This window comes from Oncorhynchus keta, chromosome 21, assembly GCF_023373465.1.
Source record: "Oncorhynchus keta strain PuntledgeMale-10-30-2019 chromosome 21, Oket_V2, whole genome shotgun sequence".
Lineage (NCBI taxonomy): Eukaryota > Metazoa > Chordata > Actinopteri > Salmoniformes > Salmonidae > Oncorhynchus > Oncorhynchus keta.
The window spans coordinates 27,915,236-27,987,324 of record NC_068441.1 but is presented as its reverse complement, the minus strand read 5'-3'; the positions used below and the strand labels follow the sequence as shown (position 1 = coordinate 27,987,324).

General features: G+C 39.7%; 5 protein-coding genes across 6 annotated transcripts; all 5 read right to left on the bottom strand.

Annotated features, from left to right (window-relative positions):
* Positions 1-27,823: 27,823 nt before the first annotated feature.
* Positions 27,824-31,147, bottom strand: LOC118400354 (homeobox protein Hox-C4a-like). Its single transcript, XM_035797083.2, has 2 exons — positions 29,358-31,147; positions 27,824-28,790 (listed from the first exon to the last, which is right to left on the bottom strand). Exons 1-2 carry the CDS (start codon positions 29,794-29,796, stop codon positions 28,399-28,401), a joined length of 831 nt encoding a protein of 276 aa, XP_035652976.1. The 5' UTR covers positions 29,797-31,147; the 3' UTR covers positions 27,824-28,398.
* Positions 31,148-37,150: 6,003 nt separating this feature from the next.
* Positions 37,151-41,004, bottom strand: LOC118400356 (homeobox protein Hox-C5a-like). The gene is made up of 2 exons (XM_035797085.2): positions 39,931-41,004; positions 37,151-38,952 (listed from the first exon to the last, which is right to left on the bottom strand). The coding sequence occupies exons 1-2, from the start codon at positions 40,430-40,432 to the stop codon at positions 38,738-38,740; spliced, it is 717 nt and encodes a 238-aa protein (XP_035652978.1). The 5' UTR covers positions 40,433-41,004; the 3' UTR covers positions 37,151-38,737.
* Positions 41,005-41,620: 616 nt separating this feature from the next.
* On the bottom strand, positions 41,621-45,158 carry LOC118400355 (homeobox protein Hox-C6-like). Its single transcript, XM_035797084.2, has 2 exons — positions 43,841-45,158; positions 41,621-43,293 (listed from the first exon to the last, which is right to left on the bottom strand). Exons 1-2 carry the CDS (start codon positions 44,331-44,333, stop codon positions 42,995-42,997), a joined length of 792 nt encoding a protein of 263 aa, XP_035652977.1. The 5' UTR covers positions 44,334-45,158; the 3' UTR covers positions 41,621-42,994.
* Positions 45,159-59,673: 14,515 nt separating this feature from the next.
* LOC118400353 (homeobox protein Hox-C8a-like) lies at positions 59,674-62,669 on the bottom strand. 2 transcript variants are annotated; one of them, XM_035797081.2, is made up of 2 exons: positions 61,944-62,669; positions 59,674-61,384 (listed from the first exon to the last, which is right to left on the bottom strand). In XM_035797081.2, the coding sequence occupies exons 1-2, from the start codon at positions 62,377-62,379 to the stop codon at positions 61,044-61,046; spliced, it is 777 nt and encodes a 258-aa protein (XP_035652974.1). In that variant the 5' UTR covers positions 62,380-62,669; the 3' UTR covers positions 59,674-61,043. The 2 variants fall into 2 exon arrangements, 1 of the variants encoding a protein (XP_035652974.1); XR_004829001.1 differs by having other exon boundaries at positions 61,242-61,384; positions 61,517-62,087.
* Positions 62,670-66,514: 3,845 nt separating this feature from the next.
* LOC118400352 (homeobox protein Hox-C9a-like) lies at positions 66,515-69,425 on the bottom strand. The gene is made up of 2 exons (XM_035797080.2): positions 68,802-69,425; positions 66,515-67,541 (listed from the first exon to the last, which is right to left on the bottom strand). Exons 1-2 carry the CDS (start codon positions 69,334-69,336, stop codon positions 67,303-67,305), a joined length of 774 nt encoding a protein of 257 aa, XP_035652973.1. The 5' UTR covers positions 69,337-69,425; the 3' UTR covers positions 66,515-67,302.
* Positions 69,426-72,089: the final 2,664 nt, after the last annotated feature.

Here is a 72,089-nt window from a genome sequence, read left to right as displayed (position 1 = left end):
ATATTGAAAGGAAGTATATCAACTCGGAAAAATCAATTTGCCGAATAACTGAGGTGATCTAAAGCCATTTATAATCCATAGTGGACCAGTGACTTCATTATGGACTAATGATAATTGCGCAAGCTGCATGATGCGGGTGGGCTCGAATGGTAAAGGAAAAGGAAGATCAAAATTATATTTTGGTGGGGTTTATATTTTTTTGTGAGGTGCACATTCATAAAACATTTAAAATATACCCTGCACATCTAGGATTTATACCATTTATGTTTTCAAAGTTAGTTTTGAGAACCATTCGAATGTGCCTTGTGCCACTGTGCCATTTACTGTATATTGCAGTACAAGACTCCGTACATATTTATTATGTCATGCTTGCCAAAAATATTTCTTAATTTCTTAATTAAGATTTCTAATATAGGTCTACCTTTCCAAATTGTAATCACAAAAATAAAGAACATTTTATCGGAGGAAAAAACAGCAATCAAAATCTCAGTTTTTACTGAAAACACTCCATCCTCAAATCGAAGGAGACCTAGCAACAGAATTAAATGAAGGTAGCTATATTAACAAACTATTTAGCAAAAGAGATTAAACATTCTCAGTTTTGCGTTTTGATAATAGGAATTCCTGACTTCCATACATTCTAACAGAAACCTTGAAAATTCATCATGAGCACACATTTCTATAGCCTAAATCTTAAATTGGATTAATTTGGTAATACGTGGACAGATTAATGTGGTCAATTGTAGCTGTTGTTCGTTTGCTATGTCGTTTAGAGACAAATTAAAACAAAAAATAGAGATAAAGCATGCTACTACTATGCTTAACCTTTAAAAATAATCTCAAAATATATGGTTAATCATTATTTGTCTTCTTAGATTTTGAGAAACTAGTTTTTTTCTGAATGTTTGATCTTTTTCAAATAATATGTCATGCTCGGACAGAATGGATGCATTTATAACAGTCATTCATTTGTAAATATCCAGCACAGTCTATTAATACTCATAATAATTCACAAATATACAGAGCTTCTTTATGTAAGCCACTTACCTTAATTAAGGTGTTTAGATGATATGTCTGTCTTCACTCACATAGAGCAGGTATCAGGCGTTGTAGTAGGCTAGAGACAGGGTCATTCGGTATATGCCATTGACACTTGAGTGTTTCTAATGTGTCTATTCACTAGCATCAGTGTTAATTGATCTCTGAATTTGTACTTGCGAAAGTTAGATTTTGGGTTGAAATGACATGGAAACAATATAGATTCAACAAGTTTTTGTCCAGTCGGAAAGCTTAGAATTCAACCAACAATGTATGAAGAAATAATGTATCTTATATATACATATCTTTTGTCACCATTCTTCCTTTTGTTTTCTTTGGCTACTGTTAGTTTTTCATCAAGGCAGTACCACAGTATACTCTCGTGATTGGGTGATATGGAAAATGGTAGCTAGATAAAGATGGATAGAGAACGTGTGCAAATAGAGATAAGCCTTCATAATAAACAGATCAGGGTCTGTTTCCGACTATGATTGATAGCTGAATTGCTGTAACCCTTTGATGTGTGTGTTTTCCGTAGGGATCAAGAGCAACTCTGGAAGATGTGGTTCAGTTGTGGAGCGGCCTGGATGGTGAAAAATAATCAGGCAAGTGTAAATGAATTGCCATGCCTGTGCTCCTCTTCATCCAACTGTGTTGTCTCCTCTGTAAACGTATTTGAGTGTGTTAGCATTTGTGTTCTGCTTGTGGTCAAATCCTGTGTGTTTGACTGCTAGAGAGAATACAATAAATATCTGTAGAGAACCCAATTAAGATACAGTATGTAGCCTACTTAATTTTTAAAATATATTTTTATATATAACACTTGATCCCTATTCCTGATTACCATTGCAGAAACGGAAATTAATAATCAATAAACATGATTAAAATGTGTTTACTGCTTGGAAATTTGTTATTGTAGAATTACAATAATTATCAATATCCTCATCGCCATTATCATCATCATCTTCATCATCTTCATCATCATCACCCCTACTCTCAGTGTCACCATCATGGGATATGGTCTGTTTGCATTGAGTGTCTGGAGGCTGTTTCATGCAGATTTGATATACATTTGCAAATGATCAGCAATATGCAGTGTGCATGGGTACAACACTGAGACATATCCCTGGTCCCAGCTGGGCGGGCTAATGGTATCCTACAGGCTGGGATCAATAGCTCACTCCTTACATTTGCATAATAAGCAGATATGTCTGTGTGACAGCTCCTGGGGTCGTCCAGGGTTCACCTGCCTCCCCGCTACTGTTTCTCCCACCCAGAGCTCGATTAATACATCTACGGGTAGCTTTTTCTTTACCGTCTGAATATTCATTTACTCACAGTCGATAGTGGAGCTGCCTCACAGAGACACACAGGAAACAGCATGTATTTGTAATAGCCTGCATCTGGAGTAGGGGACAAAAAAGTGTCCTTCCTTCCTCATCCTTCCCTTTCTGTTTAATTAACTCAGCACTGCATACTTCTAAAACTGACCTGCATCTTGCCAACATACACAACTCCCTTGGTTGGAGGATAATACCTTTTTTTTGTTTGAACTCATTTTCAGCTCATTGTAATTCATGAAATAATGAATTACTAGTCATTAACTTTGTTTAAAATTGGATCATAAATGTGCATGATGTCTCAGTGATTCCATGCACCTCATCCAGCAGTCCATAGCCTACTCATGCAGTTGAGTTTACTGAGATATTGGTGTTCCCGTTTTTGGTTTATCTTCTTTGATAGCCTTTTCCCTTGTCTGTCTAATAAACATATAAGATCATATAAGTCTGGTGTCTTGATAAACCTGCTAAGTGCATTGGTGAGCCTTGGCGCAGTGGTGAAGTATGGGTCTTGGTGAGCCTGTTCAACCTTGGCACTCAGGTGAAGTGACCCATAGGTCAAGTGATAATACTGTCATGTAATGAATCAATGCATGCTGAAACCCCTTCAAACACTGTGGAGACAAGCACAGCCAGACAACTGAACCAAACACCCTAACTGCTTGGTGAGCTGATACAAGTAGTAGCATTTCGTAGCAGCGGACACGCCTCTCTGACTCTGACCTCAACATTTTCTCTCTCTCTCTCTCTCTCTCTCTCTCTCTCTCTCTCTCTCTCTCTCTCTCTCTCTCTCTCTCTCTCTCTCTCTCTCTCTCCCCGCTCTCTCTCTCTCTCTCTCTCTCTCTCTCTCTCTCTCACACACACATATTTTAGAGTTCAGGTTAAAGCGTGTTAACCCATTGTCTTTAAAGGTCTTGAACAGTTTCTTAAGTTTCTTTCTGACCTCAACATTTTCTCTCTCTCTCTCTCTCTCTCTCTCTCTCTCTCTCTCTCTCTCTCTCTCTCTCTCTCTCTCTCTCTCTCTCTCTCCCCTCTCTCTCTCTCTCTCTCTCTCTCTCTCTCTCTCTCTCTCTCTCTCCCCTCTCTCTCTCTCTCTCTCTCTCTCTCTCTCTCTCTCTCTCTCTCTCTCTCTCTCTCTCTCTCTCTCTCTCTCTCTCTCTCTCTCTCTCTCTCTCTCTCTCTCTCTCTCTCTCTCTCTCTCTCTCTCTCTCTCTCTCTCTCTCTCTCTCTCTCTCTCTCTCTCTCTCTCTCTCTCACACACACACTAATATTTTAGAGTTCAGGTTAAAGCGTGTTAACCCATTGTCTTTAAAGGTCTTGAACAGTTTCTTAACAATTTGTTATCCTTCCTCTTGACTGTGTTCTTGTACCTTCTACACATAATAACATGATTTTACTGTAGCGGTTGTTCTCTCCTCTCAAACATTAGGGGAGGATGGAATTCAGTGATTTCTGAATTACAGTGTTGAAATATAAAATCATGTTTGACACATTACATTGTATGTAAAGTGAATCCCTGAATTCAGCATCATATCTGCTCACCTCATGATGAACTACATACCAATCACCTTGGTATTTAAGAAGGAACGATCACATGGGGAGGTCAGGGCTGTTATGTACTGAACCCCACTTGACAGGGATGCATCTCCCCGTAGCGCATTACCTCCTCACTACCCCTGACAATGCCTTAGGAAATTATGCAGTGCCTGGTGGCCTCTCATTTTACCGCAGAGGAGCGGAAGGCGTTGTTATTTGTTCATCTCTCGACCCTGGAAACGCCGGAGGGATGAATTGGTGCTGGCAGATGACTGTCACCGCCAGGAGAGGAGAGAGGAGAGGTCAGTGAGCACCGCTGAAGTTGAGCTAGTGCTGCCGTGGCTGTTGCCTGGGCTGTGGAGAGAGGATGATTGGTGCAAGCTTGCTTCATTCAAACATGCCAACCTGTGTGAGAGTATGGAGTGGTGCTGAGAGAGTGGGAGAGAGAGCAAGAGGGAGAGAGGGATCTTTTACTCCATCTAAATGTACAGTGCCGTGGACAACACCTGCCTGGAAGCATAGTATGGTGCTGAGTGAGAGTGAGCCATGTCATAATCTAACACACTGACAGGGATTTCATATCACTAGTTAAAATCCAAGGGATATTTTATCGAGTCATTGATTTCAAGAATAAATTCAGCTACTTGAATCAGAGAAAAAATATATATTTATTTAGAGGATATTCCAAATGATTCTCTATTCCCAAACACACACTCTTAGAAGGAAAGGTTCTGGATATAACCAACAACAGTTCTATGTCTGCTTCATATGACACCCCTAAACCCAAAATTGGCTCCATATAGAATCCTATATTAAACCCAAGGAACCAAATTTGGTTCAGTGAAGAATAACCCCTGGGGTTCTGATCAAATAACCATACAAAAGGGTTCTACATAGAACCTTCAGGGGTGCCATATATGAAGCAAACAATATAACCTTTTTGGATATATCCAGAACTGTTTTTCTAAGTGTATGGCATCTTACAATTTATTTTTATTGATTTAGGTGACAGTTTTATTAACAATGACAATCAAGTGACCCTTAAGTTGTGTGTTTGGAGTTGTTGTTTGTGTTTACCCGTAGCCTCCTCGTACCTCTTTGCTTTAAATGGCACCAATCACCTGCTTAACTGGAGTGCAGTTAAATCCTCATTGATTTTGATAATGTGCTGCTTTAGTATGACAGTAACAGTTGTAAGCAATACAGGGAGTCAACTTACCCAGATTGATGGTCCCTTGGTGAGTTACGAGTTACGACCCATCTACCTTACTGATGCCTCTGTCCCCAACACCATTATAATAAAGCAGACAAATAAATAAGAGCTGTAAAGGTGACAAAGGAAAGGGGATATTTAACATTCCCCAGTGAACAGGCTCTGGTGGATGTCTCACGAAGCCAGGGAATATCTGACCAAGAGAATGTGTTGCTCTCAGGGACATTTAAAAAAAAACTTTGATGTAACTGTTGGTTTTCAGTATGAGTAAAAATAAGTGAAAATGTTTCTTGATATTTCCAATTTGATACTACTAGGATATATAAACTACAGTTCAAAAGTTTAGGGCCACTTAGAAATGTCTGTGTTTTTGAAAGAAAAGCATTTTTTTTTGTCCATTAAAATAACATCAAATTGATCAGAAATACAATGTTGTAAATGACTATTGTAGCTGGAAACGGCTGATTTTAAAGAAAAAATGTAATATCTACATAGGAGTACAGAGGCCCATGATCAGCAACCATCACTCCTGTGTTCCAATGGCACATTGTTTTAGCTAATCCAAGTTTATAATTTTAAAAGGCCAATTGATCATCAGAAAACCCTTTTGCAATTATGTTAGCACAGCTGAAAACTGTTGTTCTGATTTTTTTTTACCTTTATTTAATTAGGCAAGTCAGTTAAGAACAAATTCTTATTTTCAATTACAGCCTAGGAACAGTGGGTTAACTGCCTGTTCAGGGGCAGAATGATAGATTTGTACCTTGTCAGCTCAGTGGTTTGAACTTGCAACCTTCTGGTTACTAGTCCAATGCTCTAACCACTAGGCTACCACAGATTAAAGAAGCAACAAAACTGGCATTCTTTAGACGAGTTGAGGTTCTGGAGCATCAGCATTTGTGGGTTCGATTACAGGCTCAAAATGGCAAGAAACAAATAACTTTCTTCTGAAACTTGTCAGCCTATTCTTGTTCTGAGAAATGAAGGCTATTTCATGCGAGAAATTGCCAAGAAACTGAAGATCTCATACAACGCTGTGTACTACTCCCTTAACAGAAGAGCGCAAACTGGCTCTAACCAGAATAGAAAGGGGAGTGGGAGGCCCCAGTGCACAACTGAACAAGAGGATAAGTACATTAGAGTGTCTAGTTTGAGCAACTGATGCCTCACAAGTCCTCAACTGGAAGCTTCATTAAATGGTACCCGCAAAACACCAGTCTCAACGTCAACAGTGAAGAAGCGAGGCTGGCCTTCTAGGCAGAGTTCCTCTGTCCAGTCTCTGTGTTCTTTTGCCCATCTTAATCCTTTCTTTTTATTGGCCAGTCTGAGATATGGCTTTTTCTTTGCAACTCTGCCTAGATCGTTTCCCTGCTCCAAAAGCTATTTACAACATTAACAATGTCTTCACTGTATTTCTGATCAATTTGATGTTATTTTAATGGACAAAAAATGTGCTTTTCTTTAAAAAACAAGGACATTTCTAAGTGAACCCAAACTTTTGAATGGTAGTGTATATATAAAGTTGAATTCGGAAGTTTACATACACTTAGGTTGGAGTCATTAAAACTAATTTTTCAACAACTCCACAAATTTCCTGTTAACAAACTGGAGTTCTGGCAAGTAGATTATTTCACTTAGAATTCACTGTATCACAATTCCATTTGGTCAGAAGTTTACACACACTAAGTTGACTGTGCCTTTAAACAGCTTGGAAAATTCCAGAAAATTATGTCATGGCTTTAGAAGCTTCTGATAGGCTAATTTAAATAATTTGAGTCAATTGGAGGTGTACCTGTGGATGTATTTCAAGGCAGACATTCCAACTCAGTGTCTCTTTGCTTGACATTATGGGAAAATCAAAAGAAATCAGCCAAGACCTCAGAAAAAAATTGTAGACCTCCACAAGTCTGGTTCGTCCTTGGGGTCAATTTCCAAACTTCTGAAGGTACCACGTTCATCTATACAAACAATAGTACGCAAGTATTAACACCATGGGACCACTCAGACGTCATACCACTCAGGAAGGAGACGCGTTCTGTCTCCTAGAGATGAACGTACTTTGGTGTGAAAAGTGCAAATCAATCCCAGAACAACAGCAAAGGACAAATTGTATTTGTCACATACACATGGTTAGCAGATATTAATGTGAGTGTAGCGAAATACTTGTGTTTCTAGTTCCGACAGTGCAGTAATATCCAACAAGTAATCTAACCTAACAATTTCACAACAACTACCTTATACACACAAGTGTGAAGGAATGAATAAGAATATGTGCATCAAAAAATATATGAATGAGTGATGGTATAGAACGGCATAGGTAAGATGCAGTAGATTATATCGAGTACAGTATATACATATAAGATGAGTAATGTAGTGTATGTAAACATATGAAAGTGGCATTATTTAAAGTGGCTAGTGATACATTTATTACGTCAAGATGGCAAGATGCAGTAGATGGTATAGAGTACAGTACCTTGGGAAGATGCTGGAGGAAACAGGTACAAAAGTATCTGTATCCACAGTAAAACGAGTCCTATGTCGACATAACCTGAAAGGCCGCTCAGCAAGGAAGAAGCCACTGCTCCAAAACCGCCATAAAAAATCCAGACTAGGGGTTGCCACTGCACATGGGGACAAAGATCATACTTTTTGGAGAAATGTCCTCTGGTCTGATGAAACAAAAATAGAACTGTTTGACCATAATGACCATCGTTATGTTTATGTTATGTTATGGTCCTTTGCTGTTGTTCTGGGATTGATTTGCACTTTTCGCAACAAAGTACGTTCATCTTAAGGACATTCATCTTCCTTCCTGAGCGATAAAGAAGCTTCTAAAGCCATGACCTAATTTTCTGGAATTTTTCAATCTGTTTGAAGGCACAGTCAAGTTAGTGTATGTATTCTTCTGACCCACTGGAATTGTTATACAGTGAGTTATAAGTGAAATAATCTGTCTGTAAACAATTGTTGGAAAAATTACTTGTGTCATGCACTAAGTAGATGTCCTAACCGACTTGCCAAAACTCTCGTTTGTTAACAAGAAATTTGTGGAGTGGTTGAAAAACAAGTTTTAATGACTCCAACCTAAGTGTATGTAAACTTCCGACTTTTAATTTTTAAAATGTTTATTTCACCTTTATTTAACCAGGTAGGCTAGTTGAGAACAAGATCTCATTTACAACTGCGACCTGGCCAAGATAAAGCATAGCAGTGTGAACAGACAACACAGAGTTACACATGGAGTAAACCACATATGTCAGAGTCAAGGCCCGCGGGCCACATCCGGCCCGCGAGAAGGTTTTTTACGGCCCCTGGGATGATCTTGATTTATTATTAGAACCGGCCCGCAGACCGCAGCAAGCCGGCAGCCCGCAGATCTTTTACACGCACCAATACTACATTTCCCACAATGCAACGGTGACGCACCGAGCAGTAGGCTGCTTCATTTCAATATTTATTGGCACAGCAGTTGTCAGCATCACAGTAAAATTAACTTTCAGATACCCATCAAAAATGGCAAAACGGAAGGTGGACACTGAGAACCGGGGTTTCAAACAAGGTGGGAGTCGGAGTATTTGTTCACGGAGGTAGCTGGAAAACCTGTGTGTCTTCTGTGTGGAGAAAGTGTGGCGGTACTGAAAGAGTATAATCTGAGACGACATTATGAAACGAAACACGCGGACAAAAACAAGAATATGGACATGGAACAAAGGCTACAAAAGGCAGAGGAATTAAAACGAGGCCTCAAATCTCGACAGGCTCTGTTCAAAAAAGCCAAATCACAAGGCCAGGCTGCTGTCAAGGCCAGTTTTATTTTGGCAGAAGAGATCGCTAAATCAGCCCGGCCATTTACGGAGGGGATTTCATCAAAAACTGCATGATTAAAGTTTGTGACGAAGTTTGCCCAGAAAAAAGGCAACTCTTTTTAAATGTGAGTCTGAGCAGAAACACCATTGCCGAGAGAGTAGACCAGTTGTCCATCAATCTAAAAGAGCAGCTTGTGAAAAAGGGAAAAGATTTCATTGCATATTCCTTGGCTGTGGATGAGAGCACCGACATTTCTGACATTGCCCAGTTGTCAATTTTCATCCGCGGAGTGGACTCCAGCCTAAGCGTGACAGAGGAGTTTTTGGCTTTACGTCCTATGCATGGCACAACTACGGGGCATGATTTGTATGAAGAGGTGTCAAGATGTGTAAATGAGATGGAGCTGCCTTGGGAAAAACTCGTGGGTTTGACAACCGACGGAGCACCTGCGATGTGTGGACACAGGAGCGGACTGGTGGCGAAGATACGGGAAAAGATGCAAGAGGAAAACGCGACAGGTGAGCTGACAGCTTATCATTGTATCATACACCAGGAAGCGTTGTGCGGTAAAGCCTTGAAAATGGAGCATGTAATGAGCATCATCACGCGCACAGTTAACTTTATCAGAGCCAAAGGTTTGAATCACCGCCAGTTCAAGGCATTTCTGACGGAGTTAGAAACGGAGCATGGTGATTTGCCTTATCACACAGAGGTGCGATGGCTAAGCCAGGGAAAGGTGCTTCAAAGATGTTTCGAGCTTCGTGAGGAGATTTGTCTGTTCTTGGACAGCAAAGGGAAAGACACAACACAACTCCGAGACGAAATGTTTCTGTGTGAAATGGCTTTTCTGTGTGACATTACGAGTCATCTGAATGCAATGAACTTGCAGCTGCAGGGTCGGGATCGTGTCATCTCTGATATGTACAGTACAGTGAAGGCATTTAAAACCAAACTGACTCTGTGGGAGACGCAGATGCGGAAAGAAAATTTGAGCCACTTTCCCAGCTGCCAGACCATGAAAGAGAAGCTCTCTACCAGTGCGTTCCCGAGCGCACAGTTGGCTGATAAAATAGGTATGCTTGCCGCTGACTTTCGACGCCGATTTGCTGACTTTGAAGCACAAAAAAGCAGGTTGGAACTGCTCGGTAACCCATTTGCTGTTGACGTGGAAAGCTCACCACCAAACCTCCAAATGGAGTTGATTGACCTCCAATGCAATGATGCACTGAGGGCAAAATATGCGGCAGTGGGTGCTGCGGAGTTCGCCCGTTTCCTCCCCGACACAATGCCCCAGCTGCGCATCCAGGCTGCTCAAACGTTGTCTATGTTTGGCAGCACATACCTGTGTGAACAACTGTTTTCTTTGATGAACTTGAACAAAACATCACACAGAAGTCGACTTACTGCTGAACACCTCCACTCAATTCTGAGGATTTCCTCAGCTCAGAGCCTTACCCCGAACATTGATGAACTTGTGGAAAAGATGGGACACCACCAAGTATCACCCTCAACCTCAAACAAGTGAACATTACTGTGCAATCACATATTTAGAGTTTTTACTCAGTTCAAGTTTAAAAGTTAAAGTTTAATATTTGTTTTCACTGCATGTTACTTCTCCTTAAACAAAGTGTTGTTTTTGATTAATAGATTTTTGCACTTTATTTTATTGTATTTCAATCCAATTATATTTAAAAAATATTTCAGTTGAGTGGATGATAGAAAATTGCTATTATTGTTTTTTTCTTTGAAGTAAATTTAGCCCACTTTTGCTAAAATAGAAAATATAGGCTACTGATGGTGCCTTGAATACCGGTTTCTTTCATTTAATGTTCATGTTATGGGGATTTTTATATAAAGGAAATTTGTCTTTTGTGTCTGTTGAAAATTAAAGATTACTGACAGAGCCATAAGAAAATATTGCTTTATTTATCTGATCATATTGGAATATATTTGTTAGGTTTTCAGTAGGTTCAATTAGGTTCACTAGACTATATGCGTCATTTAAAAATTTTTCAATGAACATTCGAACAGTCCGGCCCTCGGCTTGTAGCTAAATTTTTTATTTGGCCCTCCGTCCATTTGACTTTGACACCCCTGGAGTAAACAATAAACAAGTCAATAACACAGTAGGGGAAAAAAAATACATAAAAAAAAAAAAAGTCTATATACATTGTGTGCAAAAAGGCATGAGGAGGTAGGCGAATAATTACAATTCAGCAGATTAACACGTGATAAATGATAAATGATCAGATGGTCATGTGATAAATGATAAATGATCAGATGGTCATGTGCAGGTAGAGATACTGGTGTGTAAAGCTGTATGTGTGTGTGTGTGTGTGTGTGTGAGTGTGTGTGTGTGTGTGTGTTTGTCAAGTGCACACAAGGAGATTGAATTTCAAGGGGATTCTTTTGCAAGACACTACTTGATTTAATGTCAACATATTCCATGTAAACAGCTGTTGTTCAATCACTGAGAGATTTCCACATCTTTTGAAGGCTCTTGACAACATCTGGGAGGCATAAAATAGAGCTAATGATAATATGTATACGCCTTCAGAAGTCACACACACACACAGACACACAGTATTATTAAATCACTAAGCGTATTCACACTCTACATTTCTTAACCACAGCATTACTTGATGCAGGGAAGAATAGAAAAACGGAAGAACAAAGTGAGAAGTTTGAACAGCAGGCTTGGTTGGAACACCAGAGGCAATAACAAATAAACACAAGCAGAGAAACCACTTGTTTGTTGTGGGTCATTGAGTCTTTCCTCCAGCATTGCTGCCAGTACTTGGAGTTCCTCCTTTGAGTAATAGCCGTGGGATTTGGAGCCATGTGTCGCCGAAATGCTCTCTCATCTGCATCTGTTCCCACATTTACATAATTTCAATCTGAGTGTGATTAGACCAAAATGTCATTATTCAGCAATGACTTGGGCCGCCAGCATGACCCCTTCAGGTAATGTAACACAGAACATAGGGTAAGCTGTTTCCCTGGTGTCTGGATGAGGCTTCTGGAGTCATTGGGTTATGCTGTTTGCTCCATCTTGTAACTCCAGTACTGCAGTGCAGGGCCTTCAGGGTAATGCTAAATGATGAAGGGAAAAACAAACATAATTGTAATTCACAATAGTAGGCTAGTTTTCATTTATTTTTTACTATAGGGTTATGAAAAACCTTCAATGTATAATAATGAGTAATTTCAACACAATTTCTAGAATTCTCTATTCGCTAAGACCTCAATTGAAGTTCTCAAGTTCCATATGTGAAATCTGCATAAAGAGAGGGTCTCCATGTGTTGCGTTCTTGTAGATTGAGTTGCATTAATTGTGCTGGTGTATTTCTCCCCCTCCTCTTGTTCTCCTGTGGCTGTGATTAATAGTCATATGACAGTAATAACAGAATTAGAATGGCAGAGCGCGAGGCGTGTAGCACAGAGTTGGCATTTGCTACTGTCACAAACAGGGGCCATTGGCAGGCCAACTTAACCATTAAGCCCACTGCTCTGACTTTGTGGGTGACAGATGATAATGCAGTGGCGTCTTTACAATAACAGCATCCGCGTACACAGCATACAGCCAGCCACTGCAAACACCATCAGAGAAGCAGACAGAGAGACAGATAGGGCGGGTGGGAGGGAGACAGGGAGGGAGGGAGACAGGGAGACAGGGAGGGAGGGAGGTTGAGGGGAAAAGGAACAGAAAAAGAGATGGGTAGGAAGAATGAGAGAGAGTAATATGGATGAGAAAAAAATAGACACTTCAAATATCAAAAACACTTCACTGTAATTCTTTGATAATAATTATTTACATATTCTGAGAAATGTTATTATTATAATCTGTAGTCATTATTTGGCAAAAACCTTTTAACCTCAAAGAGTAACAGACTAAGCTTGGAAGAAAACAGAAGGACAAAGCAGGATTTTATTGCAATGCAGAGATAATGTTACTATGCACTGATGCAGGAGCTAACATTGTGTTCTATAGGGAGGAGGTCAGAGACCTGGCAGTGTGGTGCAAAGACAACAACCTATTCCTCAATGTCAGCAAGACAAAGGTGCTAATCGTGGACTACAGGAAACTCAGGGCTGAGTGTGCCCCCATTCACATCGACGGTCTGTAGTGGAGCGGGTCGAGAGCTCAAGTTCCTCAGTGTCCACATCACTAAGGATCTATCATGGTCCACACACAACAACACAGTCGTAAAGAGGGCACAACAACACCTCTTCCCCGTCAGGAAGCTGAAGAAATGTGGCATGGGCCCTCAGATCCTATAAAAGTTCTACAGCTGCACCATTGAGAGCATCTTTTAAAAATATATATATTTTACCCCCTTTTTCTCCCCAATTTCGTGGTAGCTACTATCTTGTCTCATCGAGCCCCTTCCCGGCTCGGGAGAGACGAAGGTTGAAAGTCATGCGTCCTCCGATACACAACCCAACAACCAAGCTGCACTGCTTCTTAACACAGCGCGCATCCAACCCGGAAACCAGCCGCACCAATGTGTCGGAGGAAACACTGTGCACCTGGCAACCTTGGCTAGCGTGCACTGCACCCGGCCCGCCACAGGAGTCGCTGGTGAGCGATGAGACAAGGATATCCCTACCGGCCAAGCCCTCCCTAACCCTGACGATGCTATGACAATTGTGCGTCGCCCCACGGACCTCCAGGTCGCGGCCGGTTACAACAGAGCCTGGACGTGAACTCAGGGTCTCTGGTGGCACAGCTGGTGCTGCAGTACAGCGCCCTTAACCACTGCGCCACCCGGGAGGCCCATTGAGAGCATCTTGCTTGCTACAACACCGCAAGGCACTATAGAGGGTAGTGCGTACGGACCAGTACATTACTGGAGCCAAGCTCTCTGCCATCCAGGACCTCTATATCAAGCTGTGTCAGAGAAAGGTCCTAAAAATTGTAAAAGATTCCAGTCCTAGACTATTCTCTCTGCTACTGCACGGCAAACAGTACCGATGCACCAAGTCTGGAACCAACAGAACCCTAAAGAACTTCTACCCTCAAGCTGTAAGGCTGCTAAATACTTAGTCAGGGTAGCTATTTGGATAACTATTTAACTTTCTGCATTGACCCTTTTTGCACGAACTTTTTTGACAGATCACATATGCGGTTGCTACTGTTTATTATCTCTTATTCCTACTTATATGTACATACAGTATAGCCAAGTTATCGTTACTCATTGTGTATTTATTTGTACTTTTATTATTACGTGTTTTATTTTTCTATTTTCTTTCACTCTGCAATGTTGGGAAGGGCCGTTTTTAAGCATTTCAGTGTGTCTACACCTGTTGTTCACGAAGCATGTGACTAATAACATTTGATTTGATTTGCAAGAAAATGGAGTTGATCTCACAGCAGTCTGCTGACAAAGGCATGGCTCGCTTCTTTCTCCTAATTTGGGAATGATTCACATTGAAATGATGGACTAGGAAATTATGTGTTTTGTGTGTTTTTAGTGTGTTTTCCATACAACAAGGAACACAGACTGTCTATTTACCACGGTAATGAATCACTTTCTTTCACAGTATGTAATCTTATTATTTGCATTTCTAATTTGAACATGCATCACATTTACATTGCTCAGTTCAAAAGACACAAACTAGAGAAATACCATCATCTCTCATATTAAAGTATTTAATAAACAATTTCACAATCTGTACAACAAATTTAATTTCAATCTGTTTTTTCCATAGTTTATGGCTTCCATAATATTTTGGTGGTGTGTCATTATCACATGTGTATAAAACACATATACATATGTTTAACATATAAATTGTTTCAGTATTCAATATGAATATCTTTATACACTGTAGCAAAATACAATTAATGCATTTAACTACTTTAGCAATGAGAAAACAACTCACTTGAGGAATCACAATGTGCCTCTGGATAGTGGTAGTTTGCAAAATAGCTAAATATTTTGTGTGTGTGTGTCCTCAAAACAATCTTATCAGAGGTACTTGTCATAGTGAGAGGCTTCTATCAATGTCCCAACTGTAGCATCACATATCATATTAACCCGACTGGAACGGGTAAGGATCCGTGGAGCTGGAGAGTTCACTAGCATGCCGGTCAACAACAGTCCTCAGAGGTGTAGCAATCTGCTCTCAACGGCCCTCACTATCATAACCTAATGTGCTTACGGACAACATCACTTAATTCGTAATCACTGCTGATCCAACAACGATCCCCCCTTAAGCTCTAGAGTTCAGCCTTGTTTGCTCCTCTTGTTTCCCAACGCTGAAGCACTGTTTACTATAGGGGATCAGAGGATGCACCATTTGCTCCAGGAGTGAGGTTGGTGCAGGCCATAGCTTCTACACTTAGGTCCTTGTCAGAGCACTGAGTGAAGTGCTGCGGCAGTCACATTCTCCCTTAGAGAATCATATCAAGGTGGAGCCCAAGAGCCAGGTTCCTCACAGCATCCATCCCTGTGGCCGTCCAAGAGGAACAGGTGAACTAGGCTCATCTGCTGTCTTTGTCATTGAACAGGATCCACCTCACTTTGCCTCTCAGGTGACATTCCTAGGGAGATAGAAAGCAGGGGAGAAAAACACATAGGGTTGAGGTTACATATACAAAACTAGAAATTATGGACGATCAGTCCATTTTGGTGACATGATGCAACGCAATGCTTCGCACACAATTTCTGTAAAAATTGTATTACAGAAGAAAATAACATTTGTATTTGCAGACATTTTCACATTTTACAAAGCATTCTAGTTAGGTTATTTAGAAATACTTTTTTCCATCCAGGGCCTTGAACCAACACCACAGTTAGAGGACAAGCTACCCTGCTTTGCCACTTTCATACAACTATTGTGTACATATTTGGGAGACTTCATGCCACATATAGCTTGCCTTCCACCCCCTGAGTCACAATGTTAGGTAAATGGAAACACCTATAGACCCCACACTGAAGAAAACTCCTGAAGCCTCCACACTGAAGAGAATGTCTGTAGCCTCCACACTGAAGAGAATGTCTGTAGCCTCCACACTGAAGATAATGCCTGTAGCCTCCACACTGAATAGAATGTCTGTAGGTAGTCTCCACACTGAAGAGAATGTCTGTAGGTAGTCTCCACACTGAAGAGAATGTATGTAGGTAGTCTCCACACTGAAGAGAATGTCTGTAGGTAGTCTCCACACTGAAGAGAATGTTTGTAGGTAGTCTCCACACTGAAGAGAATGCCTGTAGCCTCCACACTGAAGAGAATGCCTGTAGCCTCCACACTGAAGAGAATGTCTGTATCCTCCACACTGAAGAGAACGTCTGTAGCCTCCACACTGAAGAGAATGCCTGTAGCCTCCACACTGAAGAGAATGTCTGTAGCCTCCACACTGAAGAGAATGCCTGTAGCCTCCACACTGAAGAGAATGCCTGTATCCTCCACACTGAAGAGAATGCCTGTATCCTCCACACTGAAGATAATGCCTGTAGCCTCCACACTGAAGATAATGCCTGTAGCCTCCACACTGAAGAGAATGCCTGTAGCCTCCACACTGAAAAGAATGCCTGTATCCTCCACACTGAAAATAATGTCTGTAGCCTCCACACTGAAGATAATGCCTGTATCCTCCACAATGAAGATAATGTCTGTATCCTCCACACTGAAGAGAATGCCTGTAGCCTCCACACTGAAGATAATGTCTGTATCCTCCACACTGAAGAGAATGTCTGTAGCCTCCACACTGAAGAGAATGCCTGTAGCCTCCACACTGAAGATAATGCCTGTAGCCTCCACACTGAAGAGAATGCCTGTAGCCTCCACACTGAAAAGAATGCCTGTATCCTCCACACTGAAAATAATGTCTGTAGCCTCCACACTGAAGAGAATGCCTGTAGCCACCACACTGAAGAGAATGTTTGTAGCCTCCACACTGAAAAAAATTGTCTGTAGCCTCCACACTGAAGACAATGCCTGTAGCCTCCAAACTGAAAAGAATGTCAGAAGCCTCCACACTGAAGAGAATGCCTGTATCCTCCACACTGAAAAGAATGTCTGTAGCCTCCACACTGAAGAGAATGGCTGTAACCTCCACACTGAAGAGAATGCCTGTATCCTCTACACTGAAGAGAATGTCTGTATCCTCCACACTGAAGAGAATGTCTGTAGCCTCCACACTGAAGAGAATGTCTGTAGCCTCCACACTGAAGAGAATGTCTGTAGCCTCCACACTGAAGAGAATGTCTGTAGCCTCCACACTGAAGAGAATGCCTGTAGCCTCCACACTGAAGAGAATGTCTGTAGCCTCCACACTGAAGAGAATGTATGGAGCTTCCACACTGAATAGAATGTCTGTAGCCTCCACACTGAAGAGAATGTCTGTATCCTCCACACTGAAGAGAATGTCTGTAGCCTCCACACTGAAGAGAATGTCTGTAGCCTCCACACTGAAGAGAATGTCTGTAGCCTCCACACTGAAGAGAATGTCTGTAGCCTCCACACTGAAAAGAATGTATGGAGCCTCCACACTGAAGAGAATGTCTGTAGCCTCCACACTAAAGAGAACGCCTGTAGCCTCCACACTGAAGAGAATGTCTGTAGCCTCCACACTGAAGAGAATGTCTGTAGCCTCCACACTGAAGAGAATGTCTGTATCCTCCACACTGAAGAGAGTGTATGGAGCCTCCACACTTAAGAGAATGCCTGTATCCTCCACACTGAAGAGAATGTCTGTATCCTCCACACTGAAGAGAATGACTGTATCCTCCACACTGAAGAGAATGTCTGTATCCTCCACACTGAAGAGAATGCCTGTAGCCTCCACACTGAAGAGAATGTCTGTAGCCTCCACACTGAAGAGAATGTATGGAGCCTCCACAAGAGAATGTCTGTAGCCTCCACACTGAAGAGAATGTCTGAAGAAGAGAATGAGCCTCCACATGTATGGAGCCTCCACACTGAAGAGAATGTCTGTAGCCTCCACACTGAAGAGAATGTCTGTAGCCTCCACACTGAAGAGAATGTATGGAGCCTCCACACTGAAGAGAATGTATGGAGCCTCCACACTGAAGAGACTGTATGTAGCCTCCACACTGAAGAGAATGTCTGTAGCCTCCACACTGAAGAGAATGTATGGCGCCTCCACACTGAAGAGAATGGGATACTCTCTTAGTCCCTAAAGTGGTTTGAAGGATGTTTTGTTGATATAAAGTGCAACAATTATTATTATTCAATTCTACTCACGGATGTTTTCTGTCTTTGCATAACCATAGACCTTGAAAAACTTAAATTGCATTTATTTCACATTTGCCAGAAAAATAAACACAATATGGTTGAATGGTGTGTTTACAGATATCCCTCTACAATATTTAGTTTAGTAATGGCCTGAGACATCAGTCATACATAGTCAAACATCTGCCCCATTACAATAATGCAAATGTAATAAAACACAATATAAACAGAAGGAAATATTCCTTTACCCATAGAGGTACTCATACAGTCATAAAGAGGCAATGACAGTCATTAATATAGAAAATAAGACTCGGCTACAGTTGAAGTCGGAAGTTTACATACACTTAGGTTGGAGTCATTAAAACTCGTTTTTCAACCACTCCACAAATTTCTTGTTAACAAACTAGAGTTTTGGCAAGTCAGTTAGGACATCTACTTTGTGCATGAAACAAGTATTTTTTTACAGACAGATTATTTCACTTATAATTCACTGTATCACAATTCCAGTGGGTCAGAAGTTTACATACACTAAGTTGACTGTGCCTTTATACAGCTTGGAAAATTCCAGAAGATTATGTCATGGCTTTAGAAGTTTCTGATAGGGTAATTGACATAATTTGAGACAATTGAAGGTGTATCTGTGGATGTATTTCAAGGCCTACTTTCAAACTCAGTTTCTTTTTGCTTAACATCATGGAAAAATTCAAATAAATCAGCCAAGACCTTAGAAAGACAATTGTAGACCTCCACAAGTTTGGTTCATCCTTGGGAGCAATTTCCAAATGCTGGAAGGTACCACATTCATCTGTACAAACAATAGTATGCAAGTATAAACACCATGGGACCACGCAGCCGTCATACCGCTCAGGAAGGAAATGCGTTCTGTCTCCTAGAGATTAACTTACTTTGGTGCGAAAAGTGCAAATCAATCCCAGAACAACAGCAAAGGACCTTGTGAAGATGCTGGAGGAAACAGGTACAAAAGTATCTAAATCCACAGTAAATCAAGTCCTATATCGATATAACCTGAAAGCCCGCTCAGCAAGGAAGAAGCCACTGCTTGGTTTGCAACTTACATGGGGACAAAGATTGTACTTTTTCGAGAAATGTCCTCTGGTCCGATGAAACAAAAATAGAACTGTTTGTCCATAATGACCATCATTATGTTTGGAGGAAAAAAGGGAAGGCTTGCAAGCCGAAGAACAACATCCCAACCGTGAAGCACGGGGGTGGCAGCATCATGTTGTGGGGGTGCTTTGCTGCTCTCAGGGATGAACCAGACTTGTGGAGGTCTACAATTTTTTGGGAGGTCTTGGCTGATTTATTTTGATTTCCCCATGATGTCAAGCAAAGTGGCACTGAGTTTGAAAGTAGGCCTTGAAATACATTTACAGGTACACCTCCAATTGACTCAAATGATGTCAATTAGCCTAAGTGTATTTAAACTTCTGACTTCTACTGTACATATTTTGCTGTGATTTGTATTATTGTTGTAATCAGTAGACCTAATTTGGATTTCTAAAGTTTTGTCAAGTTGCCAAGATAGAGCAGGTGAGTAAGTACAAGCTGGGCAGGTTTATTTAAACTAGGAAAGCAATACCAGCAAGTTCGTCAAACAATGACAACAGCCCTGACAATAGGCAGGCCTACATTGCACCAAATTAAATGACAGGTATAGGCTAAATAGTTAAATGGAGAAGTGTGCAGAAGCAATATGCAAATGAATTCTAAAAAGTCTTTACATATGCTAATCACACAACTAAAACACTTCTTAATTTTAAATTGAAATGATATTGCACTTGCTATTGCCCTGCACATGCATACATTTCCCACAAGTATTTTCTGCCTAGACAAAAGAGAGGCAAGTTTGACAGCAATTTCCCAAGTTTGACAGCAATTTTAAATTGCTGTTAAATAATGTTAAATAATAATGTTAAATAATCTTCATAACTGATGTGCCATGGACACCATAAAAGACAAGCCTAAACAAAGTCATTTTCTTGGCATTTTGCCTAACATTGAGCTTATCAGAACTCAAATGTCAAATTATTATAATTCTATGCAAAACTGTGCCTTCTCAAAGCCTTTGGACATTTTGCAAAAGTTTATAAATATATCATATTGTTAAAGTGAACACTTGGATTTTTTAAAGAAATCATGCAAATATTGTTCAATTATTGAACCCGCAATCTCTTCATTCAGGAGCAAAACTACTCTGCCATATCACTTTCAAGTCTGCTTGACCACACTGACAAAAAACTATAAATGTATTATTATTCATAGTATTATTATTACTTATAGAGTATGACCCCATTACACTAACATTTGAATTGTAATAATTTGCAAAGATATTTTCTATTTTGTTTTTCTCTTTCTTCAGAGAGCTAAACTAGCTCAAGCCTTTCCTGTCCTTTCATGCACAAGCAGGCTGCAGCTCCTCGTGAACTCTGTGTGAACTGGGATGGCGACAATAAATCATTTTTTACTCTCCTCTCTCCCATCACTCGCGCCTGCCGTTAGCTCACCCTGTCAAACCATTATAATGTCTAGTCCTGCCTTTGAGCTGGTCTAGGGGACATCGAGAAGAAATATCAATAAAAAAGGAATTAGAAAAAAACTGCAATTAAATATTGAAGAAGATTTGAATCAAATAAGTCAAACTGGCTGTGTGCTGCTGGTAACTATAGGCATGTAGTCAATAAGACAAAATACTCACATGTTACAATAAGTTTATTATTAATTTCTTTAGTGAATTTATCAGGCAGATAGTGACTTATGAACTATACAAACAATCAATAAAACGTTCTGATTCAGCCCCAGGCAAACGCAGTCACTCTCCTTGGGGTCAAATGGTATGATAGTCTATATAGGGTACAGACTGACCTGAGGGTAAGAGCAGGCATGAGGCGAGCTGGGGAGACCATGCATAGAACCATGCATACAAATGGCGCTGTCTCGGTGCAGTCAGGGTAAGATTTATGACTCCATCGCATTCTATTGCTGTAAACAACAGCGAGTAAAATAAAAAAGTTTGAGTTGGCGGACGGTTGAGGAGACCAATTTTTGTGTTGGACCAATAATAACGTTATAGACCGTTTCGCAGGATGGCAAATCCTTGTTTCAAGACAACACAGGTTTTAAATTATAATACAAAATGTATGTAGGCTAATTAGTTATCTAATTTAAATTGGGCGTTTAGGTAATTTGAAATCTTCACCCACAATTATCTTCACAACATATCAGGACTTTTATACAGGTGGAAAAGTGGGACTGTTTTAATTTGACAAGGTATTATCCACACTTAACCTAGATAAGCATTATAAATGGCCTCATTAACAGTTATTACATGACTATTATCTCATGTCCCGACTATAGGTTTAGAGTTTATTGTGATAGCTAAAAGGTCCTACATTGTCCTATACCAGTATATGACCTAAATATGTCCTAAATTGTTATATTTGTGTTTGATATGAAGGAATATTATGACCATTTGTTGCAAGTTAATTAGAGGACTATTAGACTATAGACAAATATAAGCTATCATTGTATATGTGTACAGTGGTGTAAAGTACTTATTAAGAAAAAATACTTTTAAGTACAACTTAAGTCGTTTTTTGGGATATCTGTACTTTACGTGACTATTTATATTTTTAGCAACTTTTACTTTTACATTTAAAATAATGTAGTCTTTACTCCTTACATTTTCCCTGAAACCCAAAAGTACTCATTACATTTGGAATGCTTAGCAGGACAGGAAAATTGTCTAATTTATGCACTTATCAAGAGAACCTCGCTGGTCATCCCTACTGTCATCCCTACTCACTAAACACAAATGCTTCGTTTGTGAATTTTGTCTGAGTGTTGAACAGTGCCCATGGCTATCTGTAAATTTAAAAAACAAGAAAATCGTGTTGTCTGGTTTTCTTAATATATGAAATGTTAAATTATTCATACTTTTACTTTTGATACTTAAGTACATTTAAAAACAAATACTTTTAGACTTTTACTCAAATAGTATTTTACTGGGTGACTTTCACTTTTACTTGAGTCATTTTATTTTAAGGTATCTTTACTTTTACTTAAGTATGAAAATTGGGCACTTTTTCCACCACTGTGTGTGAATGTGTGTGTGTGTGTGTGTGTTACCCAGATAAACTTAGTTGATAGACATTAGCATAACCTGCTAGCCCTACTGTCCCATCTAATGATGAGGTCATAGTAACTGCTGGAGCCTTGAACACACACCATCTTCATTCAATGTCTTGACAAGACAGAATAATCACTGGTGATGAAACAGTCATGACTGTTTGTGTGGGGAAAGCTTTATGTATCAGAGCACGGGCCTACTGTTGATTACTGTTGACACCCATATATCTGAAGTAGAAATATCTTATGAGTGACATTTTCCTTTGACATGTTTCACACTGCATCTATGACGGGATAGGATGAATAGGCTGACTGACCTCACTGTATTGCTCATTCACATAGAGATTTCCTATTTGATATTCTCCTCCTCCTCAAATAGTCAAATGTTTTGTCCATTGGACTAGATGGGACTGGGTATTATTCTCCACCAATGGGCCTGGAGGGAGAGTCAAACAAGACTTTATTTGCCAAGGCATAACTGTGGATCCTCCTAATAAGCCGTATTAAATTGGAATTAAGGTTCAGGAAGCACAACCTCCACCCTCATGTAAACAATCATTTTTTGAATATAATGGTATACCCATAAACCTACCCACAAGCAAAGTTGTAGTGTAAAGTGTGAGTTAGACACATGTGGACAGAGGATCCATTGAGGGAATACCAACGACCAGCGGCTACCATGCGACTGAATTTCCTTATGTTTGGCATTCCATTGAGTCCTCAAAATAAAACAATTAACAAATGGACCTAAATAAAATTCCACCAAAGTGTTTAACTAGCCTACAGGAATATAATCTTAAGGACAACTGACATGGAAAGATATTGAAGATAGGCCAAGTAGTTTGTTCTGCAATAGTATCCTATTTGTCATCCATCACATGACTTAAAACGGGCTTTTGGCGAATAACTTACAATTTTGTAAACTTGAAAGTAGCACGTAATATAAATCTGTCATTCTCTTAGACCACATAATTTCTGAGAGAACATGTTGACACAGCCACCAGATTATTTGACTTGCAAAACTTCCTTAAGAGTGTGTATGTGATTTGTGAGGGGACTTGTAGACCTACATGAAAATACTAGCCACCTTTCGCAAAAATTATTCCTTACACTGTGAAGTACATCGGATAACACATGATAATATACAAATAGTTTTGTTTCATGTAGGCTAAATAATAATTTTTCATCATATCACGTGTGATGGGTTGCAGGGAGAGGTCCGAAAGGACACACGCACGCACAAGCACACACACATACAAATAAACACACACACACGCACGCGCGCGTACGCATCCGGGGAGAGGGGAACATCTGCTGTGCTTCGGAGTTTGAATAAGGAAGCGGCTAGATTTATAACACATCACCATTGAGAGTGCCTCCCTTTTTGTTCAATAGCCAGACGACCTCTCTTTCAACCCTGGGCTCCTATACTACCGCCATGATGCACATAATACTCTCTCTCCTGCACAATGAAACCATCGGCGAACTCCCAATAGAGATGGAATCAGCTAAGCTACCAATGTAAAATATAAATGGTAAACTATTTATAGAAAAAAAACAATTCTAATAACTTGCTCATTTGATAAAGTTAACACAAAAAGGCTGTGTAAATTAGGAAGCCATTTGCTGCAGCTGTAGGCCTATATATCCTCCCACATAGCCTGGCCTATTCCAAAACCATTCCATGTCTTGTGGAAGAGTTCCGCATTTTTGAGGGACATGAGAGCAAAACTTGCCATAAATCAGAATGAGAAGGAGGAATGCTGGAAAGACACTGCACAGTTCCAAAACAGCCCAGGGGGTGGGGACTCCTCCAGGCATGCAGCGACACAGAAAGCTGTATATAAACCCACTGAATTACACAAAGCATAATGTTTTGAGTAATTTTATGGTTAAACCAATTGGCCTATAGAGCTAATTGCAAGTTTGATCGCACTTTTCTCAGCCTATTAAAACGGCCTTAGGCATATAGACACAAAACTATCAAGCAGGTGCTTGCCAACATGAGGCTGTCTGAATTGAAGACGGAGATATTGTTTAAGATATGACAATATCACGTCGTAAAGACCCCTATTGGGAAATGTAGGCTTAAGAAATAATGGTTTATTTCTAGCCCCTAGCCTACACAATGATTTTTGAAGGATACCAAATTACACGAAAAGTCAAAATACTATATACTACTAAATCAATTTAAACTTAAAAGTTAAAAACATATTGTTTATAGGCATAGGCTAAATCGTTTTACAAAAATACAAAGTTCGATCCAATCCTTCATCACTCCTCGCATCATATCTGAATGAAGGATTCGTTGACCCGAGAGCAAATGTCTGTCCGTGTGCCATGCCCATGGCACCTGCATAATAGCCTAGTTTGGTGCCAATACAGCCAGTGGTCCATAACCCATACCACAGCGCTGAGGGGGTCTCTGCTGCACCTCTTCTCCTCCCTCTCTTTTAAAGTGTCCATCCCTGTCTCAAGTAGGGTCATGACCCTTTTCGTTGCCAGACACGAACTAACAAGTAAACATGTCATTGGGTGTTTAAATATTTATAATTGCTCGCAAACAGCAGAAAAATCCAGAGACTTGACCGTACCGCCAGAAACATGCAGTCCTCACACCCCACCTATGTTCACTTACCAAAGATGCAAAAACAAAAAAAGCCTAATTTATAGTGGATATATTTGGTACGCTAAAATGCTCGGATATATATTTGGTAGGCTAACGCCTGTACTGAGAGGATGACACATTGAGATAAATATTGAATTTTAAAAACACAATTTAAAGCTAGGCTACTAGCTGTACTATGTATCATTTGACCAAAAGTAATAAAAAACTATTTAATGCTAAATATATTGTGTACAAAACATTAGGAACACCTACTTTTTCCATGACATAAACTGACCAGGTGAATCCAGGTGAAAGCTATGATCCATTATTGATGTCACTTGTTAAATTCACTTCAGTCAGTGTAGATGAAGGGGAGGAGACAGGTTAAAGAAGGTTTTTTAAGCCTTGAGACATGGAATGTGTATGCGTGCCATTCAGTGGGTAAATGGGCAAGAACAAAGTTTCAAGTGCCTTTGAACGGGGTATGTATGGTATTAGGTGCCAGACGCACCGGTTTGAGTGTGTCAAGAACTGCAACTGGTGCTAGGTTTTTCACGCTCAACAGTTTCCCGTGTGTATCAAGAACGGTGTGGGAAGAATTGAGTCAACATGGGCCAGAATCCCTGTGGAACGCTTTCGACATGTTGTAGATTCTATGCCCCAACAAATTGAGGCTGTTCTGAGGGGAAAAGGGTGTGCAATACAACATTAGGAAGGTGTTCCTAATGTTTTGTACACTCAGTGTATATACTTAAAAATACACTTCAGTAACTTTATCTAAAGTGTCTTACAATAGTGCTTAGAAACATTTTGGTATGGGCGGCCCCAGTGGGAATCGAACCCACGATGCTGACGTTGCAGTACAGGACCAATTTCTCCCCATAAATCTTGTATGTTTTTATACAGGCCTATACGTTTTTTTTGTGTGTTAAATAGCCTCAGGTGTATTACATGTTAATAATCGTAAACGAAGCTTTGTTATAGGCTATTAATTTCAGACATTACTCACGCATTTACGGTATTACGGCATAATGAGATTTTAGGCTTCATATTTGTAGTTAGAGGTCACAGATAGGTTACAACATCAGGACAATTAACAAATCACACCACACACACTCTCCATGGGTCAAATAACGTAGAACAAACATCCACAATCAAGGCAACCCCATGAAGACATACACACAAGTTACAAGTCGAAGTTACAAGTCGAGGGACCTTGACCGGTCATGTCAGGCCGTTGAAAAGGTCGAGCATCTCGGACTGGAATTAAGCTAATGGCACAGAAAACGTGCCTGAACCCGTCTTTTATACCGTCCGCCTGGAAAAAAAATTCAATACGATTGCCCTTTTCAGCCGCGCTATAGGGCGACAGAGTTGTAGGCTATAGAAAACAGATCACTGAGAGGCAGCGATTTTGGTATGCATACACCCTCATTTCTCACCGGTGTCCGGGAGTATAATGGCAGCCAGAACGGTGGGTGGATCTGGAGGGGTTCCACTCTCCCCGAAAGTCATGGCCAAGTGAAACTCAGTAAGGCCCATGTCGCTTTGTTCTATAAGAAAGAGCTGAGAGATCCATGCTAAGATAGGAACATGTATATTAGAGGAATATTCCACTCAAAAACTGCAAAACTCATCATACTTCATCATCACCTTTTCTGTATTTTGACAGTTCTATATTTTGAAAACCTAATTACTGACATGCAAAAACATTTTGGGAATGTATCAACAGTGGACTAATGAAACAAATACCAAACGATATTGAGTGGTATTTTCCTTTAAGACTTAGAATATCAAGGCTTACAACTTCAGTCTATATGGTGATGCTCACTAGCAGTATTTGGTCCTCAGGCAATTAACGCCAGAATCTGTAGACATCTAGCTTCTTATTAACTTATACACATATTATAACAAAACAGTTATGATTTTGTTGTCATATCAGACTTTGTAAACAGTTTTGAAAAGTATTTTTGCTTGGAATGTCATCCCCTTGAGCACTACAGATAACCTATAGAAGATATCAAGTGTTATTTGCATGTGAAAATGGCTTGGAATACAACTCATGCAAATTGTAGATTGAAAGTGAATCTGTAGGCTACGAAGCTGCAGTGAGTTTTATAACGCTGCTAATATCAGTCTAACCTATACATTTTTAAATCACTTTAGATTGAAGAGACATACTAGCTGGTTTGATTTGAGGTACGACTGTGTGTGCATGAATATTTATTTTAATAGAATAAATAGACAAATTCAGTGTTTTCTACAATTAAAATATTTGTAATTGTTTTCCACAATTAAAAATGTGTCTTGAAATAACATAATACAATATACACATATTTTAAAAGTTATAGCCAATTTGTTGGGCTTTCATAGGTCTAGTTATGTTTAATAGTCCCGTTGCACGTAGGCTTATGGAAATGCGCACACAGGTCCAGAACATTGTTGGTAGCCTGCTTGGAACACGTCACCTGTGCTCGTATGAATCAAACTTGGTTTGCAAACACATTCTATGTCATTAGTTTAAGTTTTAACTAAGCATAATGTGCATTTGCATTTGGGGAAAACATGTTCAACCTTTTGGTGAACTCTGAAAGGGCTATTCATGTGAGATGACTCGGAAAACCCTCTGCCGCTCTTACTCATAGAATAATGGAACTACTCTAAGGGAAGTTATCAATCAGTTATTCCGATGACATATAGGCCAAGGCCTACCACTTTAAGGTCCGAGCACTTCTTCGTTTGCAATGGGGACTCTCAAGGGTTCCCCATCTCTTACATTAATACATTTTCAAAACATGGTGTAGGTCACATGTAAATAGAATATAGTTTTTTATGCTGAATACGTAAATAAAGATGACTCAAATGTATTCTAAACTACTCGACACGGTTTTATTGAACACTACGATTATCACAAAAACACTAAACTTATTATGTTGCATTTTACAAAGATCAATTAAAGTAGACCTAAATCACAAAATGTAATCACAAAACACACTACCCTCACTGACTTTGCTTGATATGATGTTGTGCTGAAAAATAAATCACAACATTTCACTGATTCACATGTATTGAAAAATAAAAACTGGCTATTGTTTAACTGTCACCTATGAGATTAATAGTCTAAATAAATAGATTACCCTAACATTATTTTTCAGAGAATAAATAAAACGATTGTGATTGTATAAGTCTACTGACCGCTACGTATTCTGCCACAGGCAAATACTTTGATAATGTCTATTACTATTCGTCAGAACAACTTACTAAAAAATAACAAAAAATGATATAATAAATAAATAAACCCTGATAACCGTAATAATCCGTTGGCACAGTATCTGCAGTAATCCATGCTATATAACATGCATACTTGAATAACTGTGGACTGAGAAGAAAAACCCGTTTAAGCACAAGAACACTATAGGAACAATTATATATATATATAAAAAGAAAATCTATTTTTGTTAAATAAATAATCCGTTGTTTTTTCATCCTCTTTGTCAGATACTATTTTGTGTCTATAACCTTGTAATATCCTGGTCTCGTTCGACTACGGACACTCGAGAGAGTTCCTGGGAAGCTGGCATGGTGTTGGAGCCCACAGCACGCGGGAGAGTGCTGGCTGTTGTGGACGCTGTGTTGGACCCGGAGGTCGCGCTAGTGTTGGATGAGGAGGAAGATCTCACTTTCGTGTTGGGTAGCCTATGGTCTTTTTTCCACTTCATTCTTCGGTTCTGAAACCAAATTTTAATCTGGCGCTCGGAGAGAACCAGGGTGTGGGCGATCTCGATGCGTCTTCGCCGAGTTAGGTAGCGGTTATAGTGGAACTCCTTCTCCAATTCTAAGACCTGCTGGCGAGTGTAAGCAGTCCTGGACCGCTTTGCGTCTGCTCCATTGTAATTGGGATTCGCTGAGAGGTTTGTAGAGGTCAGTAGAAGATAGGAGAAAGGGAAAGGAAAAGAAGGAGAAATAGGAGGGAAGCAAGATTGGCGTGAATTGAAATATGAAAAGAAATAGCGATGTGAATGGAGAATGAAATCACTATTATCTAATCCCCAATCAAATATTTCACAGTCAGGGACTCGACTCGTGGGCTCTATAATGGGTAGCACTTTCTCCACTGCGAGAGAGCAGCTGAATTATTTATTCTACATTATATTTTAAAAAAAATCCTTAGCCCTCATTTCCTCGCTCACTTTCTCCTCCCTCTGACACATACATAACAGAAAAAGCCACATGGCAATACAACTGTCCAGACTAGTGCCTCCGCTATAAAATTTATGGCGGGTGTAATTGCCAATGCTGACTCGTAAATCTACATCATATGTGCCATTTCAAAGGGGCTGCTCTCTCAACGTACGTCGCACGAGCCGGTTATAGGCCAGGCAATATAGGTAAAATAAGGGTGAAAGAGAGGAAGAGAGAGCACGAGAGGTAGGGAGAGCGAGTAAAGAGAATAACAACACAGATTGCCTACCGATACTGACGTGGATTTTCTTCATCCATGGGTACACTACAGGCTGCTTAGCCAAGGCAGAGCTGGTGGGTTGCTCCGGGGCGGCTTGGATGCAGGCAGCCGGCGCAATCGGTGGGGTGGTAGGGGATGTGGGTAACAGTGGCAAGGTTTCACATGGAGATGTATGTGCCTTACCCGCAAGCAGATTCCCCGAGTGTGTGAGCCCATGGCCGGTCTGGGGCTCGGGCTCTGGGATGCTTACACAGTTATACGGGCGCTCCTGGTAGGTCACTCGCGGAGGATACAACTCCTGGTGGTGATGCTGGTAGCCGGTGTCTCTCGTGCGGCTGTAGTATTCAGGGCTGTGTTCTGGGATGTAGCTATTTTGTGAATATTCCTCGCAAGGAGGAAATTTCGGATCGATGAAGCTAGAGTCCATCAAATACGAGCTCATGATCATTAATTTCTGGAGTAAAAAATAATTTTTCTACCTTTGTCGTTTTTCTGGTCCATAAAGCCCTCCTACTAGCAAGCGACCCTGTAAAGTTACTTTAACCACGTGACAAAGCAGTCCAATGGCAGCTGGCGATGTTGTTACCGGATAAGGAACCAAACATGTATTCGAATATTTTTGTAGCCTTTGTGTGAGAGTGTTTTCTCCAGGCAAGGCCTCGGCTCTTCGACCAAGATCAGTATGAAATGATTGAATAGGGCAGAAAGTGGCGAAGATCCGTTGGAGGCTATGTGAGGAAACAGACAGTCATATATACACACATCTCAGGCAGGGACTGAGGAGAGCAAAGGTATCCTGACATGACTCGGAAAAATATACACCAAAACAAACAGAACAAAGTAACAATGGCATAAATTGGTGTGAACTTTGCGGTTAAGTACAGATAAACCACTCTATTCTTAAACCATGACAGCAGAATGCATTCAGAATCACACCCTAACAATGATATAAGATAACAGATATCTGAAGAAAATGAGGATTTAGGGAAAACAGGACAACATTCTTACGATAACACACGTCTAATTAATTGGGCCGTATTGATAATTGACAAGCCAATCGTTTGGAGACCATTACGCACAGGGTCAATTCAACCATTCTAAACCAATGTAGATGATGCTACGACCAGTACAATGCTACGAATATGATGATAGAATACTTCTAATGCTAATGTTCACGATATGAATAGGCCAATAATTACACTAATATGCTTAGTAGGCTATTAGGCTATTACTATCCTATTGTAGGCTTGTTATAACAACAACAATATTGCCATTGCAATTTTTAATATTGTGTAAACCGAAGAATATAATATAGCAATAGGTCGTGGTATTGATGGTAAATTAAGGAGTAGTTGGCAGCTGTAGTTGCAATGGATTAGCAGTTATGGTTGTATAGTGACCCTATGAGTGATAATGGCCTGGCGAATTACAGACGGAGTCCCCTTCACGATCTATATCAGAGAGACTGAGAGCTGAACCTCCAGGTTAACTGTCTACTTCCTAAATAACAGGCATCATTGCCGTGTCAGTTTTTATTGAATAAAAATAAAAACGACACATAAAAGTTAGAATGGCTTATTTATTAGAACCTCCCTTGTTGTTTGAGTTTTATTAGGCTGTAAATGCAGTAAATCAATCGCTTCAAATGATTCCCGCTCGCACGCGCGCTTTATGGTCTCTCCCACTCTCTCTCTTTGCGGCCCCACCTTCACTCTCCTTCTCCATCTTCCAAATGTTAGACGTTTGCTTACATCCATTGAAGAATTATCAGATGTTCTTGATTGGCTACTACGTTCTATCTGACACAGAGGTATTGAAATCGCCCATATATTCCCGTAGAGGCGAATTTGCGGTTGTTAATTGTAAACACAAATTCGGTTCTACAGGGTGCATATAGACGACTTGAACTGCATTCCAATGCTGCAAGCAGTGATTGTGAAAACTGGAAATAACTGTTAATAAATCCCACTCAGAATAATAAGTAGGCCAATGTCATGCGGGTATTCAGCTCGTAGAAACTTTCTCACAGCCTAGCGTATAGGTTATGAAGCGTCAATACACATAACACACCACATAGTGGCCTATATCTTGAATATGTTATAGGCTATTAATTAATGGGTGCACATGATGGTAAAGTGTTAATAATTATATAGAATTTAACATTTCTGTCATCATAGTGTCAGCTAAACATGATGTACACAACAATAAAAAACATTTGAGAAATGTCCGCAACACACTGTGAGACGCGGTAAGTGTCTATTAGACCCATAAATTACTAAGCAGAGGCAAGACTTGAATCTTTCATTGCAAAAAATGTATGCCTTTAGCTGAATGTCCTATGTTTGGCCTCCACCTAGAATGTATAGGCTACACAAAGGAACTTCGAGAAGTAGCCAAAACACACAACAAACAAGTGAATATGCATGCGCAAAAGTCAAATGTATAATCAAATGTCATTCAACATGTCCCTGAATATAACCTTGCGGGTACCCCTTCCTAATCATAAATATTCCGTTTGGAAAAACGGAGGACACAAAGGGGCCACGTGACAGTAGAGATGAAAAATAACTTTCTATTATCCCCGAGGTATATTGTGTTCTTCATTACCATGCTGACCGTTGGGTAACCCGAGTGTGGCGCGCTGAACGTACTCAATAGACTATGCCTTTGCAAGATATCAAAAGTGAACTCCCCAGAAAAAATACATTGAATATAAGCTACAATGAAAAAATATAAACCTCAAGAGCAATAACAATATTAATATGAAGAATTACAGTAATCAACATTTTCAAAAAATAAGTAATATGCCGTCGTCTATATGTGTTTATTTAATATTTGATAACCTTAGTCTGCTTGATACGAATAAGAGTCCCGTGACTATGAAGTAACTTCCAATAGGCTTATGGGGGGGGGATACTATCGTTTTTATTTCCCATCCCCCACAGTCCTCTTTCTCTCTCACCCTCTCTCGCTGAAGGCTCATTTTAATATTAGTTAGACAGATTGACTGGTGTTTCACCTCTTGCATTTGACTCGTTCCAATAGTTCACTGCCAAGGAGTTATTGATGAAGAATCACCAATGAAATGAGTCTCCACACAAATGCCATTTAGATCTGTTACCTTGTTCAATAACTGAGTATAGGTAGAGATGGAAAAATTAACCCCTTGAGTAAACTAATCTTAAATCGTGTTAGATTTGGCAAAATGACGTTCCTTGAATCTATATGGGCTCTGTTGCAATATGTACGCTACTTCAACTCAACGCATGCTACTCTGTCTGCATCCTCCACAGTACCCCCGGGTAGGGGGGTAATGTGCGGGGCAGGGACTATACATTTATCTATTTATCTAAAACGTTGTGACTTGCTGGTGATACCCACTTGAAAGACACTTTCAATTTATTGCAGTAATAGATCAACGACATGCCATTTTATTCAATCAAACAGACAAGCTGACTGAGCAGTCCTTCACCTGTTGCCATAGCTTTCAGTGATAGAAAAAAACAATAAGGTAACCAACAAAGACATTTGCAGGTAATTGGCGTATAATGGATTATAAATCCCAGGGCAAGGTTTTGGAATGTATTTTCAGTTCTCGTCGATGCCGTTTGATCAAGTTGGAAGACAAAGGTACTTTCAAATTCTTCTAGTCAGGATGTTACAGCTCCCTGCAATAGTTTTGATTCACAGTAATCATACGTTTGGTGTGGGATCAGCAATGTAATAATTTCAGAAGTGGGTTCTGTAGCCAGGCATTTGAAGTACATACAACATTGATATATACTCTTAATTGTTTCCGCATTAAAATTGTGAAAATGTGGATAACAGGATTTTGTTGTAAAATGTAATTTAGTTCCCTAATGGAATGATAACTAAATAATATCCTAGTTATATGTGTTGCAAATTTTGAATGATCATATTTTCAAACTAAATAGATACACTCTGCCTTTTTTCAATCATCAGAGTTCCTGCTTGCCTGAAATTCCAGGATCTTTCTCTCCAAGTAGCGAGATAATTACTTCCAAAAAAAGGCGGTCCTACAGGGGAGGCATTCTTTCTAGTCATAGGCCATTTTCCTTACAGTTGAATGGTCGCTATCCAATATCAATTTGCTTTAGCTCCCACAAATAGCAATGGAATAGCTAGGCCTACCAGATCTCATCAAACGTGACCCAACTACTATTGACCTCATGCACCAAATATATATTGTCTCAGGCCTGATGTTGTATTATTATTATCATTACATAGCCTACTATTCAATCAGCATATGTTTAAGGCTTATGTTACCAGGTTATCACCTTCCAGTCAATTGATAACCCTAATTAATCAGGTACATTTGAGAGAGAGAGAGAGAGAGAGAGAGAGAGAGAGAGAGCGAGAGAGAGAGAGAGAGAGAGAGAGAGACCAACAGTGATTATGGCCATGAAGACTGAGGCTCACAAAACACTTAACATCGCCTTTTAGAGTCAAGATTATTCCAAATGTATAGGGGTGGCCTGTAGCGGTGGACTTTTTTAAGACCTATTATAATATTGAATATCACAGGTTCCAGTCCAATGTAATGTCAATGAGGCCATGAGTTGCAGCTGTCAATCGGACATGACGTCTCGTGACCTAATTAAACTAAGTTATATCTTGAGCCGTACACCGGCTCTGGCTCTGACTGTATCTGTCATGTAACATTTTAATTCCAGAAATATTTAAATGCTTGCTGATATTCAATTAATTCATAAATGAGCTCTTATGAACATGTGCCTACATTTCTTAGGCTACTGGTGAAGCCTAATCTATGTTAAACAATTAAACAAATCACCATTTGTGAAAACTGTCTATTGAACTAAAAGCAAGCCGCCATCTAACGTAAAACACAAGGAAACCACGAAGCCAACACAGCTGGAACTTTTTAAATTGAGAGGTCCGGAAAATTAGAGTTACACAATCTGTTCCTGTGTTCAGTATAGGAGTCTCTAATGGATGAATGGGGTTCACGCGATACTGGCAGGCATCACAGGGTTTAATGGTCCAACCTGCTGTTATCTTCGCTAAAACAATTTGAGAGGGAATAATTGTTATCTCTGAGTCGCCTGCTCAGCCAAGTCACACCAGATCCAGTGCTGTATTCGACATTCGCCCAGGAGGAGATTCCTTTAAAACCGGCCACTAGGGGCAATGGTGAGAGCTATTACCATCAAGTATGCTTGCTTCTTGCTTGGGCGTTGAGGATGGGGATGGCCGTAGGCCTACTCTTCTACTGAAGTCAATAGTTAATTTGAAGTATGAAATATTTCCAAAACTTGTCAGCTGCAAAATTCACATTCACATTCGAACCATTATCATACACATTTTAAACACATTTGGGGTTGGATTATTCAGTACAATAATATAGGCATAATAGTCTACAGTCGACATTGTATGAGCTATTGTCTCATACCAGAAGGTGCAAAGAAATTATAACTAGCCCAAATTTTGGTGTCCTGGCATCCCCCCTACAATTAACTAACAATTGACAGCCTACAATTGCCATGCTTTCATGTTTAATTTAATTGTGTTCTATGTTCAAGTTGCCTATGTATAAATGCAGTATAAATGCTGATTGCTGAATCAAAGCTGATTGACTGGCGGATCAACAAAAACACTGCAATGTTGAAGTCTAATTATGTAATGACAACCACACATATACGCACATGTCAGGAGAACACAGGGGGCTTCCGATATGCTACACGCTACACTAACTGAAGGAAACGCACATGGCCTATACTGAACTGTTAACGCCCATAGCATCACATCTATGTCACAAGCAACAAGTCTACTTTTAAAGGTATTCTGAGTTTAGAGAAAATGGCAACATGTCAAGAGCCTAATTGAGAACCATTAGCGACAGACCACCAAGGCATTTCTCAGGCTAACATTAAATTACAGCATTCATTTAATCTTAGCTGGGTGTTACAAGAGGCAGGTGTCTATTTCATTATAAAGCAAGATAAACAAGAGTATTAACTTACTGCATCGTCTGGGAACAATTTTCCGGAGTCGAACGATGTGAGTGCAGAGCATTGGGGGCTAGATAATCCTCACTAAACGCCTCATACCTCTCCGACCACTCAGATAAGAGGACCCAACAGCTGCGATTCACGACAGTTAAGATTATATATGATGTAAATATATTGAGGGCTGGTTTGTCAGCTCTCCCAAACCATAAAATGTACTTTAATGACATCACGTGTTCTCCGTGAGCCACTCAGGGTCAGCACCCTAGGGCCTTCAGCATACACAACCTCCAAAAGTTTAAAAGTTTTTTTTTAAAAGACAGACGGAAACAAAAAAGTATCCAATACCAAATCAACCCTACTCCATGCGGTAAGCTTGCAACTGACATATCCGAGAGGGATGTCAGACGCAGGACGTCCTGGGGAACTATAACCACAATAACATAGCGGTGAGTAACGTTCTTTTCATTCAATTCAATTCAATTCAATTCAAGGGCTTTATTGGCATGGGAAACATGTGTTAACATTGCCAAAGCAAGTGAGGTAGACAACATACAACATACATTCTCTCTCTCTCACGTGGAAGCAGGGGTTTTGACGTGTAAATAGTGTTTGGAAAATACTGTACCAAGAAGTCGCAGAGGACTGCGTAGCTAGACAAGAGTTTTCCCTCTAGTCGAGTATAATGGAAAGGCTGCTTCAAAAGTGAAAGGGCATGAAGAGGGGTGGGGTGGGGTTGTCCAGCACTGTTACCTGTCTGTGTCGATACGGAGGAGACAGTAAGGTTGATGCTGTGTGATGACGGCTCCAAGAGTTCCTCTTAAGGGGATTTACTTGGTTTCATACTGCTCCCGGTGTAGGACACATCCAATGACATCATGGAAGCAAAGCATGTAGGTACTATTCCAGGAACGACATGGTAGTTGACCCTAAAAGTTTAACCAAACTAGAATGAACTTTGAACAGAGGTTTTGAAAATGATCGATGCATCGGTTTCAACTTTACAAGTTACGTTTAGTGGACGTTTCCATCCAAAGTGGCTCCTTAAATGTGTGTTGTGTAGAAATTTCTGTCAGATATGGACAACATGTGGAAGAACTGTTTGGACCTGTTTTGAGTACCGGTGGTCTTGTGAACTGATTATTACGGATAAATGATCGTTTCTGGTACAAGGTTTCCGCTGATGGATCATTCAAAACGACTAAAGAAAACATTATCACGTACGTTTGTTAGGCCTAGATATTGTGTTGAATGTTTCTGGAAATAGCCTAGGAGTAGAACGTATTTTAAAAGTACTTCAAACGTTCACAACTGCAGCTTGGGATTTTGATTAAAAGTGTACTTTTCCTTGGGGAAATGATGTTCATTTCATCAACCTTGGGTGATTCATTTATTATTTTATCTAAGTGAACAGATTGGCTGCACTCAATGGAAATAGCGTTTTCTTATGTATTCAGATTCAAGAGTCGTGCTGAATGTGCATCTGTTTAGTTAAACAATTGTCGTTGTTTGAGAGGTGTTAGGGAGAGCAGTAAAGTTTTATGATGCGCCAGGGCCATAAAGCTTTACAGGCATCCCGTCTGTACTGTACTGTAAATAATTACTGAGGAAGTGGAGGCTGACAGAGAACCGGGATCAAAACCCGAGACCACGTTGAGAATTGCTAAGGGCCAAAGAGTAAAAAAGCAGCTACTTCTTGGAGTAATCAAACGACTACTGAATTGGCTGCACAAATTTCAAGTAGGCCTATAGCCTTATACTTCCCCAGCACAGCCCGTTTTCCCCGTGGCATCGTCAAAAGACAGTGGTATGAAGCACATGTTCACCCATCTTTATTTCATTATTTAAAACACAAACATTAACGAATGCCTTTCTTCTCAAGATTTCAGTCCACTTCAAAGACAACACTTCATTCAGCTATCTAAACAAGGTGAGCAATTTAAAATATAGGCTCTACCATGGTGCTAACTGTTCTAGATGAATTAATAGGCCATTAAATAATTCAAGTGCATTTTGTTCCAGAGGATCAACCCCCATTCTACCACTGAATATATGATTATTTCCACAAAGTGAAACAGGGATTTGACAAGAAAATGTGAACTGTAATATGTGAAATCGTTTTACCTACAAGGCCTTCAAAATGTTCTTTGTGAGCAATTATAACCATGCAGAGTATGAGAAAAGGTTGACATAACACTGTTTTGTGGCAGACATTGGAAATGAGGGTGAGAAGGAAATGGTTTAATTGTTCGCTACTCATTGTTGACATGTGCCTCATGACAACATTTATGTGAACTCAACATCTCACCTTAGTTGGTGGCCTGTTCTGTGTTCTTCACTTTCAAACATTGGGCAAATTAATGTATATTTTTCCATGTTCCAAAAGAATGGGACATTTGCAGGAAATGTAGGATGACCAGAACACTGGTCCATGTATTGCCCAATTCTCAGCAGAAATCCTCTATTACATGCATTGTTCGTGATTTACAATATATATTCTAAATAGTTAATAATGATTTGTCACAACTGTAATGCTGAGGCTAAAATAACTCATCCCATGATCATACTTGGCACATTGAGTCAGATCTTAGCCACATTCCCCCAAATATGAATCTCCTGCCGACTGGCAAGTTATGTATTCCAATATACCTTTCATATGAGGAAACCATTCACAGTATAGATGTTAACTACGTAATGTATAGTAAGGTTTAATGTTTTATCGAAACTATTTAGATTGTACGAGTATCTCACTGTTCTCACGACACTGTTGCCAAAATCAAAAATTTTACATGAAATATTTCAAATACAATATCGTCATTGAGAATGATATAGTCCCCGCAATTGACTAAAATGTGTCTGTTACATTTTAAGATCCCTGGATGTTTAAACGGGCCTGATAAAAAAACAAAAAAACACAAACAGAATAAAAATGTACAAGAAGTTTGAAGAGTAGGCTAACTACAATGAATTTACCTTTCGTGGTTGTGTTTTATATAAATTAATAGTAAACTCACACGGAGAAAACAATGTTGATAGTACAGCAGGAATATACGATAATATCAATAACTTTCAACTTGAAATTAATTTAAGGAAAAAGAGGGGAAGGGATGAAACGTTAAAATTATTAAAGTAATATTTTCTATAATTAATCTATTTCAAGCGTTTACATTCTCAAAAGTTCTATAGGACTCTGTTGAACAAGTTCATATTCCAAGGTATAAAATAAAACAGTACAATATTCAAACAACATGACAGATATATTACATCATCAGATCCATCATCGAAGAATGTTCATTATTATCACACTGAAACATCGCATCACAAAAGTCACGGTTTGTAAACGAGTCTTTGAATGTCATCTCAAACAGAAACGTTGATATTATTTGAAAATGCCCCCTTGTTTTAGATGGACTCTTTCATTTTAAGCTTTGAGTCCTTCTTCCACTTCATTCGTCGGTTCTGGAACCAGATTTTGATTTGCCTCTCATTCAGACAGAGCATATGCGCGATCTCGATGCGCCTACGACGCGTCAGATACCGGTTGAAATGGAATTCTTTCTCCAACTCCAGAGTTTGGTAGCGTGTGTAACTCGTCCTTGACCTTTTGCCGTCAGCCTCTGTGGTGTAATTGAGAGAAAATGTGACCGCACTGGAAATGTGAATATTCATATAAAAACAGAGTAAACATTATCACTTAAAATATATCTTAACTTGTCAATGGACATGCAATGACTTGTAGTTTACCAATAGATACGAATGAATAGCAAAACACAGCCTGTAAGTCACTATTCTGTGACTATATCCCCATGTCAATAGATGACTTTAAAGTTTTAAAGTTACTGTATGGCCTAATGAACGTAAGGATAGCTGGATGGCTGGATGGCTGGATAAATGATCATCAATATAGAGCTGTATGAGTTACCAAAATGTGTCCATTCGGTTTTACTCAATGAAACTACAGTGATTGTATCACTATTAGGCCTATGACTAATAATAGTATTGTTATTATAATGCAAATGTGTTTTTTTTAAACAATAACTAAAACAAGGACAAGAGTCATCACAGTTACATAAATATCCTTTCCCCCTCTAAAGTAGCCTACGTGCACAATGGTGTATAACAAACAATAACTTGCCACGGCCAGTAGCCTATATACATATTTTATTACATTAGAAACGTTCAGTTAAAGCGTATACAGTGAAATCCACAATCTCACTCTTCAGTTCAAATATCCTCGAAAATAAGGATCATGTTTATCATACTACGTTGTTTTGGTTCTAAATATAGAACGCACACATTGTTTGTTGAGGGTTTGCAGAGACTTGTGTCTCCCTTATCCAATTACCCTGTCATAAATTTGGACGCAGATCGCCTCTTCGTTGTAACAGGACAGTTTTACGAGCAATTGATGCCTTTGTCATACAATTTATGACTGCGAGTTTTATTATTTACGAATACGACCTATAAAACTCATAGAAGAAAAACTGTGAATGGACTCAAGAGGGTAAAGAAGATAGAACACATGGAGGGGAGAGGGTGAGAGGGACACTCTCCCTTCTGTAGGAAATAAAGGGAAAAGAAACAACAAACTTTACCGTGACCCATGTGTAGTTTAGTCATCCAGGGATATATTTGCGGTTGCTGCTCGCTGGTTTGTGGCGAATGGTTTGCTAGTGTTACTGGCTGGACGGGTTGCAAAGTTCCGACTTTGATCTCTCCTGTTTGTGTCTTGCGGATGGGCATTTCGCTCAAATCTGAGTTCGTCACCGGTTTTCGACGATACAGTCCCAGATTTAGAGATCCCTGGCCGCTTGTCTGCTCGTTCATGAGGTGTCTCTGGGTAGCGTCTCCTGTGGAAGACTCTGGCGGTGGTTTAAGGTCGCCAGGATTGCCACGCAGCACAGTGTTCATCTCTCCCATGCCAATGGAACTCGAGGACCGTGGGGACGCAAATGACCCGCGGTGATCATGCCCTCCATAACCACTGTAGCCGGACACGTTGAGGTCAGGGTTAGATCCGTAGCCATGGTTGTGCAAAGCGAAAGCTGACGCATCGTGAGTTTGCTTAAACAACGAGTTGGCTACGTAAGAGCTCATTTCAAGAGAAAACGCAAAGGAAACGAAATGGAAGCATTTATACGGACTAAATTATTGCATTAAAGTTTTGACGTAACACGATAATTGTAAAATATGTACAGATAGCAGTTATAACGGTGTGGTATTGTTATTGCGTTTGCGTTTGATTTGTAGCTCTTTTGAAGTTCATGGGGTTTTATCCTAAAAATGACAACGATTTATAGGTGGGGTATTTTTTTTTTTTTTTTTACCCATTGCCCAAATATGGGACGTCTAAAAAGAATCACGTGCTCGTATCGGCCAGTCATAAATTTGGCTAGATTACACTTGGATGTTATTAATGGCAATAGGAGAAACGCCTGATATCCGGGCAGCGAGGACCCTGATGGGGCACTGGCGGAGCAGGGCTGGACGGAAGGCCGAGAGCGTCACCTGGTGCCAGGGACGGATAAGAGCATAAAACACACAAGGGCATAGGGCACCGTCTCCTTCTCCTCTCTGCCACACTATATCTTGATCTACCTGGCAACAACTACACAGTTATGCGCATCGAGGCATGCGCGCACATAGAATATTGTTATTTCGTAGGATATAACTGCATTGATGGCTAATTGATTACCACCATAATCAACAATAGTAAAATTGCTCTATAGGTTTGAAATCAGCCTTAAAAGTGTAGCGTAGAGCAGGTAATCGGTCTCCAAACAATACAGGGTCAATTTTCAACCTCCTTTATAATATAATTGTCAGGCTACATAATGTCTGACCACAGTTTTAAGCAATTGTCAGTAGGGTTTCTTTAATTGTTTTAAACTGCTAATAATAATAATGATAGAAGGCTAAACAATCCATTGCTATGGTATATGACTTGGGCCTTCTGTTATGCAGTCACCGTACTAGCAATACTTGAGCTTCCTTTTTTGGGTCGCTATACTGTAAATTCGCATTTTTTTCACTGTGGCTATATGTTTTATATTGAATTGTATCTGGAATTGTTTTCTAAATGCCTTGACTGATCATAGCAACAAGTTTCTCGATACGTTTGAGTAACGACTCTTAGAATGATAATGCCAATATTATGATAATGTCAACACAATAATAACATAATAATTCTCATACGAGTAAATGAAACCCAAAGTTCTCTTTATTGATGTTGCGTCACTGGTTTATCTGAAAAGACAAAAGCAAACAGAGTGTCTTCCGTAAACAACGGTAACATCGCCTGGCAATGGTTTTAAATGGCTTGTGTGTGACTAAGAAGGCCTTTTAGTATAATGCTTATAACGTTACATATAGGCCTACCTAATAACACGAATTACAACCTTAAACCATACAGTGTAAGATGAAATGGAAGTCTATTCAGACTAGAAAATTAGACAGGCCTCACAGACGAATCGAATTGTGTGTGATTTGCGTTTCCTCTCCAGTTCCCATCCACATTTTCCAATATTTCTGTAGCTATTTGAAATGACTAGCCTATTCAAAGATTTCACTGCATGGCTTTGAAAAAATGTGGATAAATGTAATTGCTTTAACATCTCAATGAGCCCTACCACAGACAAATATCAGAGAGCCACAGAACATTCATTTATTTTAAGTGACAAAGCTTTGAATTAAAAAAAGAAAGGCAAAAAAACATTAAAGGGTAGCTGGCTTTAGGTCTATTATATGACGAATAAAAAACTTGAACAATGACATGTGTACACATTTAACCTGGAGGGCTATAATGCTGCTGTTTGAGAACGAGACTAACTTGGTATGGTGGGCGCAAAGACATGGACAACTTTTTTATTAACAGTTTTATTAAATATGACTTGACGTAAATGTCATACATCACTGTTATTGTTTAATTTTAGATTTTCATCTAACGCTACAATCTAAGCTACATCGGTCAGTTATTATTTGACCACATACTCAATGTAGGCTACTGGTACATATCTAAACATAAATAAACGTAGGCCTACTTACTACAAAAAAAGTTGCGGGTTGCACACAAATGCTCTCACAGGGCTAAGGCATGTATAACAGATACACACACACACACATATATATATATATATATACAAACGTATAAACGATTTAGGTCGTGTGGGTCGTTATTATTCAGAATAGTTTTTTCGTACAACAGAACAGCAAAACCAAAAAAACATCAATAAGTTACACAAGTGGATGTAACGCTTGAAGTTTAATTCACATATTATTTTTGGAAAAACATATTCGTCATAGGTGTACAGACATCTGAGAACCATGTGTTTTGCATCGTTGTCAAACAACATTTATGAAAATACAATAATGAACGTCTTCGCGTTACACACAGTCTGTGTAGGCTATATGAGGGAATGTCAAGTAAAGGAAAGAAATTCACCGTGAAAAGTGCATATCAATACATAATTTTTTTTAAAGGCAAACATTGACGTCTGAAGATATCTTGCATCCACATTGCATTTAACGCAGCCATATCTTTGAATAAACTAGTGTTTTTTTATTGTGCTAAAAAATAGTTGATAGGTACTTGCTAGGTAGTTAAGTTATTCTCACATCACGGCGGATTGATGCATATAGTAGGCTAGGATATGAAGTCGTTCATTCTTTCTTCTCTTCTGTCGCCTCTTCTGTGTCCTCTTTTCCTGTGTCTTGACTTACCCCTGCCGAACCACTTTCGGCGAGAGTGGACGTTAGATTGCTTTCCTTTTTCCATTTCATCCGGCGATTCTGGAACCAGATTTTTATCTGACGTTCGGAGAGACATAGTGCGTTGGCGATTTCGATACGCCTGCGTCTCGTCAAGTAGCGGTTGAAATGGAATTCCTTTTCGAGTTCTAGAGTTTGGTATCGGGAGTAAATTTGGCGTCCTCTTCGCCTGTCAGAACCGTATCCAACTCCTGAATGGAAACACAATTTGGAATTATCATAATCTGGCATAATCAATATTTTTTTTACGTAGGATATGCAATGTCACTAGCCGAACACACGCGCACACATAATCACAAAAAAACACGGAAAGAATCTATGTCTAGGATATAGCCTAATTGTGTCAGTTCTTACATGCTAGCCTATGTTTTGCAATTATCTAAATAATCAACAACAGTGGTGGTGCATGCTGACGCAACACACATACACTTCGCTATCAGGGGAACCCAGTCCACATATTTGAAGAGATTATAGGTTATTCGTTTTACAATACCGTGAACTCTTTAATATGGGCGACAAAAGGGATTAGCTTAAAATATATAAACTATTTTGTTTTGAGGGACGTGGGGATGAACTGTGACTGAGACTTTTTCCTACGAAGATAAAAGGCCTTTATTGCATGCGACAGGGTGCTGCTGTAGTAATGGTTTATGGGGTGATAAAAAGTAGCTTCCCCAGTCGTAAAACGGACCAGCTCGTTTAATTCATCTCTAGGAGTTTGTAATAGGCCTTACTCACCGCTATGAGAGTTCATCCGTTGCATCCACGGGTAGATCTGAATGTTCCCCTTTTGTTCCTGTGAGCCGTTCCTGCCTTGATCAGACGGGTAATCCTGCACGAGCGAGCTTTGTGAACCTTGTCCCAAACTGCTCTGCCTACAGCTGGGTAGCACGTCCTTGTCTTGGTAAAACACGTTGGATCCATACTCGTACGGTCCCCTGGTCGAGCCGAATACAACGTTGTCTTGGGGAGAATAGAAAGGCGAGGAATATATCCGGTTTTGGGCTACAGCGGTTCCGTAGGAGGAGAAGTGTCGAACTGGGTCATAGGTAGTTGAGTTTAGGGCCACGTTTGGTAAAACCTCTTGACCACCAGCTAAATGGCATGAGAGCGACGGGTTTGCGAAATAAGAATTCATACCTCCCTCTCTCCCTTGCTCCCTCTCTTTCCCTTTCCCTCCCTCCCTTTCAATATCAGCTCTCTTTTTATTCTCTCCCTCTCTCACACTCATTAAGTCACTCTCTTTTTGTCACTGTCAGTCTATCTTTTAATACAGGCACGCTGTATGATTTCTTTATAATATATTTCTGGACGCCAATAAAGACACAAGACACCGCCGAATGTTGTCGCTAAAGCCTCACTCTAGGATGGACAAGATGACAATGTCAGCTGACCAAATTTGCTCCAATAAAAAGCAGGGAGTATAGGGACTGAGGGAGAAAAAGTAACTTAATTTTTTACAATTCTCAGTCAAAACTACGAACTACGCAAAATATGCGCGCGCACACACACGCCATCGTAAACTAACACGTGCACACAGGCGCGTGCACACACACGCATAAGGAATACATACATAGGGAGCATTTACGCGCACGCACGTACACACACGCACACACCCACACACACACACACACACGCACACACACACACACGTCTTCTCTTGCCAATCTGCTCCTGCAACCGCATATTTTTGTTGTACAGTACTATCCCATAGCAACATAATAATACTCCTGTTCACAAAGGTATAAAGAAGATTCAGTGTGTGGATGAATTAAATCAGATGGGCCATTAGCAATAAACATTCACAATAATGAATTAGCCTAAATGTGGAATTTAATTATTGAGAGAAATAGATGCCATCGCCTGACAAGCATGCTGTATTTAAATTATTTGACTTGAGTCCAGTCTCTTGTAATTAAAAAAAAGATTGGACCTTAAAGAAGAACGGGAGTTATGTTTCTATACCCCTCGCGGTTGAGAAAATATGATTAGGGTTTATAACCGCAATACAGTGTGATCGAATTATTCAGTTCGAAAAAGCTTGACATTATTGCCCTCTTAAGTCGATGAATATGTTTTTATTCGGTGTGGGTTACATAGTTTCTAAACGGATTAAAAAACATGATTTATGTTGAAAAAAGAGGATTAGGCGGGCCTAATCCAATTGTTAAAATTAAGTCAAGAAAACGTGTTTGGGTGACTTTTAATTATATTTATTTACAATAACAACAAATAGATAGATGGGGAATGCTTTAGCCTAATATGAATGGACTGAATGTTGATGTACTGATAATATGATGGCCCATAACACAATGATCTAATACTTCCACATAGGAAGTATTGCGTTAATCCAGTTTGACATAAAATAAATCCTAACACAGGCTTTTTTTGAAGGCTACAGGCTGGCAGGATAACTGAACACACACACACTCACACACCTCACACACACATCTCACACACACATCACACACACATCTCACACACACAAACACACACACACACACACACACACACACACACACACACACACACACACACACACACACACACACACACACACACACACACACACACACACAAACACACACACACACACAAACACACACACACACACGCGCGCGCACACACACGCCAACCTATTTGGTATGACACGAAAATGGAAAGGGTTCACTATTACTTACGGCAAGAGAGGCGTCCTCTTTTTGCTAATGCTACCCATAAAAATAAGTTATGTATATATTGTTGTGGATAGACGGGCATGTCTTTTGGGGCTTCTCCATCAAAAAGCGAACAGCTCTAGGCTACATTTGATAGCGTGTGAGGTTGCCCGATATAGGCAACGTTTTATAAGAATTAGATTAGACCTGGTGCACAAAATTCGAGAAACCTATTCGAAGAGGTAAGAAAAGTCTTATATAGGGACAAGAGGCTTTTAGCTGCGTTACCCCTTTATTCAGTAATTATTCTTTCGGCAGAAAGAGGGGGGTTTATGGCAGTTTTAGAGTGAAAGAATGTCTTAACCCCCGTGTAAAGCCGCAGAAGTCATAAAACCAGACAAATTACGGATTCTAGTCTATACTCTTCTCCTGCATGCACTGTGTGTATCCGCGTGTGGGAAATCCGCGCCCATACAAATAAATGAAATGCACTAGTGAATGGAAGGCTTTAGCGTTAGAGCATGGAAAGAAAATACACTTTAATTAAAGACATTTAGTGTTGCCTTTACAAAACGTGTATTACTACAAAGAAGGCGACAGGCCTAAACTACAGCATAAAATGCAACAGCAAGAGAGCAACATTTATTGATAGGCTAAATTACAGTATTGCAGTGCAACATTAGAGGGTTGTAACTGTAATATGTTGATAATTTCTTGATGAAATAGCTAAGCCAGTGTGGAGATGGAAAATATGAATCATTGTCGGAATAGGTCTATTGTAGGACAATGCAATACAAAATAAAGAATGAAAAACGAATATAGCTAACATCTTGATTTTCAAATATCCACTAAACATATTTAATATGTGTTTCAAATGTGTCTGTTGCGGTTTTGTCTTGGCCTCGGTATCAAAATCAAAATATTAGACTTCCACACAAACAACGTAGGTCTATCTAACGTTATTTGTAAGACAAGACAGTGGTAGACTATTCTTCTTGGAGTAACATGGGAAAGATAAAACCGACTTTTATGACAAGTGTGATGATTTCGATTGATATCCACATAGCCTAATCAATCCTACTCTGCCTTCCAAATAAAAGTTCAGCACTCAGTTTAATCGAACTAATGAGCTCGCGGGTCTGGCAGAAGTTGTCGGATACAAACGTGGTGTTACCCAAACAGCCTTTGATCTCTAAATCCGAAAGCCTTTAAAGGGCTATTGCTTTAATGCGGGCCATATGACAAACGCAGCAGTTGGAATGCAGTGGGTGAGCCTTTCTGCAAATTGAATAGAGAACTTACATGGAACCTTTTATCTCTGTAGGGCTAGTTTGTCATGCAACTTTAGATAATTAATACATGTGTTAATTGAGCCCCCCTCCTCATACACACACTATTAGATTATACACGTTGAGTAACCTATATCTATCTCTTTAATAGTGCTTCTCTCTTCCTCGCGTAAAACATATGTTGTTGCAAGGCTGATGCGCTATCTGTGAAGGAAACGTGAATTGGGTTGGGGGAGAGGTAGTGGTTTTTATTGTACTATGGAAGTGGAAGTGTATGGGGAAGTGTTTTATTGCACCCTTTGTGGAAGACAGTCTGGCATTTGCACCCAAAAACAACTTTGGAGGTCTTGAGGTCTGCAACTAAAACGGACTAAAACCATGTCGTCCTGATAATGTTAAAATGGTGTTCTATGGCAGACACAGCAAGTCTAACAAAACCTTAGAAGCATACAAGAGTAGCACAATTATGCATTCTAAAACAAACTATTGCAACTCTAACTCTGTCTTATGCGCCAGTAGAACGAAGATAATAGGTTAGTAAATAACTATACTTATAGTTATATTCAATATTACTGGTTTAAGATGATATATTATATAAAACCATCATTAAATTACAATATTATCTTATATGGGCAAAACAACCCTAAACGTAGGCTATTTAAAATAAATTAAGAAAAGCAGCTGTCCAAAATGATCACATAACTTGGCTACAATAGTCTCTCTCACATTATAACGATAAGGCTTTTGTTTCAATGCACTTTCATATTATTATTATAGAACATAATTATTTAGAATATTTCTAACATTTGAATAAAGCACAATAGCAGAATGTGCAACAATCTCGAAATAATTTGAACGAAGGCCTACCCCTGCAAGTATAAAGCTTTTAAAAGTGACTTTACCCTATGCCATTCTCTAAAACCCTCATCAGTTTTTTAGAAATTTCCTGAAATGTCCTGCAACCCCCCACCTGCTTTTACAGCAAAATAAATTAACATTAAACTGATATGAAAACAACCACAGTATAGACAGAGTGCGTCTAGAGAAAATCAATGCCTTTTCTAGTAGGCCCGTGCATTTTAGGTGCAGCGTTTTGGGTTCAACCAAATATTACGCACAGGTTCTGTCTAGACACCCACAATGTTATCGTGGCATGAAATTTGCTGACTCGAATAAATATATACTCTTGTTGTACTTGATTTTCATTTTTCATATTGAGCTTGAGTAGCGAGAATGTTTATGTTTATGAAATGTTGTAGTCTAGTAGGCTATTCACACGTAGGCTATAGGCCTACACATCTGTTGTCTATGATTAAATTCACTATAGGCCAGGCATGCATGCCAACCTTTTGTGATGATAGATGTTCACTTATAGGCCTACAAAGAGTTTCCTCACTTGTTGACTATGCATCCATAAAATGTAAATCCCAAACAAAGCCAAGCGACACCTGTCTCTCACTGTAGAGAACTGGGAAAGCAGCAACAACAGAAGCTATCATAATAATAATAATAATAATAATAATAATAATAATACATCTTCAATAGAAAGAAGTCTACAACCCTCAATGTTGGCGAGGAATGGCACTTTAGTACGGTAAAGCCAGTGGGTTGTTGGTTGCTGCAGTGTAGTCACACGGTTTTTGCCACGTGTCATATAGGTTCCTAACAGTGCATCTTTACAATAGACCATACTATGACACAAAATATATATGGAGCATTACGAACAAAACCGCGTGCAGCTTACTGTGGGCTACCCAAACAACATGATGTTGTTATTTTGTCCCATATTGTGTCAAAGCTAACATCTAATTAGATAAAAACCAAGGTGACTGAACACACCCTACTGACATAGACCTACTGTGAGTATGTATGTTCTCGCATTATCGATCACACAGTAGTATTGGCAGTGACAGGATTTTGAGGTGCTGCGATCTAACACTAGATGGCAGTGTTGACTGTAATACATATTAGGTGTGGGGAAAAGAGGTAATAAAAGTTTGAGCCTGAATTTGTAGGCTATTGCCAAATGCTGTGCATGACAATCACACGTTTGATTTTATATTGCTGTGATGCGTTATTGACTTACGCGTCGAACATACCGACAGTGATATTGCATTTTGTTACACCAGAATTACATTAATTTCCAATGAAAAGCTGCGTTTGCCTTGCATCATTGCGTTGCAGAGGAAGTTGCAGTGCGTTCGGTGTGGTGCATACATTGGATTTATCGAACGATGTGTCAAAACTGACAGAAATGTTAGCAGAAAGTTAATTTTTTAACTTTTGTGGCATACATATCCAGACGATGCTGCATACTATTTTGCACACTACGCTGTCGGTGTGTTCGAATCGTGAGGCTATCCATTGTGTAACTAAATAAAGTGTTTTGCGTTGGTGATCCATGATTATGAAGTGTGTATTTATATATATGTATGTTATCGAAGGCCTACCCCTGTACATTATACACAATACACATTAGTGTACCGGTGGCTATGTAGATTATACACATTATACATTAGTGTACCAGTTCAATAAAGAAAACGAATACTTGCACAATGTTATGATGATGACACCACCACAACCGTCAGCACAACCAACCATCAATAGTAACTTTGTTTTGCCTGCTCATGTTGCAATATGGTTCAGATAAGTAACTAACTGAACAATGATTTACGCATGTGGAGCAGCTTTACCTACCTATATAATATCACTGTAAGCTTTATAAGAAAGGCTACAGCTTGTCCCATCGCAATACATTGTCACACAGAGACATCGGTCCTAAACATTAAAGCCAAAATAATAACCTAGGCCTGGTAGTAAGGTAGGGTTAGTAATGAAATAGATGTTCCTTTTTTTAACATCGAATGCTTGACTGCAGACTAACTGAGAAAACCCAATTCCTGAATCAGACCAGGGTATCATAATGTATCACACTGGATATTTAATGTACATACAATTCAATAGTTAAATAAATGAAATAGCTCAAATTTTATCGGAACCATTACAGTAAATCATGCCAGGCATCAATGCACCAACCAGCAAGCTCTATACCCCACAGGTAACAGTTACTTTTTATGGTCTGGTACAAGAAGCGTTGCCACAAGCTAGTCCTAGTGATGCACACAGGCCCTCTTGCCTATTTCTGTCAGAATCAAAATGATTGCTCACGTGGGTTACAGCGAGCTACTACTAATATCATGAATAGTTCCCCAGTCCCACTTGTAGATTAATTGCAGAATATATAGCTTGGTGTGTAGCTTAATACTCAACAATAATACATACACTATACCTTTATTTTGTGCATTTGATGTTTACACAAACAGATCTAATGACGTTACAATAGTTATACCTATATCAGGGGAAAACAATATGTCCATAGACCTACAGTGTCAATACAAGTATACATTCGATGCATTTTCCCCCCATTAAGCAAAAATATATGTAACAAATTTAAATACATCCGAAGGCCACAGACCATTCGATTCATTTTAAACCAATAAGGAACGCAGAAACCCAAACTTACCTACGTTCTCCTTGCTGCTACAATGACGTACATCCACTGGTCCAGCAGCTACAAGCGCTGGAAAAAAACCAAGCAGACCGAGGAACCCAACTTGTTAATATCCAATATGTCGCTTGTATTCCGTTCAACGCTGTAAAACGAAATTAAAGGTATTCAGGTTCTGAAGTATCACAATCCACAACCTGGATCCGAGTAATCTACTCAGGTTCCACTTCTGACTTAACAGCGATGATCGCGCAAAGGGAATAGAGAGAGAGAGAGAGAGAGAGAGAGAGAGAGTGTGAGGGGGAGCACTGGATAGGGACGGAGAGACACAAAGCGAGAGAGGGAGGGGAGAAGGAGTAGCAGTCAAATGGAATGGCAAACATGTAGGTGTGCTGCAAAAGAAAACACATTTCTGTATAGAACGCGAAACATTCTGTCGCTTAAACGGTCAGGTCGTGTACCGATTGAGAAAGATAGTAATCAGGGGAAGACAACAGTATAAAGTTCATGTTCATGGAGAGAGAGTCACATGTCAAGTTACAGACAATCCAATTTCCGATTCCGTCGTAAAGTTTTATAACTCAGTTGTAACTTTCCCACTAAACAATCAGGAATGCGCTGCGCCTCCTTCCTGCCTGGCCGACTCATTCTCTATATCTTTCATTTTGCATAAGGACACTTCACTATCTATGGAATAAACTCAACAACTCGAGAAACTCACATCTCATTCAGTAGGTGTCGATGAAAGCTAGTCTAGTTAATTTTGTTATTTTTTCCTCTATGCCAACTTACATTTCCATCGATAAATATAGTTCTGGTTTTCTTTGCTTCTGCATCTGAAAACATCAGTCACATAGCCTACATTTTAGTCAGGGCGTAATACAGCAATTACAAGGCGGATGTATCCAGCAGATGCACCAACCACTCCTCCACATGCGCAGTCATGCGGGTAAACATATCGTCACCAAACATGTGCACGCGCATACTGTACCTTCATCCCAGGTCAGCAGCAGCAGCTTATTCTGTACATGATGGAGATCAGCTATGAAATATATCTAAAAAAACATGTTTTAGACCTTTGTTTACATGAAAACATATATTTCCAAGACAGAGACACATTCATGTTATCAATTGATTAGATGACAGGATGAGATTGTCTAACTCTGCCAATAGAAATAGCCTAATTGATTTGAAATCTAATCCTATTGAGTACATTGTCAGATGGTCTATATACCATTTTAAAATATTCTGATGACAGCATAGTTTGCTTATTAATGTGAGACTGCCCTGGTATTCATTCCTGCCTTCCTTCTCTATATGTTTGTTGGCTATGTGAGCACATTGTAATAGGCTATGATATGCTCGTAATGGTCTAATGCAGCTGTTTAATACTTGCTGTTACTGGCAGAGAGGTTTGGAACTATCTTTCTTATTGGTCTGTTAACTCATTTACAGCATAGTGATGTCACCATTGAAGGCCAAAACTCCATCCTACCAAAACAGGCTGAAATTTCAGGCGGTCTTTTCAAACAGCTCTAAAACATGAAACACACCGAGAATCTCACTGTCGATAAACAGCCGATCGGTACTTATCACAGTGGGAGGCTGTTCCTTCTCTTGCTAGAACAAAAGCAGTACTTGCTACTTGCAGACACGTTAGTGATGAACCAACACAATGTTTGTCAGTGGCCACCAACCAATTGGAGAGCCCGAACCCCTACAAAAAAAGGATAAAAGAGGGTATTTTCTCCATACATCCATGGATGAGCCAGTCACACTTCATATGCAATGTAGGCTATGGGATGGTAGCTAGCTAAGTGCACAGACACAATGTACACAACACTAAATACTTCCTACAAGCTAGTGATCCACTTTAGCTAGTATTGACATTATAATTAAATCACAATGGATTAGCTAGTTTCCATGAAACAGCTGCCTGTGTTAGGTGCCTTTCCCCCTTCTGATGACCAGGTGGCGAATCGCATCTCTGCATGTCTGGCAGACATATCAGTGTGGATGACGGATCACCACCTCAAGCTGAACCTCGGCAAGATGGAGCTGCTCTTCCTCCCGGGGAAGGACTGCCCGTTCCATGATCTCGCCATCACGGTTGACAACTCCATTGTGTCCTCCTCCCAGAGCGCTAAGAACCTTGGCGTGATCCTGGACAACACCCTGTCGTTCTCAACTAACATCAAGGCGGTGGCCCGTTCCTGTAGGTTCATGCTCTACAACATCCGCAGAGTACGACCCTGCCTCACACAGGAAGCGGCGCAGGTCCTAATCCAGGCACTTGTCATCTCCCGTCTGGATTACTGCAACTCGCTGTTGGCTGGGCTCCCTGCCTGTGCCATTAAACCCCTACAACTCATCCAGAACGCCGCAGCCCGTCTGGTGTTCAACCTTCCCAAGTTCTCCCACGTCACCCCCGCTCCTCCGCTCTCTCCACTGGCTTCCAGTTGAAGCTCGCATCCGCTACAAGACCATGGTGCTTGCCTACGGAGCTGTGAGGGGAACGGCACCTCAGTACCTCCAGGCTCTGATCAGGCCCTACACCCAAACAAGGGCACTGCGTTCATCCACCTCTGGCCTGCTCGCCTCCCTACCACTGAGGAAGTACAGTTCCCGCTCAGCCCAGTCAAAACTGTTCGCTGCTCTGGCCCCCAATGGTGGAACAAACTCCCTCACGACGCCAGGACAGCGGAGTCAATCACCACCTTCCGGAGACACCTGAAACCCCACCTCTTTAAGGAATACCTAGGATAGGATAAGTAATCCTTCTCACCCCCCTTTAAGATTTAGATGCACTATTGTAAAGTGACTGTTCCACTGGATGTTATAAGGTGAATGCACCAATTTGTAAGTCGCTCTGGATAAGAGCGTCTGCTAAATGACTTAAATGTAATGTAATGTAATGTAATGTGCCAAGTTAGCGCAGTGTCCTTAGCTAGCTAGCTAGTTATGTTGTGCTAGTGAATATGCTAATGTTTGCTAGCTAGCTAAACATTTGTCTATGGGCTGGCGCTGGCAGTATGGGATTATGGCAAGTGAATTACATTGTTTGTTTCTCTTCTTGCTAGGTAGTTAACTAGCTGTGGCCATCTGGCTAGTATCAACGAAGGCTTTTAAAAAATAGAAACATTAAAGCAGATAGCTTGGAATCTAGACCATAAGCAATACGCATGGATATGCATTAACAAACAACGCTACTGCCTCCTTGTGGTTTGGACTATTTTAACAAATGGCTGATGACTTCCAAGATCTTTGCTGTGTAAACACAAAAGAGATTGACTGCTAACACTCTGTTCAGAGGTGCTAAGTACTGTTGGCAGGTAAATGTTTAACAATCCTATATTTAAAAAACAGGAAAATCATGTTTTTGACTCCACTGTGAGGGAGGATCATGTTGCACCATGGATTGAAAAATAAACTCATCCACTATAGAAATTAACAGTTTTATTCTGCATATTGTTAACATTTTACTGTGGTGTAGTCTTAAACAAATCAAATCAAATGTTATTTGTCACATGCGCTGAATACAACAGGTGTACCTTACAGTGAAATGCATACTTACAAACCCTTAACCAACAATGTTTTAAGAAGTTTTAAGAAGAAAAAAGTAGAAAACAGAAAATAAAAGTAACAAATAATTAAACAGCAGCAGTAAAATAACAATAGCGAGGCAATATACAGGGGTACAGAGTCAATGTGCGGGGGCACCAGTTAGTCGAGGTAATTGAGGTAATATGTACATGTAGGTAGTTAAAGTGACTATGCATAGATATTCAACAGAGAGTAGCAGCAGCGTAAAAGAGGGTTCTGGGTAACCCTTTGATTAGCTGTTCAGTAGTCTTATGGCTTGAGGGTAAAAGCTGTTAAGAAACCTTTTTTTCGGTACCGTTTGCCGTGCGCTAGCAGAGTGAAAAGTCTATGACTAGGGTGGCTGGAGTCTTGAACAAAAATCTACTTTGAAACAAAAGTATACACCTCACACACATAACTATGGGCTTAAAAAGAAGAAGCCACCTGTAACATGTCAGATATAGAGTTGAAATGTATATATTTTTTTTGTATGCATACACATCACAGAAGACTGAAAAAAAAAATTTGACGTCGTCTGTTTAATTATTTTAGTTTTTTATTAATTATTCAATTCTGAAAAATATTAATAACATTCCACAAATGAGGCCACAAGGTCATTTGACTGCAAGAAAGGGCTACCTGTTATTATTAAGCGATGTAATGACTACAACGGAATAAAGGTGCATGCCACCTTCACATGATGCATATCCCTCTTTCCACTAAAATATAATTGAGGATTGCATTTTAGTTTTGGGGAAAAAATGTCCGCCATAATGGAGATCATTCTCGGTGTGCACAATGAATTAGCAATTGGCCATCATTGTTTACACTTAACACAATACTTAACACAATAATGGATAGCCTATACCTAGAGAGTTGAGACTCGATTTATTTTTAAATTCTATGAATTATTTACATTGTAGCGTGTAAGCCTACTACATTTCATTTTAAGATGTGTAGCAATTGAATATGTAGCCTATACACAGTACACTTTAAATTAGTCGGTAAAATACATTAAAGTTGGGCTATCAAATAAACAAAGTTTTTAAAGAACAAAAATGAGACTGAATTGTTGATATTGCTGTGTATTAGGTTTTCCTCTTTAAAAACAACTGGTCAAAGAAGAGAAAACCAGACAATCGTATTGTTTGTGGAGGCCTACACTGAAAGCACCAGTATACTAGTGCAGGGGTACTCTTACACTATGAGTTCCGGAGCCTGCTGGTTTTCTGTTCTACCTGATAATTAATTTCACCCACCTGGTGTTCCAGGTCTAAATCGTTCCGTGATTAGAGGGGAACAATGAAAAAATGCAGTGGAACTGGCTTCGAGGTCCAAAGTTGAGCTTGAGGGAACTAGTGTGTCAGAACACAGAGACACTGTCGAGTTTATTTGCCGTCCATTAAGTTAACAGGTGGTTACGAGCTTATTCCGTAAGTGGACGGGTAGACAATGCTCGGGTAGACGGGTGGACAATGCTCGGGTAGACGGGTGGACAATGCTCGGGTAGACGGGTGGACAATGCTCGGGTAGACGGGTGGACAATGCTCACAGACAATTGTCACTCTACAGAAAACTTCCGGAATTTCGGCAGTAAATAGCATATAGAATAGGCTAAATCTAGCCGGAGACATTCAAGTCAAGTGAGTTTTACTAGGGTGCCCCAGTGTAGGTAAGAAGGCATCTAAACATCTGACTGTGGCGGCATTGATTGACAAGGTGAGTTATATTCGGGAAATGTACATGTTAAGGATATTTTTTTAAATTTTAGTCAGTTAAGAATAGATTCTTATTTACAACGAGGGCCTACGGCGGCCAAAACCTAACGACAAGGGCCAATTGTGCGCTGCCCTATGGGACTCTCGATTACGGAAGGTTGTGATAGAGCCTACAATCGAACCAGGGTCTGTAGTGACGCCTCCAGCGCTGATATGCAGTGGCTTACACCGCTGCGTCACTCGGGATATATTTAACGTAGATTTCTCATTGTACAAGCTGTTCTTGAGTTGTTTTTAGTCGTGTTACGTAGACCTAATGCAGGCTATATGTGGCATTTTTTATTTTAATCCAAGAGATGGTTTAAAATAATATATTGAGTCTAGGCTAGGTGGTGTTAAATATGCATAGGATATGCACCATATTCCAATTGACACACTGCGCTGGTTACAAATATATTTGGTCACCTTATTTTAAGGGTTAGCCTCCATAAAATAACAAATCCCTGAAAGGTTTCGGGAAAATGTTAGACAAGACCGATAGGACTCAAATGACGTTAACATTTAAATATGAACATTTCTTATTTCCTGTAACCTGCAGACTGCAATAGGTCTATGTGCATATGATTTCTAACATCGCCTACTCTATGATTTGATTGAATTTAAGTAACCTAGAGTAACACATCGCAAACATCTTGTACAGTGCCTTCAGAAAGTATGCATACCTCTTGACTTATTCGACATTTTGTTGTGTTACAACTTGAATTCGAAATGGATCAAATAAATACAATTCTCAACCATCCACATACAATATCCCATAATGACTAATTGAAAACATGTTTTTGTCAAAAATTTATTGAAAATGAAAAACAGAAATATCTCATTCTATAAGTATTCCCACCCCTGATTCAATAATTTGTAGAAGCACATTTGGCAGTGATTATAGCTGTGAGTCTTTTTGAGTAAGTGTCCAATCCACCTGGATTGTGTAACATTTGCTCATGATTCTTTTCAACATTCTTCAATCTCTGTCAAAATGTTTGTTGATGATTGCTAGACAACCATTTCCAGGCCTTGCCATAGATTAGAGCTGACAAGGTAAACATCTGTTGTTCTGCCCCTGAACAAGGCAGTTAACCCACTGTTCCTAAGCCGTCATTGAAAATATGAATTTGTTCTTAACTGACTTGCCTAGTTAAATAAAGGTAAAATAAATATTTAAAAAATTCCAGTAGAATTAAGTCAAAACTGTGATTCAAAAATATTTACTATCGTCTTGGTCAGCAACTCCAGTGTAGATGTGGCCTTTTGTTTTAGGTTATTTTCCTGTTGAAACGTGAATTAATCTCCCAGTGTCTGGTGGAAAGCAGACTGAACCAGGTTTTTCTCTACAATTTTATTTGTGATTGCTCCATTCTGTTTTTTTTTAACCGGAAAAACTTCCCCGTCCTTAATAATTACAAGCATACACATAACATGATGCAGCCACCACTATTCTTGAAAATATGTAAAGTGATACTCAGTAATGTGTTGTATTGGATTTTCCCCAAACATAATGTTTTTTATTCAAGGCAAAAAATGTATTACTTTACCATATTTTATGCAGTATTACTTTAGTGCCTTGCTGCAAATATGATGGATGTTTTGGAATATTTGTATTCTTCTATTCACTCTGTCAGTTAGGTAAGTATCGTGGAGTAACTACAATGTTGTTGATCCATTCTCAGTTCTCTCCTGTCACAGCCCTTAAACTTTTTTTAAAGTCACCATTGGCCTCCTGGTGAAATCCCTGAGCGGTTTCCTTCCCCTAGCAACTGAGTTCGGAATAACGCCTGTATTAATAAACCAAGTGCAATAACTTCACCATGCTCAAAGGGATATTCAATGTCTGTATTTATTTTATTTATACACATTGACCACTAGATGCCCTTGTTTGCGAATCATTGGAAAGCCTCCCTGGTGTTTGTGGTTAAATCTGAGTTTGAAAATCACTGCTCAACTGAGGGACCTAACAGATGTGTATGTGGTAGTCATAATAATGAGGTAGTCATTAACAAATCATGGTAAACACTTGTATTGCACACCGAGTGAGTCCATGCAACTTATTATGTGACTTGTTAAGAAATGTTTTACTCCTGAACTCATTTAGGCTTAGTATGAGAACTTATTGACTCATGATATTTCAACTTTTTATTTTTAATTCATTTGTAAAATTTTCGAAAACATAATTCCACTTTGACATGATGGGGTATTGTGTGTAGGCCAGTAAAACAATTATATTTAATCAATTTTAAATTCAGGCTGTGACATAACAAAATGTGGAAAAAGTCAAGGGTGTGAATACTGAAGGCACTGTAGCATACTCTAATCGTTGCATAATAACGTATTGACGACAAGAGATTAAAGATGCACATAGAAGCCTACACACCTGTTTCTCTTTCCATTAAAAAAATACATATTGGATTGCATTTTTGTTACTGGGCAAACAAAAAAAAACTAGAAAAATAACGTCAAACAGTACTAATATAGTGTGTAACAACTGACTTGGCAACAATACAATTTATCTCGTCTTGTAGGCCAAATAGCATAATATACATAATATTCTACTCGACTTAATTGAGATAATTGATCAAATATAACTAAGCTATTTAGTGATTTTATACCTCTATGCCGTATAGTGGTGCACATACAGTATGTGTTGAAGAGGTAGAGTATACATACTTTTGACGTCCATAATAGGTTATGTTGAAAATGTACCAACAAAACATAGCATGGCGTTTATCTTCCCATGTATCCAGACAGCTACCCAAGGGTAGAGGGTATTTGAAATGTCCTGTGAACATACAGTAAGGTCGCCAATGCGGTTGAATGTGGATGTCAGTAACTTCTGGTATAGGCGGGTCTCAAACAAGAATATAACTGCCTCCGGCACACGCACGCACGCACGCACACACACACACACACACACACACACACACACACACACACACACACACACACACACACACACACACACACACACACACACACACACACACACACGTACTAACATGTACAATCACTTATACTGTATTTTGGGCACCTGTAAGGTAGCTTGGACGTATGAGTAGCGCAGCGGTCTAAGGCACTAGAGGCGTCACTACAGGCGTCACTAGAGGCGTCACTACAGACCCTGGTTCACAACAGGCCATGATCGGGAGTCCCATAGGTTGGCGCACAATTGTTCCAGCGTCCTCCAGGTTAGGGGAAGGTTTGGCCAGGGTAGGCCGTCATAGTAAATAAGAATTTGCTCTTAACTGACTTGCCTAGTTAAATAAAGGTAAAATAAATATAATAAATGAAGTACTCAAATGGATATCGCATAATTACGTGCACTCGAAGTGTAGGCCTACGAAATAGTTTAGGTAAGGGGGATCTTCTACATCATAAAACCACTCTGCTTATTGGTAAAATAATTCCTTATATACATGATATTGGGCTGGGATATTCCATTTATCAAATATAAACTACGTTGCAAGCGTTTGTGTCTCAAAACTTAAAAAAATTATGAACCACTATCAATACAGGTATCCATTCCCTCATCCATTGGTCTGACTGAAAACAAGTCACGATAAAAAATATTTTCTATAATGTCATTTTGTTTGGGTGTAAGATATTGTGATTAAATGTTATTAGAATTCATTGATGTTATTAGGTAAACATAATAAAATTACAAAACAGACATAATTAGATGTTTAGATTGTCTACCTAATTTGTGTGTGTGTTGGTCTATTGCAGTTCAGAGAAATTGCGAAATTGTATCACGAATGAGGAAGGGAAATTCAGATTTTTTCCATTTATTTGAACATGTTCATGCCAATCAAGTGTGTGTGCACCCGCAACCAACATACCCTCCTTTAATTTTAAACATAAGAAATCAAGCTGATTTATACAACAAGAAATACGAAGACATACAGAGGTCATATTCAGTGCAATAAAAAACGAGTCTATTGCATCAGCACAATATTGTAGGTTAATGATATTTAAACGCTGAAGTACAATTATTTGTTCAATTATAACATATTGGTTAAATAAATGTGCATTACTTAAGGCAGTTTAAGTTGTTGGGACACCAATTGTTGTTACACCGTTCTTTAGCTGACTAGGTAGTATGGCGCAGAGACATTTGTTTGGAAGATCAATATAGGTCCTACTATACCGCCACAAGTAACACCATAAGTATCGTGCAATATAATGTGTTATAGGCCTATCATTGCACTGGCTTGTCCCTTCAGTGACAATGTATAGATCAACATTGCTAATGACAAAACCGTTTTCTTGGTAGATTTTTACCTCTTCACCTCTTAAGTGCATCTAGATCTACTAGGTAGTACAGAGTTCCCGGTCTATTTAAAACGAATATAGGCTAACAATCACATAAAAATAACTTGTTGCTGCCTTCTAGAATCTTACAATTTCCAGAATTAGGTCAAGAATCAACAAATATTCCACATATGTCGAATTTCCGATTTGTTTTGTTTTGATATCGGATTGAATAGGCCCGGGACCATTTGCGATCAAAAGAACAGACAGCGCTCACAATGTTTACAAAATATAGGCTACATTACAATACACAATAGTAGGCCTATATTTGTGAAAATAATAGGCGTATAGATTGAAATTTGAGACACAACAACATGAAATATCCCTTACTGGCCGAACGATCTTAACCACTGCCACCCTTTTTTCCCCACCTTTGGAACTGGCAGTTATGAATAAAATAAAACTCCGATCATCCCAATACACACACAAACCCACATAAAAATACTCGAGGAAAAAAAGTACAAAGAATGTGTATTAACAATGAACCCTTCTCCTCGAATGACAACATTGATGGAACATTTAAACATTTTCAGGCATTCTATCCTCTTGTGCATTCTGTGATATGGACATATGCGTAACAAAATTATTTGCAAGTGCTTCAGGTCTTTATATTATGAGAACCTTTGCAGCGTTTGGAGACTGTATAAGTTAAACATTATTAGTAGTTATTATCCTCATAGAGAGAGCCATTTGCTGTAATCCAGAACAGTTCTTTTCTCTCATCTTGTTGACTCAGTAAAACGGTTGTGATAAAATGTGATCTCCTTCTCCCGGGACCATCTTTCAACTTTTAAGCAATATAACCATAAAAAGAAAGAGCAATAAAAATCACTCTTTCGCCTCCTCTTCCACTCCCGTTTCCTTTTTGTCTCCCTCTTCTCCTTCACCATCATCATTGCCTTCATCATCGCCCTCTCCCTCACCATCACCATTACCCTCGTTCTCTGTCTCTACTCTTTGACACGGAAATTGGTCCTTGATGTTCTCCTTTTTCCACTTCATCCGTCGGTTTTGGAACCAAATCTTCACCTGCCGCTCCGTCAGCCCTAAAGCGTGAGACACCTCGATCCGACGTTTACGGGTTAGGTAAGGGTTGAATAGAAATTCCTTCTCCAACTCCAGTGTTTGGTATCGACTGTAGGTCTGTCGGCCACTCCGTCTTCCGGGGGCTATAGAATGGAAATAGAACATACAATTAAGCAGGAATTGTTGCAAGACTGTGTCTGGTTCACTATTGTTTTTGAAATATAAGATAAATTGTTTGAGATTGTGTGTGTGTGTGTGTGTTTGACTATACATACCCTCTACCCTTGGATAGCTGTCCAGATGTGTGTGAAGATAAACGCCATGCCAAGTGCTTCTGGTGAACTTTCACTGAATTCGTTTTTACCGTTGTTATTAATCTCTGCTTATTTTCTCATCTACTAGCGATCAACTGAGCCGCCATTAATGGCACAGCACTGACTCAGATCTACTGGTATTTATACGCCTGTAATCAAAGTAGCTAAGATCTGATGAGAGCGAATCATTGTGCCACGGTTAAGTGACGAAGTTCTACAAAGTGATAAGTGAAGCTCCGAAAACGTTATCATATGTTACCGGATGTAGGCTCCATGCCATGAAACTACAACAAAATAACCACACAAGAAGCCTAACTGTAGCCTACTCTTATAATGTTACAGCCTATATAATTGCACTAATTCACAAGTAAACAAGTAGCCTACTAACCGTGCGGTCTCATCCATGGAAACATGAGACTAGGAGAATGGTTTTGATTTAGGTGGCCTTGTCCTTCTCCGAGGTTAGTGCCATTTGACGATTTACAGTATGGGTATAGCGCCACGCTTGCCTCTTGTTGGGTACCATAAAGCGTTTGTTTTGGAAGGGCTTCGTATCCATACAATGTAGTGCCATCTCCATGACAAGCCAAGGCGCATTGATTCTGCTGGTAGCCTGGTGTGGAGATCGCCGGCGTCCTATGGTGAAAGAAGGCTTGGACGTGATGGGGCGGGTACTGAAATCCCGTCGCCGCCGCTCCCGCACCGTACACCAGCGTGTGTCTCCGGGTGACGCCTTGAGGGAACCTGCAGTCGTAGTAAGTTGGTTCCAACGTTTCACTGCCTTTGCACTTGGAAAAGAGAGGGTTCACGAAATAGGAGCTCATGTTACAGTTTACAATGTTACAGTGGAAGAACTTAGTTTACGACAATTCCAAGTATTGCCTTAGTTTTGTTCCAAACCCCACACATACAACGAACGAAACCACGAAATCATAGAGACAGGTTTAAGGAATAATATAATAAAGCCTGTTTCCTTATCCACCTCTCCCTTGTTAAAACACTGCCCTGCTACCAAAGGAAGTCCTTTGGGTTTTATTGGCTTTTTCCTTTTGGAGCTTCAAATCAGCTTCTTATGTCGTGCATGGTTGATGCTAAAGCGGCTAGCCACTCCGACACACAGTCACTAGCGTTTCGTTTTTACCCCCCCTCCCCCTTCACGACATCGACCCCCTCCTCTCTCACCACCAACCTTCAACACCCTCCCATTCTCATTGAGAACTCGGACGTCTAAACCATGAAACAGGCAAGCGGGAAGGGACTGTGCATTTTGCTTTACAATACAATAACATTTTGAATATTTGATGTAGCTTAGACTCTGTGTCAACTATCATTTTGTTTAGTCTTATACATATTGTCTATTTGAAAGAGTAGTGTTCTACATTGCCCTTAAGAAAGTGACAAAAACCTCGACCCTTGACTCTGTGAAGGCAAGGTTTATGCATTACGTCAATGATTTCCATTCACGCACACATGTACGTGCACACCCAGTGGTTGTGAAATGTTTTGTAGCCTAGCCTATTTCAATTAAAATATTTTAATCGAAAATGTTTACATGCAGCAAAATTGTATTTACTAATAATACAGCCTAGATATTTGATTTGATATGTTTTTTTTATGTTACCAGAATTATTTTATAATACTTAATAGTCGTTGATGACATTGATTAATTATTGTACATGATTTACATGATTATTCATGAAAATAAAAGTGAAATAAACGTGTTTGGTTGAATTTTTGGTCTTTACTTAGAGCAAACATAATAAAAATATGAAAATATGTTTCACAATTACAGACTATACATTTTGACATTAAGTTAGGCCTACATGTTCTGATGTTCTTTTGAGCCCATAGTAAATGCAGCCTACCTTATGCTACTTAACACTAAACATAGGCTATCGATTAACCCAACGGTAAAAGATAATTGATCAGTTATAACTAAAATAATTGTTCTTCATAACAACACCAAGACAGAGATAGAGACCCACTGACAAAATAAATGGTTGTAGATAGACATAGGCTAAAAAAAATAATACAATATTGCCATATTACAAAAATACTACTGCCTATAGTCTAGGCTAGAGAAGAAAGATAATTATTTTCCGTAAAAGTTATATGCAGACGATTAATAATAGGTTTGGAGAAAACGGACGCGGTTGGTTGTTCAGCTCTACGCATGAGTTGTTCATCTCTACATTTGTGACTAGTAACCCTAGAACAGCCTTTAAGAACATTTTCTCCCTCCAGTCCCCCAAAGGTTCCCATACAAAAGGTAAACACGCTGCATGGGCTCGAAAATGTTAAATACTTAGTCAACAGCGACATCCAGTGGCCTTTTTGTGTGATTTGTACTGCACTAATTGAACTTGTTCTAGACCTACAGTACTTTCACATAACCATCAGAGGCTATTATTTCGTGAGATATATGCTAGGCCTACACATATGGTATATCGTGATAGTGGAAGATTGGATCGGCGATACATTTTAAACCATAGGCCTAATTAGTACCCAATAACTAAAATACATAATATGAATCATATGAATAGAATGTTTCTGCCACTGCTGAGCCTACTGCTAGTGCTGCTAGCTTGATAAAATGCCAATCCTCGTAAGGGATATGGCATAAGAATACTATAGCCTAATAGTGAAAGTAGAATTAATAACCATTTAATAATGAGCAATGAGGATACCTATATCTGTTACAACTCTAATAAAATCTCTGTAAATCGCAGGGGTCCTCATCATTTTTGCCATATGGCCCCAATAGTAAAAAACTTGAAATGACGGACATGTATACAGTAGTCATATATAGCCTAAAACAAAGTCATAAAGACACATGGTTATGGGTTGGATTGAATCAGGGGGTATTTTAGAGTAATGGAGATTGCCATTCGACAGGGGACAGTGCCAGTGTTCCAAGAGAATATTGTTGCATTGTGCTACAATGTGCTGAAATAAAAGATCCCAGCAATTTTCCAGACACACAAAAAGTGTATTTCTCTCCAATTTTGTGCACAAATCGGTTTACATCCCTGTTAGTGAGCATTTTATCATTGTTCAAGATAATCCATCCACCTGACAGGTGTGACATATCAAGAAGCTGATTAAATAGCATGATCGTTACACAGGTGCACCTTGTGCTGAGGACAATAAAAGGCCACTCTGAAACGTGCAGTTTTGTCACACAACACAATGCCATAGATGTCCCAAGTTTTTAGGGAGCACGCAATTAACATGCTGATGGCAGGAATACCCACCAGAGCTGTTGCCAGAGAATCAAATGTTAATTTCTCTACCATAAGAGAATTAGGCAGTATGTCTCCACATCCGGCTTCTTCACCTGCGGGATCATCCGGGATGGGGGTGGGGGGGTTCTGAGGAGTATATATGTCTGTAATAATGCCTTTTGTGGGGAATAACTCATTCTGATTGGCTTTGGCCTGGCTCCCAAGTAGGTTGGCTGATGCCCTCCCAGGTCCCACCCATGGCTGTGCCCCTGAAATCCATAGATTATGACCTAATTTATGGATTTCAATTGGTCGATTTCCTTATATGAACTGTAACTCAGCAAAATCTTTGAAATGGTTGCATGTTACGTTTATATTTTTGTTCATATAGATTTGGAATAAAGGAAGTTCAATTTGGGGCCTTTCATGTGTTCCTATTTCCCCTTCTGCCACACAATTCAAAGTGGGTAAATAAAGGAGGATGGAGTCACGTTTGCAGCAGACAAAAACAAGTGCAATAAGCCTCCTTTGAAACCAGCACACCATACCTTGAAATAAGAACAATAAAGTAATTTAGCCTAGACGTCTAGCCAGTTCTGCTAGGTTTGCTTTGTTAGATTGCATTCAAGACGAACAGCGCTGCCCGAAGCAGGGTCGTAAAACCCCACATTTCTCTGTGCACCACAACGGAAATGTTCAACTATATTGGGCTCTAAAATCTCTGCATCCTGTCAGTATTGTTTTTGACACTTAAGGGGAAAGCCAATTTAGTCCAGCGACCAAGAAAGAAAAATAAACGCCAGAAAATATACTTCACACACCTCAAATGAACTGATCGGCTAAAAGATGCAAAGGATTACGCGGCAAATTAGTGTGGCGTCCAGAGGGTGTCCAAAAATGGCACCATGACACAGGGGGAACACTTGTATCACCGTTTGCTGTGGGTTACCCACGACACATGGCCAGCATGACCCATCTAAAATACAACATAGAGCACCAACTCAGCAAGACCAAAATAATATAGCGCACTGCTCGGCTCACAATAGCCTCAAATCAGTGACCGAAAGATTGCATTAGTCTATTACAAATTATTTGGTAACGTCAACAATGTGTAGCCTAGGCCCTATATTCGCGATTTATGCTATGGAAACAACCCACTGGGCAAAGACATCAATTAAAAGTCGATTCCACGTTGGTTCGACATAATTTCATTGAAATGCCGTGGAAATAACGTTGATTCAACCAGTGTGTGCCCAGTGTTAACACTCATATAGACTACATTTGTATTATAAAATAGCGGAGTCTCTCGGCTACAAGAAGGCGAAGTAAAAACTATAAAACACCTCACGTTGTAAACTAGCCTACGTTGTTTTAAACTATGCACGGATAGGCCTATATTGAGATAGGCCTATGCCACATTGTTACACGAAATGCACTCTCAAAGCCCACCTCCGTTATACCTGAATCGCAAAAATCAAGTTGTGTGGCAGGTTTTGTTAAATGGCCACCAATTAGAAATATGGCCAGGCCTGGACAGATTACGGACTGAAAACCTTGCAGTGCCAGAATAACACGCTAAAGCTTTTCCTTGAAATAGTCACAATAATCTTCAATGATTATGATTGGATAACACGTATAAAGGACACAACGCGATGTAATGCGTTTAGACAAGGCCTTAAATGTCACGTTATTTCCCCCCCAGAACCATTCACAATTCAGAAAACACAGCGGCTGGAACTGGTCAGGAAACGTGCTTTATAAAAGGAAATAGAAAAGGAAGAATAATGAGTTAAAAGACACATCTGCTTTCAATAAGGAGTAGTCCGTATCTAATGCTAGACTGTAGCCTATTGGAATTGTTGAATTACTTATATCCCAACAACATCTGCGAATTATATTTTTGTACCCTACTGTCTTGTCAAGCCATCTCAGAATGTCATTTTTGCAAGTGTTAATATTTATGATAAAGGTAAGGTTTTAACGTTTTAATAATGACCCAACAAAGACAGGAAATTAAATTATTTCGGATAGAAAGATGAGCACAATCTGCAGTATAACGTAAACGTGTAGCGTCGAGAGATAATAATATAAAAACCATACAACAAAATCTATATCCACATAGGTCTAGACGAAACACAAGACACACGTTCCATGTACTTCGTGTACAAAACATTAATTTAAACTTGAATAGGCCAAAGATGCAATATCTACAAAAATACACAGGTTTTGTTATACAGTTATCCAACTTGACCCTATACATTTCTTTACTAATGTCCTATTCGTGTCTTGACTATGAAGCCGTAATAGAGGATAAATAGTCAAAACAAGCTGCATACTGTCACAGACAGACGTGACCCCAATTTGCAATGTGCTACTTTGTCAAGAATAGGCCTATAGATCTCAATTATATCAGATCAAAAGGGAAAACAGTAGCTCTCAAGAGGAGAGACAATTGGAGAGGAGAACATGAGTGACATTTTTCCGAACGTGTACAAGTCAATTTGTCCATACAGCACGTTACTGCTAATTGCTTTCTGTCTTCTCTTTATTCATTTTCTTCATCTTCATTCGCCGATTCTGGAACCAAATTTTGACCTGTCTCTCGGTCAAATTAAGAACCCGAGCGACCTCATATCGACGGTCCCTGGTAAGGTACATACTGAACAAAAACTCTTTTTCGAGTTCGAGAGTCTGATATTTTGTATAAGGACACCGTTTCTTCCTCGTTGAACGAGCGTGTATCCAATTCGCCACCGGGTTGCCTGTAATATGATAAATCAGAAAAAAGTGTATAAGTGTATAACCCAAATCAATATCATAAACACTTCGACAAACAATAGACCAGACGAAGAGCAGGCCTACTCTCTTATACATTTTGGGGGGAATAAGTCTATGATTCAATATAATCCATGTGCATTGTCAAATGTGTCATCAATGTTTTCCTTAATAATTATAAACAATCATCTCTCTTATAGACATGATTCATCTTCAACAGTGCTAGAAAAGGACCGAGGCATAAAATTGTGAGTGCACCCGTTTGCTTTATTGGCCCATAAAATATTTTAAAAGCCTTTAACTTCAAGTCTCGGCAGGTCTGCAACCGAGCCAGCTAGATGCATTTCACCCTGGTAATCCTGTTGTGGCCTAAAATATTCTGTTCTGTGTTTATTGTGGGGCGTTTGCTCGGTGTTGTCATGTTTTTATAAGTACTGATATGGGGAAACTTCCATATCAATGGTTTTGGTCCTTGCTGAATAGGCTGTATTTGAGCAAAGTTATGTTTTGTGATTTGCTCGGTTTCGGTTGTACCAGAAAGTTGAATAATCACGTGAAAAATCAGCCATTATTGACTAAATAATACGGGGAAATAAACAAGTATAGGTTTACATTGAATGAAATGAAATTAGCCATTATAATCATACTGCAGATAAAAACCATGGTGACTCTTGGTGGTTTCTGCAAACTTTTCTGTAAACATGGATCACCCGAATTAGCTTGTTGGTTGATTTTAGGCTTCTGGATGTGCATTTCAATCGAAGGCTATAATAACAAATAATAAAATAATAATAATCCACTATAACACAACGCCTATATAAGGCCACACCTCTTGTGTATAAATGAAACAAAATCAAATGTCTCGAGAAGTAAAATAACATATGTTTTTACGCACAAAACATTCTTTTAGGCACAATTTTTGGCCATGTAGGAAGATAGTGGAGTGGAATTTACTAGAGATTCTGATCTCGCCAATGAAAAGCTTGCTTCCAGTTTCCCCATTGTATAGCTGTTTTATAGCTAATTAATATTTTACAACCTTAAGGGGATTGGCGTTTGTTCTGTCTAACACTGTCTAACAGCCCCTCCAGTTCCCTTCTCGTTCAAAGGGAAGAGAAAAGAGACGACCATTTCGTTTTATAGCGGGACAACAACCACGAGCAAAAACCCCATGGATGACGAACACCGCCACCTCCCACACACACGGCTCATATACCCGTTTGTGGACTGGCATGGCTTCCACTTACTTGGGTCGAATTCTGTATTTTCGTCTTTGTGCTTCCCGGAAGCCAAAACCTCCGACTCTGGAGAAGGGACTATCTGCTGGGCCTTGTCTCGGATGTCTACGCAGGTGTTGTAGAAATAGTCTGGGTATCCGCGACTGTTGGAGGTGATGCAATCTCCGGTACTGGGCTGAGGGAAACCATCGGGTTTGAGTCCGTAGTGTCTGCAGTTAGCCGGGTAGCCTGGAAAGGATACTGTTCCAGATATGGGCTCCAGCCATGAGCGAACATACCTCGAGTCCATTCCAACGTGAGGTTGGTGGGTGTATGGGTGGTAGACCACTGAGGATTGGGAGTGAACTGGGCCCCAGGAGGAGGAAAAGACAGAAGGTTTCGGCGCAAAACTGCAGGAGGGAAAATCGGAGCACTCTGGTACTACTGTCGTCTGACGCAAGCGGGTGGGGGGAAGCTCTGAGAACCGCGACGCCAACACGTCCTCGCTCTCATGGTTTATCAAAGAATCCACATAATAATTGCGTATGGGACCCGTGGTCGACATGGCGATGCTCTGGTCTCTTTTACATGCATCAGATTATTATATGGACTGTATGTGTACTTTTATCTTACCCCTAGAACAATCACGGCAGGTAATTATTTATCCCGAGGTTCTTTGACTCTCATTGGCCACGGTTGAACACGTGATTATGTTTACCACAAAAATGTTACATTCGATTAATGCGCAAGCAGTCACAGGTCAGGGATGTGTGTACCTCAGACCTTTGAATGCTATTTATGTACAAGAATGATATTCTATGATCAATCATTAAGAAGGATTCACCACCTATAATGTTTTCGTGTTTCCTTGTTGTCCTAAAAGCATGGAAAACTGATTATCCCCTCGTATTGGAGCATGAGGTACGTTGATCACAGTGCATGAAGCACTTTTTATCGATGTAATTTGTCTTTGTCGACAATTTGAATTATTATTGAGATAAAACCGTTTGGAAAATAAGAATTCCTTTTTCCTTTAGAGTTTTTATCCAATCTTAATGCATTGTATAGACTTTAATGGGTATAACATTGTTGTAACATGCACAATAGCAACAATATATTAAAGATCGAATAATATAATAATATACCCCAAATGTGTGATTCATATGAGGCTTTTATATTGAAGAAACACATAACACACGGTGCATATTGTAAAACTGTGTGACTGTGTAGAGATTCGGAACACTTGCTCACCACTGCAGCTAAATTCGGAGAGAGGCTGCTCATTTTTTATGTCCCTCAATAAATGTTTACGATAACCATTTCATTGTTCATAAACGTGTGGTTAATTTAAAAAAACTCTACCGAGTTATTCATATCACATAAACATAAAACGAACATATTACCAAAATAACAAGATGCGAAATACAACTATGGCAGGAGTTATATAAAAACAACATTCAACAAAAATGTTATGCAGGAAAAAACAAACATGCTTAACCTACTTTACAGAATGGAATTGGGCATCACTGGTCTGAGTAACAGTCAAAAGTAGAAAAAGGCCTATAAACATATCCTACAATGAAAAGTTGGTTGGATAGTTGTGGGTGATTTTTTTTTTTTTAAGGATAAAGCTCTTTATAACCAGGCAGGTCACCCATGATTCAAGTCAGTATTCGACGTCCATCCATGTCTCAGAATGTCGGGAGATTACGTCGAAAGCGCCCACTAGAGGCAACAGTGAGCGCTGTTTTGCTAGGGCGCTGTGGATGGGCATGGCGGATGGGCTTTAGCATCTACCTCTGGTTCAAAAGGTTGCATGTTCACATGTTGTTTTAAGCCTATCCCAAACTTGAACCCTTACCTTAACCATTCGGAGTTAATGCCTCACCATAGGATTCGGAGTTAATGCCTAACCTTAACTGTAACCTAAAAGTTGTGGACTTACTGCCTAAACTTAACCTTAAACACTTCGAAATTTGATGTTTGGAACAACTTCAAAATGTTATGTTTGAGGAACATGGATGAACGTCTAATTCTGACTCGAGGCTTTGAGAGCTTGTTGTGATAACAGCAAGTAGCCTATAGGCCTACCACAATACAATGTGTTTTTATCATGTAGGCCAGGAGTCTCCAACCTTTTCTAGCATGAGTGCTACATTTAGAAAAATGTAACTTATCCGAGCTACAATTTTTTTCTAGAATTCAAATATGCATATTCTTCTCTTCTCCTCTCACCTTTAACTCTTCCTGGGTCCTTAGTGTACAAGAGAATGTAGTGCACTATATTTTCTGTCAATATACCTGGTGAAATCATTGTTAATAAACAACTCTAAGGGAGGCCCAATCAAATCTGTGATGTCTTTCCCAAATTCTGTTTTATTTTTTCAAAAATTATGTTTTCTCAGTTTTATTTTTCCTGGTTTTAGATTTTTAAAAGTTTTTCACTCTCAAAATTACAATTGTTCGTAGAGAAACAACGAGATTGGATGTTCTGAGTCCATGTTAATACTTAAATCACATCAGAAGACCAGAAAAAAACCTATTTGAATTCCCCTTTAATTGCGCATCTACTGCGTGAGGAATGTGCAATCTAATGTTCCAGTCTCGTGCTTCTGCACTAGTAATAATATGACAAACTGCCATGTGGAGTAAACCCAGTTTAGTTTGGATTTAAGTGGTAATATTGCGGCCTACCTGGTGTGCACAAATCCTTAAGAGTCTATTGATGCACTCGCGCGTCAAACTAATTAACATAATAGTTTAAGCTAGAGATACAGTATATGTTTTTTTTTTGGTCCCGCTTATGTTGGCCTTGCGCATCTGCAGTGGAAAAGTGTCAGAGCTACAGCACTGTTTGTCAGACCAGGAGACATCCTGCAAATCGGCCTGGAGACTCTGAACCAGCCTACAAACTAATATTATGAGACTCTCAGGAACACAATGGCGTTTGTCTAGCAGGTCTAACATGCTGACCACACCACTGGCGTTGCAAAATAAATGTACACATACATGTTATTCAATCATTGTACCCACACTGCCATGGAGCGTCTGCATTGCCAAGCACTAAAATAGAAGTCAGTTCTATTTGTGACGCTGAAAGGATGCAAGTCCTGCCTCTCCCATCTCCTCATTAGTTAACAGAAGCAGATACCCATGTGCCATCTCCTCATTGGTTATACCCACGTGGGTGATTGAAAGATGAACTGAGGTTGTGGTCTTTGTGGTAATACTATGAAAGTTAGATACCAATCGCCATATAAAGTCCAAACAAGAAAAAGCCTGGAGAGATGACTAGAAACGATTCCGTTGACCGTTTTG

Excerpts from the sequence above, each read along its gene's own strand:
- LOC118400355 (XM_035797084.2), bottom strand. The coding sequence starts at position 44,333 with ATGAGTGTGAGAGAGGGAGAGAATAAAAAGAGAGCTGATATTGAAAGG. Across the intron at positions 43,294-43,840 it reads ACGGATGAACTCTCATAGCG|GAGTTGGATACGGTTCTGAC; the intron begins GTGAGTAAGGCC and ends GTTTCCATTCAG.
- LOC118400353 (XM_035797081.2), bottom strand. The coding sequence starts at position 62,379 with ATGAGCTCCTATTTCGTGAACCCTCTCTTTTCCAAGTGCAAAGGCAGT. Across the intron at positions 61,385-61,943 it reads TCCATGGATGAGACCGCACG|CCCCCGGAAGACGGAGTGGC; the intron begins GTTAGTAGGCTA and ends TCCATTCTATAG.
- LOC118400356 (XM_035797085.2), bottom strand. The coding sequence starts at position 40,432 with ATGAGCTCTTACGTAGCCAACTCGTTGTTTAAGCAAACTCACGATGCG. Across the intron at positions 38,953-39,930 it reads TAAACTACACATGGGTCACG|AGGCTGACGGCAAAAGGTCA; the intron begins GTAAAGTTTGTT and ends ATTACACCACAG.
- LOC118400352 (XM_035797080.2), bottom strand. The coding sequence starts at position 69,336 with ATGTCGACCACGGGTCCCATACGCAATTATTATGTGGATTCTTTGATA. Across the intron at positions 67,542-68,801 it reads AAATACAGAATTCGACCCAA|GCAACCCGGTGGCGAATTGG; the intron begins GTAAGTGGAAGC and ends ATCATATTACAG.
- LOC118400354 (XM_035797083.2), bottom strand. The coding sequence starts at position 29,796 with ATGATCATGAGCTCGTATTTGATGGACTCTAGCTTCATCGATCCGAAA. Across the intron at positions 28,791-29,357 it reads GAAAATCCACGTCAGTATCG|CGAATCCCAATTACAATGGA; the intron begins GTAGGCAATCTG and ends CAAACCTCTCAG.